The sequence below is a fragment of the Aethalodelphis obliquidens genome, unplaced genomic scaffold (assembly GCF_003676395.1).
Source record: "Aethalodelphis obliquidens isolate GAN/ISIS:26980383/991018 unplaced genomic scaffold, ASM367639v1 scaffold8, whole genome shotgun sequence".
Lineage (NCBI taxonomy): Eukaryota > Metazoa > Chordata > Mammalia > Artiodactyla > Delphinidae > Aethalodelphis > Aethalodelphis obliquidens.
This window is the reverse complement of record NW_020837952.1, coordinates 12499450-12559449: the sequence shown is the minus strand read 5'-3', so window position 1 is coordinate 12559449 and position 60000 is coordinate 12499450. Positions and strand designations below refer to the sequence as shown.

At 38.0% G+C, this 60000-nt stretch overlaps 1 protein-coding gene across 2 annotated transcripts; it reads right to left on the bottom strand.

Moving 5' to 3' along the window:
• Positions 1 to 10524: 10524 nt before the first annotated feature.
• On the bottom strand, positions 10525 to 38008 carry RXYLT1 (ribitol xylosyltransferase 1). Of its 2 annotated transcripts, XM_027106892.1 has the most exons (6): positions 37702 to 38008; positions 35527 to 35670; positions 31640 to 31742; positions 22204 to 22518; positions 19959 to 20129; positions 10690 to 11131 (listed from the first exon to the last, which is right to left on the bottom strand). In XM_027106892.1, the coding sequence occupies exons 1-6, from the start codon at positions 37868 to 37870 to the stop codon at positions 10714 to 10716; spliced, it is 1320 nt and encodes a 439-aa protein (XP_026962693.1). In that variant the 5' UTR covers positions 37871 to 38008; the 3' UTR covers positions 10690 to 10713. The 2 variants fall into 2 exon arrangements, with proteins under 2 accessions (XP_026962694.1, XP_026962693.1); XM_027106893.1 differs by lacking the exons at positions 31640 to 31742; positions 35527 to 35670 and having other exon boundaries at positions 10525 to 11131; positions 37702 to 37810.
• Between the last annotated feature and the right edge of the window lie 21992 nt (positions 38009 to 60000).

Sequence of the window (60000 nt, the reverse complement as noted above, 5' to 3'; positions counted from 1 at the left end):
CCCAGAGTCTCCTAAGGCTCCTTAGCTCAGAAATATCCGAAGCAGTCAGAAAAACCATGATGCTATTTGTGGTTTTAGATCGCCCTCTTCTGGCCAAAGCCTAAACTTGCACCGTGAAAGTAATTCACTTTCCACTGCATACTGTAATTATTGATAAAATGTTTCTCTATTTCTACTTTTGTAACCTAAACTTCCCCAAATACATATAACATGTAAAGATTCATAATGAACATATTTTATCTATCTATTATCTATTTTCCTGTCTACCGTCTAATCCAACTGTCACAGGCAGATAGATACAGATAGTAGGTGATAGAAAAAAGGAAAACAAACCAAGCTAAGTCTTTATGACATGGAAATCCCCTCAATAAGGTATTTTAAAGTGTTATCAATTGATAATTTACCCTTGACCTTGATGTATTTACTTATATTCCATTTATTCTGTACCTTTTAATCCTGATATTTATCTAGTTCTCTGAAGTGATTTTTTCCTCCTGAAAGTGAAGTTGACTAAGCCCAAATCACAAAATTTATTATATCAGCCCATGTTTCTTTCCTTTCCATTTATCCCTCCACTCCTTCCTACCATTCCTCCTTTTTTCCCTCCTTAAAAAAAATCTCTTATAATTGCTTAAATGAATTTTAGTGCAATGCAAGGAATATTGGGGAACCCCAATATGGGGAAGATGATAGTCATCCATAATATATTCAGAGGGTTTCTCTATTTTTTATAATTGAAATATAGTTAATTTACAATGTTGGGTTAGTTTCAGGTATATAGAGAAGTGATTCAGATATGTGTGTGTGTATTCTTTTTCAGATTCTTTTTCATTATAGGTTATTAGAAGATATTGAATATAATTCTCTGTGCTATAAAGTACATCCTTGTTGTTTACCTATTTTATATATAGTAGTGTGTATATGTTAATCCCAAACTAATTTATCCCTCCCTCCCCTCTTTCCCCTTTGGTAACCATAAATCTGTTTTCTATGAGTCTACATCTTTTGTAAATAAATTCATTTGTATCATTTTTTGTGATATCATATGATATCACATATGATATTTGTCTTTCTCTGTCTTACTTCACTCAATATGATAATCTCTAGGTCCATCCATGTTGCTGCAAATGACACTATTTTATTTCCTTTTTATGGCTGAGTAATATTCCATTGTGTGTGTGTGTGTGTGTGTGTGTGTGTGTGTGTGTGTGTGTGTATACCACATCTTTATCTATTCATTTGTCAATGGATATTTAAGTTGCTTCCATGTCCTGGTTATTGCAAATAGTGCTGCTATGAACATTAGGGTGCATGTATCTTTCCAAATTAGAGTTTTCGCTGGATATATGCCCAGCAGTGGAATTGCAGGATCATATGTAACTCTATTTTTAGTTTTTTAAGGAACCTTCATACTGTTCTCCATAGTGGCTGCACCAATTTACATTCTCACTAACAGTGTAGGAGGGTTCCCTTTTCTCCACACCCTCTCCAGCATTTGTTATTTGTAGACTTTAATGATAGCCATTCTGACTGGTGTGAGGTGATACCTCACTGTAGTTTTGATTTGCATTTCTCTCATAATCAGTGATATTGAGCATCTTTTCATGTGCCTGTTGGCCATCTGTATGCCTTCTTTGGAGAAATGTCTATTTAGATCTCCTGCCCATTTTTTGATTTTTTTTTTTTGATATTAAGCTGTATGAGCTGTTTGTATATTTTGGAAATTAAGCTCTTGTTGGTAGCATCGTTTGCAAATATTTTCTCCCAGTCCGTAGGTTGTAATTTCATTATGTTTATGGTTTCCCTTGCTGTGCAAAAGCATTTAAGTTTAATAAGGTCCCATTTGTTTATTTTTGCTTTTGTTTCCTTTGCTTTAGGAGGTGGATACAAAAAAATATTGCTGTGATTTATGTCAAAGAGTGTTCTGCCCATGTTTTCCTCTTGGAATTTTATAGTATCTTGTCTTATATTTAGGTCTTTAATCCATTTTGAGTTTATTTTTGTATGTGGTGTTAGAGAGTATTCTAATTTCATTCTTTTACCTGTAGCTGTCCAGTTTTCCCAGAATCACTTATCGAAGAGGCTGTCTTTTCTCCATTGTATATTTTTGGCTCCTTTGTCATAGATTAATTGACCATAAGTGCATGAGTTTATTTCTGCACTGTTTATCCTATTCCATTGATCTATATGTCTGATTTTGTGCTAGTACCACACTGTTTTGATTACTGTAGCTTTGTAGTATAGTCCTAGGTCAGGGAGCATGGTTCCTCTATTATTTTTGTTACTCATTAAGTTGAGCTAAGGTTTTGTTGGATTTACTTTTAATTAATTCGTTTGTTTATTCATTTGGAAATAATTGCATATGATGAAAAATTTATGCAATACCAAAATGTATACAGTGAGAAAAGTCTTTCACTTGTCAGCTTTCCTGCTGGGGGAGCAATCTCTAACGTCAATTCCACAACACATGTATTTTATAAGAGAAACCCTCTGCACATGCTTAACAAAATAAAGAAGAATTTCAGGGTGATGACATATTACGTTCCTCATTTAATAAGAGAAAAAAGCATATGCCCTCAAATGCCCTTCTGGCATTTTCTACTAATCCTTCCTACACACACTTTGAGTGGTTCTTCAAGTGGGTAGGAACCCAGCAACCTCATCGCCTGGGAAACTGTTAGAAATGCAAAGTCTCAGCCCTCTCCCAGACCTACTGAATCAGAAACTCTGGGGGTGTTTTCCCAAACTCTTCAGGTGATTCTGATGTTTGCTAAAGTTTGAGAACAATGGCATTAGAATATCAATGCCTGAGCCCCACCCCAGACTACTGAACAGAATCACAAAGGTGGGTAGTTTAAATTTTCCTCAGGTAATCCTAATGTACAGCTAGTATTAAGAACTTGGGCTTGCTTAACTGAAGACATCCTGAGTTTCACCTCACCTCAAGCTTTTCTGATTCTTTACCTTTTCATCCTGTTATCATCTGCCTTGGGTGCCCAGTCTTCACTCCCATTTTACAGATAAGAAAGCTGAGAGTCAAAGAGATTGAGTTACTTATTCCAGAAAAGTAACTAGATATTGGTAGAGCTAGGTCTCAAAATCAATGTCCTTGGAATCCCTTGTCAGCGCATTTTCTGTTTGTCATGCTGCCAGCTCTAGTTAATTTGTACATGTTTTCTAAGAGCCTGTAAGCATTTAAGTGACTTATAAATGTCAGTTAGGAGATGACATCTAAATGTAGGGTGAATGAGTGAATGAATACAGGCCCTCTGCTGCTTCAAGTGGGTAAGAGTTCAACCATTTATCACAGACATGCTGATCATGCTGTAAGTCAATCACTGAGCAACTAAACAATGGAAAACCAAAGCTACCAAGTATTCAGAAAAGATGGGGTTAATGGATTTGATGTATAATTACAACATCTGGCATTTCACACTTTTCTGAATGGATTTGAATCTCTAACACTATAGTGTTTCTAAGAGACTTCTCATAATTACCTGTAGGTGCTGTCAATTTTAATTGGCTGTGTCCATCCTGGGTCTTCCTGCCAATTACTTCCTTTTTTTTTTTTCATCTATAAAAAAGAACAATTGGTCCTGTTTTTATTCGCATCAAAGACATGACTTTGGGATGGAGGAAGACTCCTCTAAACATGAAAAACTTACCCTTTTACTCCATAAATATAGCAAACATTCAGCTTAGAGTTTTCTTTCTAGTCTAATCCAAAAGTTGCTCCTTTTTTGAATTTGCATCACTTAGTTCACTTAAGTAAAAAATAGATTTCAAGATTGTGGATTTGTAGGACCCAGGTAGGGTATCGTGGTTGAGCGTAAGCTCTGGAGCCCAACTTTCTGTGTCTGAGTCCAGCTCTTCCAGGTAATCGTGGTGAACTTTTGGGCAGGACATGTAGGTCTGTCAAGTATTGCAAGACCTGATTACTAATGAGATTTATGGGCCATTTATCTTTTTCTTTGGGGCTAATACCATTTCTTTCCTTTGTCCATTTTTCTATTAGATTTTTTTTTCTTTTGAATCACAGTTATTCATATATTCTAAATCCCAATCCTTTGTCAGTTATATTATTCACTACATATAACTTCTATTTGTAGATTTTCTTTTGTCCTCTCCTTATGGTGCCTTTTGATAACTGTAAAATTTATCAACTTTAAAAGAAATGGCTTCTGTTTATTGTATCATTTTAGATGAATCCTTCCCTTTCCTGAATTTAGAAAGTTATTTTTCCTATATTTCTAAAGAGTATGTATTGGTTAATAATTTTGCTTTTTCATACTTTCATCTTTAATCCACCTGGAATTTATTTTTGCATATGCTGTGAGATATAGTTTAATTTCATTTTTTCCCATGGGGATAGTCATCCCAAAACTACTTATTGAAAAGTACATTGTTTCCAATGATCTACAATGTCCCTATGTCACATAAGTTTGCATACCTTTCACTTCTTATTCATTCTTGCCTTGGCTACCCTTGATCTTTTACTGTTTTGAAGAATGTCTCTCAATTTGGTTCTTTTTAATGTTTCTTCAGGATTAGATTCTGGGGATACATTTTTACCAGGACTACTGCAGAAATGATATGTCCTCAATGCATCCTTTCAGGAAGCACATGATATTTATTTCTCCTGTTACTGATAATATAAATATGATCACTTGGTTAAGTTGCTGTTTATCAGGTTTCTCAACTATAAACTACTATTTTTTCCCCTTGTAATTACTTTGAGAATATGTAAGTCTCCTGTTTCTTACCAGACTTTCACCCACTAGATTTAGAAGGACTGGTCTAACCTATGAGGGAAGAGTGATTATCTTTTGTTTCATAGCAATGCATATGTCAGACTGTAAGAAGGGGAACCATCAGTGAAAGCCAAATGTACTAGTCAGGATGGGCTAGGTTATGCTTCTACAACAAACAACCCTCAAATCTCAGCAGCTTAACATAACAAAAGTTGATCTATTTTGTTCTCCATGTTCCTTTGGTTGTCAGGGGGTTTCTGCTCACTCGGGGACACCGTCTGACTGAGGTTCATCTTGACAAAGGCTTTCATAACTGCTGAGGTAGAAAAAGGTAACAAGGTCAGTTGTGCATTGTCTCTTAAAGCTTCTACCTGGAAGTGAAACATCACCTCTACTACACGTCACTGACCAAAGTAAACCTTCAAGTGGGGGCAGTGAGTACAATCCTATAATGTGCTCAGGAGAGTAGAACTGGAATGGTTGAACAGGCCCCAGGACTCAACACTATATATCCCAGAGTTCAGGTTTTAGCTAAATAGATTGCAGTAAATTGAACTGTTCTCCCCCATTTTTTCTCTCTTTTGGAAGGCAAAATGTGTTGATATACTCCTCCCTCCTCCCCACCCTCCCTGACTTCAGGCTTGGCCCTATGACTGCTCTGACCAATGGAACATGAGCAGAGTGACAGGATTTCAGCTCTGGGCAGAAGTTTCAAAATCTAGGGCAGGGGACTTCCCTAGTGCCCCAGTGATTAAGAATCCACCTTCCAGGGTCTTCCCTGGTGGCACAATGGTTAAGAATCCTCCTGCTAATGCAGGGGACACAGGTTCAAGCCCTGGTCTGGGAAGATACCACATGCTGCAGAGCAACTAAGCCCGTGTGCCACAACTACTGAGCCTGCACTCTAGAGCGTGCAAGGCACAACTACTGAGCCCACATGCCACAACTACTGAAGCCCACGCGCTTAGAGCCCATGCTCTGCAACAAGAGAAGCCACTGTAATGAGAAGCCAGCGCACTGCAATGAGGAGTAGCCCCCGCTCACCACAACTAGAGAAAGCCCGCACATGGCAACAAAGACCCAACACAACCAAAAACAAATAAATTAAAAAAAAAAAAAAAAAGAATCCACCTTCCAATGCAGGGGACGCGGGTTCGATTCCTGGTGGGGGAACTAAGATCCCACGTGCTGCGTAGCAAGTAAGCCTGTGTGCCACAACTACTGAGCCCGCATGCTCTGGAGCCTGTGCATCACGAGAGCCCATGTGCCGTAACGAAAGATCCCACGTGCTGCAATGAAGATCCCGTGGGCCGTAACTAAGACTCAATGCAGCCAAATAAAATAAAGAAATAAAAAAAAAACAAAAAAAAAATCAACCTTCAAACTAAACTAAACTAAACTAAACTAAAATCTAGGGCACAATTCATCCCAGTGTGTGGAAGTAATCGCCCCTTTGCTATGGACTGAATGTTTGTGTCCCCCCCTCCCGCTCCAAATTTATATGCTGAAGCCCTAACCCTCAATGTGATGGTATTTGGAGGTGAGACCTTTGGGAATAATTAAGTTTAGATGAAGTCATGAAGGCAGGGCTCTCATGATAGGATTAGTGTCCTTATAAGAAGAGGAGGAGACTGGAGCTTACTCTCTCTCTGCCATGCAGGGACACAGTGAGATGGTGGCCATCTGTAAGCCAGGAAGAGAGCTCTCACCAGAAGTTGACCATGCTGGCAACCTGATCTTGGACATCTAGCCTCCAGAATTGTGAGACATAAATTTCTATTGTTTAAGCCACCCATTTTATGGTATTTTGCTATGGCAGCCCAAGATGATTAAAATACCCTTCCTCTTCTCACCCTCTACCATGAGAATACCCCAGAGAAAGGCCACTCCTTTATCTTCCATGGGTTCTGGAAAGGGAAGACACGTAGAACCAAGCTGAGCACAGCCCATCTGAGTCCATCAAAGTTGAAGCTGACCTGTAACCCCAAAGAAATATGAAGAAGAAATAAATATTTTTGTTCTTGTAAGCCACTAAGATTTGAGGTTGGTTGTTATCTAGGGTGATGGGAGTGAGACACTCTTTTTGAGTGCAAAATTCACAGGGTTTCAAACAACTCAGTAATCAAGATGAGTGATATTTTTATGCAGTGTTTTCAAAAAGGTCACAATTAATGCAAAAAGAATCCATGATGAACAAAATATCAAAAGTTTGAATAAAGACAAGATCAAAAGTGCAACCTGGCCAAAGCTCACTAAAGGAAAGAGTTTTGATGCAATGAAAACCCAAGTGGAGTTTCAGCAAATGGTAATGGACAGAAAACTGGTAAGACATAATATATAAAATGTCAACATCAGTTAGAAACATGTTTCTGAGTTAATGATCCATTATCACATTTCCTGCTTTGTTTTTAGTGAGTTTTAAAAAGCTTTAAACAAATCAAACCTTTTAAACAACAGATTGCAAAAGAAGAGCAAAGCAAAAAGAGAAAAAACAAACAAGGGACACATTAGGAATCTAGGCCCAAACTCTACCTCCCTGGAAAGGATTAGGAGCCAATATGGAGGGGAAGGGTGGTATAGGGATGCCCCTCCCCAGCCTGGCAGGGGGAATTCCTTTTATGCTATATGTTTTTCAAAAACAAGGCTTCTGGACACAAATATAATTCAAAAAGATACATGCACCCCTATGTTTGTAGCAGCACTATCCACAATAGCTGAGATGGGGAAGCAACCTAAATGTCCATCGACAGATGAATGGATAAAGATGTGGTACATATATACAATGGAATACTCCTCATCCATTAAAAAGAACGAAATAATGCCATCTGCAGCAACATGAATGGAACTAGAGATTATCATACTAAGTGAAGTCCAAGAGAAAGAGAAAGTACCATATGATATCACTTATATGTGGAATCTAAAACACGACACAAATTAACATATCTATGAAACAGAAACAGACTCACAGACATAGAGAACAGACTTGTCGTTGCCAAGGGGTGGCGGTGGGAGAGGGATGGAGTGGGAATTTGGGGTTAGCAGATGCAAACTATTATGTGCAGAATGGATAAACAACAAGGTCCGACTATATAGGACAGGAAACTATACTCAATATTCTATGATAAACCATAATGGAAAAGAATATATACAAAAAAAGAAAAAATATGAATCACTTTGCTGTATAGCATAAATTAACACATTGTAAATCAACTATATTTCAATAAAAAAATTAAAAACAAAACAAAAAAACAAGGCTTCACTGTAGGCATACCCAGGTACACTATGTATACCCATAGTATGCATAGTATATGTTACAAAATATCTAATGTATGAATGTATGCTACTGCCTGGCTACTTTCTGAGATGGAAAATTCTCTGGTACTGACAGACAAGCAACCAGAAATAGAGGAGTCCCATTCCAACATTGGCCTTAGACTGTATTTCTGGGTTAGTGAAGCTTTGAATTCAGATCTTGATAGGTTCTGGAGCTTGAGACTTTACAGACTCAACTTTGTCATGCAAACCTCCAGAACTATGTAGGGAGACTTCCATCTAACTCTAGAGGCAACAGATAGCTTAGAGTTTGCCTCTAGGTAAGTTACCAACAAACTCCATGTGGTAAGAAGGGATGTTGATGGATATTGGCAAATTTCTTTTGATATGATTCACTTGTGTCTTGCTCCATGGTCTTGACATTCCAAAGGTTTTGTTGGCAACAAATACACCAATGCAGAAAGCACTCTTTGAAAGGATTATGGGCAATAATAGCAAGTACCACATTAAGAGAAAGATGGTCTAGTCCTTTTCGTAAAATTTAGTACAGAGACTCCTTTAACTTAGTCAAAGGAGAATTCTGTTACAACCTTGGACCTGGCATGCACTTCTGTTCAAGGCAAAGGCAAAATGGTGGCTCTGAAAGATGAAGCATCTTGTCGTTGTTTTGGGTAGGCTCTTTTGGTTTGGAAGTCAGCTCAAGTAATCAGGGGCAAGGAGGGATGAAAGTTGAAGAAAGGAGATAATTCTGAGGCTATACAATGGGGAAATAAAAAAGCAATCTCGAAGTTCATGGGAGCGGGAACTGAGAACCCATCAGGAAACATCGCAACAGCTCTGGGGTCAGATTTCTCTCTCCTTGAGCTTGTTCTCAGCATCTCTGCTTCCCTCATAGCCCCGACACTAGTTTATACAGCTTGTATTCCACTGCGTCCTTTCCACTTCTGCTCCCGTAGCTGACTCCCAGTTTCTCAGTATTTCCTAGTCCAAAAAGGTCTTGAACTAGCTGTTTGCCTCAGTTATTATTCTTATTTTTTGGTATCAACGTCCAGGGTCATCAGGAAGCCTATTAAAAGGGTGCCCTTGAATAAAGTGCCCATAGCTGTCACCTGAAGTGTGGGACAAAGAGGAGAGACACATGGTATAAAATGGCTCCCTGTGTGCAGCTCTTTTAGCAGGCGCTATAGGAGGGGAAGTTTCCTCAGAACTGGATAGGGTTGTGGCAGGCACCATGACGATTCTCCAATATGGTGCAAAGATGAGGTGCTTTATATCGAGGCTGCCAGACCTTCTGGTGATGTGGACACCCCTGTGGGAGCTCCAGGTATAAGAAAGTGTGGGTAGTTTACACTTGTTCAGTATCTATGGCCATTCATATAATGAGACAAAAAGCTCCTGGAAGGAATGATGATGTTAATTCCCTGATTTCACAGGAGTTAAGCCATAGGATTCCTGAGTAAATAAGAAGCCAGGCAAAGCAACTGATTGAGCCCAAAGTCGCCTGTATCCTTTCAGGAGCCCAAGGTCCTGAAGATACAAGACCACTCTCTCAGCCTTAAATCAAAGCCGCTGCTCCCCGAGGGCATGAGACAGCCTTTGCACCAAGCACTCTCCTTTGAGTTGGCTAGTCCTACTCCATACTTCAACGACAACTTCTGTTGAGTTTAGATACTAATTTTCTGGCTCTTGACTGCCCCCAGTCCATGTTTTGTATGGATTATGACCAAATTCTGTATCTAGGCACCTACCTCAACATATGTGATCCAACAAAACTTGAGTAATCTAAAAGTCTAACTCTGTAAGATTTGTCCGCATACATTCCTATCATGACATGATTACTCCACAATTGTGGAAATGATCATGTGTTAAAATATTTAAATTTAACCCTATTATTAACTAGTAAGGAATGAAAAATGAATTGGAAGTTATTACAATTATTGAATACTTTACATATTATTTCATTTCATATTTACAGCCAACCCTATGAGGTACCATTATCTCCGTTCTACATGGAAAGGAACCAAGACTCGGAACAATGAGGTGGCTCTGCTCAAGGTCCCCAGATAGTAGGTGCAGCAGTAAGGTTTTTTTTTTTTTTTAATATTTTATTTTATTTTATTTTTATTTTATTTTTTATTTATTTATTTATTTTTTTTGGCGGTACACGGCCTCTCACTGCTGTGGCCTCTCCTGCTGCAGAGCACAGGCTCCGGACGCGCAGGCTCCGGACGCGCAGGCTCAGCGGCCATGGCTCACGGGCCCAGCCGCTCCGCGGCATGTGGGATCTTCCCGGACCAGGGCACGAACCCGCGTCCCCTGCATCGGCAGGCGTACTCTCAACCACTGCGCCACCAAGGAAGCCCCAGCAGTAAGGTTTTAACCCAGGTTTTGTCTGACTCCAAAGCCCAGTCTTTCCACTATCAATGCTGCTTCTCTAGAGAGGGTTTAAATGAATGAGAAGAGTTGATTATGCTGAATCACTCAACTTTGTGCAATTGAGTTTGAGTAACATTTTAACTTTATTTTCAGGAGTGGCCCAATAAGGCTGTACTTGGTCAATACTACAGACATAATCTAGGGTCTAGGGGTAACTTAAAGAACATTAATAAATACACAAGCACACACACACATACCCAGTATTAGAAATGATTTAAAAAATCAGATCTTAGCTCAAAAAGATGAACTACAGTTAACCTTTATTGTTCTTTAGAAATGAACTTTCCACAATATTAATAAATCTCATTTTTAGCTCTGCTTTGAAGTTTTGATACCAGTGAAGTAACCTTTTTCTTCTTTGAATCTTTTCTTGTAAAATTATAGTTTTCTCTTTTTCTAAAATAGCAGGAAGTTCCTTCCAGTTCTTAATAAAGATAAAGGGAGCATTCATGGACTTGAGTAACTGCAGAGGAGCATTATGGTAAACAGATGAATTTCCACAGCTGCCAGCTGTCATTACGTCTTCTACCACAGGAACGGAGCCATAGGAGCAAGCCTCATATATTCTGTAACACTCCGTGTTTACTCCTGCTGGGCACAATGTGAGATCACTCTGACGCAGAGCATCTTGATAATTCTTAAGGCTTTCATTTGTTTCTTGAGGCTGCCACCTAGAAAATCAGAAGAAAACCTGAAGTTTTCATTTTACTAAGCATATCTTTTGTGGAAGAAAATATTTTATCTTTTAATGTTGGTTACAAGAAATGGTAAACACATTATAGAGATGGCAGGCAGAAGAGATGAATAAAATCTTGCCCAAATAGATTTCTTGAAAATATTTAAGAATTTGAGAAGTTTACAGCTACACATTAAAAAAAATCTAGTGGCCATACAATTTCTAAATGAAATTGTAATCACCCAAAATTTTGTGAGTGCTCGTCTTCTTTCTCTACCTCACCCTCCATCCAAATTCCTGCCCTTATGGAGCTTATTATCACAGTTCTAGTGGTGGAGACAGACAGTAACCAGGTCAAGTCAGTAAATTATTTAGAAGGTGTTAAGTGTTGTGTGGAAAAATAAAGCAGAGAAGTGAGGAGGGAGTTTTTGGTAGGATGGTATTGCAACTGTAAACAGGTGATCAGGGAGTGTCTCACTTCATGGGCATCTGAGCGGGGAGCCAGAGGAGAGGGAGCAAACCACACAGATATCTGGGGGAAGAAGAGAGCATAGAGCAAGCATAAAGGTCATGACATGGCATGTGCCAGGCATGCTCAAGGGACAGCAAGGAAGCCAGGGAGGCTAAAGCAGGGTAACGGAAGGGGAGAGGTGTAGAAGATGAAGTCAGAGCACCCAACACACAGAGTTTTGATCAGAGGGGTAACTGACTTCATCTATGTTTTATCAGAATCTATCTGGCTGTTGTGTTGAGAAGAGATTGTATGGGGCAAGGGTAGGAGCTAAGAGGCTAGTTAGAAAACCAGACGTTCCCTCCTGACTGTTCCTATTTTCTCAGTGAAATAAGCAATAGGGTCATAAGGTAAGAGCAGTTGGGAAGAGAGAGAAGAAGGTATGAAACAATCTTCTAGGAGAGAGGAAGAATACATGGACAAGGGAGATGGATGACTGCTGGACACTCAAGGGTCAGGGTCATATATATATATATTTTTTTTTTAATAAATTTATTTATTTTTATTTTTGGCTGTGTTGGGTCTTTGTTGCTGTGCGCAGGCTTTTCTCTAGTTGCGGCGAGCAAGGGCTACTCTTTGTTGCGGTGCACAGGCTTCTCACTGGGTGGCTTCTCTTGTTGTGGAGCATGGGCTCTAGGCATGCAGGCTTCAGTAGTTGTGGCACGCGGTCTCAGTGGTTGTGGCTCGTGGGCTCTAGAGCGCAGGCTCAGTAGTTGTGGTGCACGGGCTTAGCTGCTCCGCGGCATGTGGGATCTTCCCGGACCAGGGCTCAAACCCGTGTCCCCTGCTTTGGCTGGTGGATTCTTAACCACTGCACTACCAGGGAAGCCCAAGGTCATATATTTAAAGTGAGATCAATTGGCACCTTTCTCCAAGTGTGTTTGGCTGCATGGGTGAAGGTATGGAGCAGGTAAGAGAGCTGGATTTAACCAGAGTTAGGGTTTGCTAGATTAAGGAACTAGGGAGCTGAATGTATATGTGGTCATGATTGATTATGAAATTTAAGTGGGTAAAGAATAAAGTAAAGATGAGGTGGGTGAAGGACAATGAAATGGTATTAGGAACAATGAACTGTAAGTCCCAGCTAAATTGCTGAAGTCAGATTATTACAGGGAATGAGCTGGAATGATAGAAAATGATGTTTACAGAGAAAGAGATGCTAGAATTTGAGATCATGCAGTATGTGTAATCATAAGTTCCAGGAAATGACCATGACAGTGAATGGCTGAGGTCAACTGGAGACCCAGATTGCTGGGGGAGAGGAAGTAAAGGAACTGCAAGACCAACGTGATGGAAAGACCATCTATGTGGATTTGGGAATCACTAAGAGTGAGGCTGGAAAAAATGTCGGAGAGACTGAGAGTAGGCCAGGAACTAGACTCTTCCAAGAATTAAGGGGATAAACCCAAGGGTCAGTATATGATTTCTCTTTTCTTTTAGGAGTTTTTTTAAAATTAATTTTATATTGGAGTATAGATGATTTACAATGTTGTGTTAGTTTCAGGTGTACAGCAAAGTGAATCAGTTACACATATATATACCTCCACTCTTTTTTTAAGATTCTTTTCCCATGTAGCTCATTACAGAATATTGAGTAGAGTTCCCTGTGCTATACATAGGTTCTTACTAGTTATCTACTTTATATATAGTAGTGTGTATATGTCAATCCCAATCTCCCAATTTATCCCTTCCCCTTATGATTTCAAAGAGAAAGAATAATGGATAGTTTTGTCTGCTGGTATTAGATTCAAAACTGGAGGTTTTAGGGAGGGAAAAGGGAGAGTGGTCTGGAAGCAGCAATGAGAAGGAGGACACCTACTCCACCTCCTGGCTCAATGGTAGGAGAGAGATTTCAAGAATAATTCTGTTCCCACAGTAAGCTTTGTTATTTTGCCCTCACTCATTCCATTCTAGGCACACTGTCCCTTGTTCCTCACACATGGTAAGCATGCTTCCACCTTAGGCCTTTATATTTGCTCTTCCCTCTGCCTGGGCAACTCTTCTCCCAAAGAGACATGAGGCTCACCCCTCTGCCTTTTTCAGTCCTGTGCTTAAATGCAAACTTCTAACCAGCACTTTCCTTGGCTATTCTAAAATATCAAATGCTCCACTCCTGACCCCAAGTCCTCTCTACACCTCCTCTGCTCAATTTTTTTACATGGTATTATGCTCAATTTTTTTACATGGTATTTATCATCGTCTGACACTATGTATATATGACACAATATATTTTATTGGTTTGTCTCCTCCAATAAGCATTTAAGTTCTAAGAGGGCATGGACCCTTTTGACTGTTTTGCTCACTGCTGTATCCCTTTATGGCTAAAATAGTTTTTGGCATATAGCAGTTGCTTGATAAATATTTGTTGACTGAATGGATATAATATGATTACACTGGCCATTAGAGAAATGTAAATCAAAACTACAATGAGGTATCACCTCACACCAGTCACAATGGCTATCATCAAAAAATCTACCAACAATAAATGCTGGAGAGGGTGTGGAGAAAAGGGAACCCTCCTGCACTGTTGGTGGGAATGTAAATTGATACAGCCACTATGGAGAACAGTATGGAGGTTCCTTAAAAAAACTAAAAATAGAACTACCATATGACCCAGCAATCCCACTACTGGGCATATACCCTGAGAGAAGCATAATTCAACAAGAGTCATGTACCACAATGTTCACTGCAGCTCTATTTACAACAGCCAGGACATGGAAGCAACCTAAGTGTCCATTGACAGATGAATGGATAAAGAAGATGTGGCACATATATACAATGGAATATTACTCAGCCATAAAAAGAAACAAAATTGAGTTATTTGTAGTGACGTGGATGGACCTAGAGTCTGCCATAGAGTGAAGTATGTCAGAAAGAGAAAATCAAATACCATATGCTAACACATATATATGGAATCTAAAAAAAAAAAAGTTCTGAAGAACCTAGGGGCAGGACAGGAAAAAAGACGCAGACATAGAGAATGGACTTGAGGACACAGGGAGGGGGATGGGTAAGCTGGGACGAAGTGAGAGAGTGATATGGACATATATACACTACCAAATGTAAAACAGATAGCTAGTGGGAAGCAGCTGCATAGCACAGGGAGATCAGCTCAGTGCTTTGTGACCACCTAGAAGGGTGGAATAGGGAGGGTGGGAGGGAGATGCAAGAGGGAGGGGATATGGGGATATATGTATACGTATAGCTGATTCACTTTGTTATAGAGCAGAAACTAACACAACAGTGTACAGCAATTATACTCCAATAAAGATGTTAAAAAATATATATATATGACGTGGACCTGCTGGGGAATGGACTTGGGGATATGGGGTGGGGAGGGGTAAGCTGTGACAGGGCGGGAGGGTGGCATGGACATATATACACTACCAAGCGTGGAATGGATAGCTAGTGGGAAGCAGCCGCATAGCACAGGGAGATCAGCTCAGTGCTTTGTGACCGCCTAGAGGGGTGGGATAGGGAGGGTGGCGGGGAGAGAGACGCAAGAGGGAAGAGATATGGGAACATATGTATATGTATAACTGATTCACTTTGCTGTGAAGCAGAAACTGGCACACCATTGTAAAGCAATTATACTCCAATAAAGATGTAAAAAAATATATATATATATGATTACACTAGCAATACTGAATGGATATGATTACACTAGCAATAGAGTCAGGATTTCTTTTTTTCTTTTTTTTTTTTGTATTTCTATGCCTGAATGATTGGTTGATTTTTTACAATTTCCAACCCCTTTTCTTTGAATGAAACATTTCTTAAATTGTATGATGCTTTACAATTTTCAAAAGTTGCACACACATAATTTCATATAATCACATAATAACCCTTCTTCCCCCTCTACCTCTAAATTGCCGCTCCTGCTTCCCTCTCCTCACTGGTAACCACTAGCTTGTTCTCTGTATCTGAGTCTGCTTCTTTTTTGTCTTATTCACTAGTTTGTTGTATTTTTAAGATTCCACATTAAGTGATATTAAACAGTATTTGTCTTTCTCTGTCTGACTTATTTCACTTAGCATAACACCCTCCAAGTCCATCCATGTTGCTGCAAATGGCAAAATTTTGTTCTTTTTTATGGCTGATTAGTATTCCATTGTATATATATATGTACCACATCTTCTTTATCCATTCATCTGTTGATGGATGCTTAGTCTGCTTCCATATTTTGGCAGTTGTAAATAATGCTGCTATGAACATTGGGGTGCATGTATTCGTATCTTTTCAAATTAGTGTTTCTGGTTTTTTTCCAGTTTTTTTGTTTTTTTATATACCCAGGAGTGGAACTGTTGTGTCATGTGGTGGTTCTATCTTTAGTTTTTTAAGAAATCTCCATACTGTCTTCCACAGTGGCTGCATCAATTTACATTCCTACCAACAGTGCCCTTGTCTCCACATCCTCGCCAATATTTGTTATTTGTGTTCTTTTTGATGATAGCCATTCTGACAGGTATGAGGTGATATCTCATTGTGGTTTTGCTTTGCATTTCCCTGATGATTACCAATGTTGAGCATCTTTTCATGTGTGTGTTGGCCATCTGCATTTCCCCTTTGGAGAAATATCTTTTCAGTTCTTCTGCCCATTATTTAATCAGGTTGTTTGCTTTCTTGATGTTGAGTTGGATGAGCTGTTTATATATGTTGGATATCAACGCCTTATCAGTCATATCATTTGCAAATATCTTCTCCCATTGAGTGGGTTGTTTTTTCGTTCTGTTGATGGTTTCCTTTACTGCGCAAAAGCTTTTAGGTTTAATTAGGTCCCATTTGTTTATTTTTGCTTTTGCTTCCTTTGCTTTAGGAGACAGATCCAAAACAATATTGCTGTGATTTATGTCAAAGAGTATTCTGCCTATGTCAAAGAGTATTCTGTGCTCTCTAGTCTGTTCCATTGATCTATGTGTCTGATCTATGTGTCTGTTTCTATGCTGGTACCACACTGATTTGATGACTGTAGCTTTGTAGTATAGTCTGAAGTCAGGTAGCATGATTCCTCCAGCTCTGTTCCTCTTTCTCAAGATTGTTTTGGCTATTTGGGGTCTTTTGTGTTTCCATACAAATTTTAAAATTATTTGTTCTAATCTGTGAAGAATGCCATTGATATTTTGATAGGGATTGCACTGAATCTATAGATTGCATTGGATAGTATGGTCACTTTAACAATATTAATTTTTTCAATCCAAGAACAAGGTATATCTTTCCATCTGTTTGTGTTATCTTCAATTTCTTTCATCAATGTCTTATAGTTTTCTGAGTATAGATCTTTTACCTCCCTAGGTAGGTTTATTCCTAGGTATTTTATTCTTTTTGATGAGACGGTATATGAGATTGTTTCCTTAATTTCTCTTTCTCATAGTTCATTGTTAGTGTACAGAAATGCAAGTAACTTCTGTATATTAATTTTGAATCCTGCTACTCTACTGAATCCACTGATGAGCTCTAATAGTTTTCTGGTGGCGTCTTTAGGATTTTCTATGTATAGTATCATGTCATCTGCAAACGTGACAGTTTTACTTCTTCCTTTCCAATTTGGATTCCTTTTGTTTCTTTTTCTTCTCTGATTGCTGTGGCTAGGACCTACAAAACTGTGTTGAATAAAAGCAGTGAGAGTGGGCATCCTTGTCTTGTTCCTGATCTCAGAGGAAATGCTTTCACCTTTTCACCATTGAGTATTATGTTAGCTGTGGATTTGTCATATATGGCCTTTATTATGTTGAGGTATGCTCCCTCTATGCCCACTTTCTGGAGAGTTTTTATCATAAATGGATGCTGAACTTTATCCAAAGTTTTTTCTATCGAGATGATTATATGGTTTTTATTCTTTACTTTTAAATATTTATTTTCTTTATTTTTGGCTGTGCCGGGTCTTAGTTGTGGCACATGGGATCTCTGTTGAGGCACGTGGGAATATTTTGTTACAGCACACAGTCTCTTCATTGTGGCGCGTGGGCTTCTCTCTAGTTGTGGTGTGTGGATTTTCTCTCTCTAGTTGTGGCACGTAGGCTCCAGAATACGTGGACTCTGTAGTTTGCGGTACACGGGCTCTGTCGTTGAGGCACGTGAGCTCAATAGCTGTGGTGTGTGGGCTTAGTTGCCCCGCGGCATGTAGGATCTTAGTTCCCCAACCAGGGATCAAACCCATGTCCCCTGCATTGAAAGGTGCATTCTTAACCACTGGACCACCAGGGAAATCCTCCCAATTACTGTTTTTGATATCATGTTTTACATCTAATTGTTTTGTGTATCCCTTAACTCAGGGGTCCCAACCCCCAGGCCACAGACCGGTAGTGGTCCGTGGCCTGTTAGGAACCGGGACACACAGCAGGAGGTGAGCGGTGGGCAAGTGAACAAAGCTTCATCTGTATTTACAGCCCTCCCCACTGCTCGCATTACCACCTGAGCTCCACCTCCTGTCAGATCAGTGGCGGCATTAGATTCTCATAGGAGGGCGAACCCTACTGTGAACTGCACATGTGAGGGATCTAGGTTGCGCGCTCCTTATGAGAATCTAATGCCTGATGATCTGAGGTGGAGCTGAGGCAGCGATGCTAGTGCTGGGGAGTGGCTGCAAATACAGATTATCATTAGCAGAGAGGTTTGACTGTACAGAGACCATAATAAATCAACTGCTTGCAGACTCATATCAAAACCCTATCAGTGGGACTGCCCTGGTGGCACAGTGGGACTTCCCTGGTGGCACAGTGGATAAGACTCCATGCTCCCAATGCAGGGGGCCTGAGTTCAATCCCTGGTCAGGGAACCAGATGCTATATGCATGCTGCAACTAAGAGTTCACATGCCACAACTAAGGAGACTGTGTGCTGCAACTAAGGAGCCCTGGAGCTGCAACTAAGGAGCCCGACTGCCTCAACTAAGGAGCCCACATGCTGCAACTAAGACCCAGCACAACCAAATAAGTAAATTAATTTAAAAAAAAAACCCTATCAGTGAGTGGCAAGTGACAAGCTGCATCTTATGGAGTAGACTGGACATAAGCAACACACCTCGGGTGTCACTGTCTCCCATCACCCCCAGATGGGACCATCTAGCTGCAGGAAAACAAGCTCAGGGCTCCCACTGATTTTATATTATGGTGAGTTGTATAATTATTTCATTATATTTTATAATGTAATAATAATAGAAATAAAGTACACAGAGTAAATGGAATGAATGCACTTGAATCATCCCCAAACCATCAACACCCCCACCACCCCAAGTCTGTAGAAAAACTGTCTTCCACGAAACTGGTCCCTTGTGCCAAAAAGGTTGGGGACTGCTGCCTTAACTGATTATCGTGGATATGGATGATTTTACTACTTTTGTATTTTAACCTCCCTACCAGCTTTGTGTGTGGTGATTTCCTACTTTCACTGTATGCCTTTACTTCTTTCATTTTGTAATCTTCTTCTTTCTAGTTGTGGCATTTTCTTTTTTTCACTTAGAGAAGTTCCTTTATCATGTGTTGTAAGGCTGGTGCTGTACTCTTAGCTTTTGTTTGTCTGTAAAGCTTTTGATCACTCCATCAAATGTGAATGAGAGTCTTGCTGGGTAGAGTATTCTTGGTTGTAGTAGAGTCAGGCGAGTATCTGCGCCAATTAATGTATTTCTAGATCTAAAAGGACATTTTTGTTTAGGCATTACTTCTCTGATGACTCTGCTTTACACATGAAACTCCATTTGTTTATCTAAAAATAAAATGAATGATCCCCAAATTTCTTCCTTCAGTCCATGAACACCTGTTTCATGATTACCATGTAAAAGATGGAAGAAAGTTAATGCAGTTAAATCCATCCATCCATCCATCCATCCACTCCCCACTTATCCTGGCCTACTTTATTCAAGGTCCTATGTTACATCTGGGGATTCAAAGAAGAATAGTACATGGCCTCTGTCCTCAGGGTGGTGTCAGTTTCCTGAAGGTGTGAGGAGTATGGCATGCCAGTCTTGGAACACTGAACTGGTTTGCCGAACATCTCAGAGATGAACCTAAGACCATTACTGTCATTTACAATCTCCTGTGTTCAAATCTGACTAACAAATATTATTGAGGAAACCTGAACAATTGACATTTGCATATGATAGTTACCAGCATTCCCCTTCAAGATGGACTACAGGAGAGTCTCTCTATTTTTAATGTATATAACATAGTTTCTTCACAGCTTTAATTACTCATGCATCTTCTGGAGAAAGACTGGTATTAATGGAGTTAAAAATGTCTGTGAAAACCTGTGCTGTCACACAAAGCAACTCTCAGATTGGAGACAAAATGGATGAATCAAGTAGACACAGAACTTACTGTTCTCTTGCTGAAACCCAACAAAGCTTATCATTCCCATCTTGTTTCAAAATGTTCATTAGTGCTTGTCTGGATGAATTTTCATAAATGGTTCCTACGAAATTACACAAGTATGGCCTTTCATTATGCAGCATTGACCAATTCGCCTCCACCACAGGAAAATTCCTGTATCTATAAAAATAAGTACATGTGAGTTAATAATATATGACAATAGGGCTAGCAAAATTTCCATAATCTAACATCTTAGGTAGCATGATGATGTAGAGAAAAGAGATTTAAAATATGATTTTCTAAACCCCAAATTATAATTTTCCATGCTTACTTTGGAAAAGTTCCTAAATCTATTGACTTAAAAAAAATTCTCACTTTGACATCTTTTACAAAATTGCTATAGAGACTATGTGCCTAAAGTGCTTTGTTTTTTATATTCTTCAACTTCCATTACTTACCTGAAGTTATAAGACAGGTTGAATTTAAGACCTTAAAGGTATAAAGAATCTTCTACATTCATAATAATCATGATTTAATTAATGTTTTAGGCAGGTGATGGAAAGATTACAGAATACATACTGCTACAGCAAAGAACTCCAACTCCAAAGGCTTATCAAGTAGATAAAAAAAAAAACAACCTTACATCCCACACAGGAGAGGCCTGTTGCAACTGGCCCATTCTAATAGGCATTTGGTAATTCCAGGCATCAAATTATGTGCCTGAACTACAACCTTCACTTAAGAGAAAGCTTAACGTAACAGTTAGTCTGTAACAGGTTTTCTCGATTTCGGCATTACTGCCATTTGGGCCAGATAATTCTCCATTGTGGAGGCTGTCCTCTACATTGTAAGATATTTAGCAGCAGCCCTGGCCTCTATCCACCAGATGCCAGTACAACCTCCTCTCTCCACTTGTAACAACCAAATATATCTCCAGACATTGCCAAATATCTCCTGGGGGTGGGGGTGGGGTGAAATTGCACCTGGTTGAGAACCACTGCTCTACAGGAAAGATACTGGCTTTGTCCAACATTACCAGAGTTACTGTGAAGAAGTAATTCTTTTGTTTCAAAACATTTTACAAATATGGGCTCTACACAAGGGATAGATTTTTCAGAGCACCTTTAACTTGGCTATACCTAACAAACCTTTTTGTCTGCCCTACCCTAAGCCTGCTGAGTCAGAATTTTGTTGTGGAAGGCCAGGGAATATGTCTTATTAATGTGCTTCCCTGGTGATATTTGTGTAGCCAACTGGGCAGCAGTCTAAGGTCACATTTTGTAACCAGTGATAAAATAATGCATAATGAACATCTGATTCAAATACAGTATCATATTACTGAGCTATTTCATAATTCATCCATTCAACAAATATTTATTGAATGATTACTCTGTAGGCACTGTTTTAGGCTCTACAGATAAAGTAGTGAACAAAAGAGACAAAAATCCCTGCCATCAGGAAGTTTATGTACTAGTGGCAACTTAAAGTCAACTTACTGTTATTCAAAGGCTCTCTATTAACAGAATGATACAAAATAAGTTTCCAGTTCTATAGAAAGACTTTACATATATTACATAATATTTAATTACCCTTTCTTTTTACACAACAGATTTGTGCAAATTCTATCAATCTTAGTCGGAGACCTGAGCATATTATAATCCTCCCAAACCCCAGGGTCAGTGTGCTCTTCATTTAATATTGGATCTAAAGTAAGGATTTAAGGGGAGTTCGCTGGCGGTCCAGTGGTTAAGACTCCACGCTTCCACTGCAGGGGGCATGGGTTCAATTCCTGGTCAGGGAACTAAGATCCCGCATGCCATGTGGCATGCCCCCCCTCAAAAAAAAGAAGAAATAAAGTAAGGATTCAAGAAAACTCTATATCTATATACTTATATAGGTATAGTTATATATAGAGATTCTATAATTGTTTTAGGAAGGTCCGTCTGTCTGCCATCCACCGCTAAACATTTCTTTAAGGTACTAGTGATAAACTTTAAAATTTATCCTATGACTTGGGGTTCTAAAATACAAAAATGTAACTCATCTGCTCTCCTCATAAAAGTCTAAATACTCTAAAAAACATCATTATTACCAAAGCATGAGACCAAACCATATTTTTGCCCATACAAAAGGTTGTACACAGCCTCAATAAGCTCAGAAGAACTACATTTATTACAAATTTAAAACACAATCTTGCTGATACAGAAATTCAGGTCTTAGAGTCTAAAAACATGTAAGAATATTTGGTACTTACGTTGCTACTCCTAAAGGCCATTGAAAAACATCCATGTTATTAATCCAGGGGCTGTCATATATTATGAAAAGTAGTTCCACAGAGCCTCCATTTCTTTTGAGAAACTGGTTTATCCACTCATTATTACAATGTTCATTTCCAAGCAAAACAACAGCAAGATGCTGGAGTTTTTGAGTTTGCACTAAATTTTGTGCATAAAGTAACCACTGGGTGGCATAAAAGACCTTTGCTTTTTCTCTTCCATTTAGAATGAGTACCACATTATTCTCATCAACAGAGAAGTACCCTGGGACCACAGCTGGACCAGTGATGAAGCTGTTAAACACAAAACAAAAACAAGAGACAAACAAAAAGAGAACAAAAGTATTTGGTATCAGAAGTTTTAAATCATTTTATATAAAGTATATAATGAAACTTAATCCATGTTCTTTCTAGAAATAATTTCTATAACACATGTTTTTTTGAACAACTCTGGATGATGGGACATAGATGTAGATTAGTGGGAAACTTTGGTTGTAGACAGATTAATTATATGCAAATTTGAAAGTACCCACAGGAAAAAATATTTACCTTATATATCTAATAAAAGTATAAATATAAAAATTTGAATGGAAAGATATATATAACAAACTCACGATAGTTAGTGGTTGTCTCTTAGGAGGAAGGAAGAGGAAAGGGCCTGAGGAACAATACAAAGAGAGCATTTATTGCCTTTACTGGAAATATCTAATTCTTTTACGAGGAAAGTTAAATATCTGAAGCAAGTATGACAGAGAGCCAGAATTTGTTAGTTCTAGGTGGTGGGTAAATGGGAATCTACTGTATTACTCTCTATTCTTTAAGGTATTTAAAAAATATCATAAAAGGAATAGAAACATGTCATAACTCACATTTCATATTATGTGCTGCTTCGAACAACCAATACCATTGAAATATTTTACACGAATATGCATTAAATACAAAAAATACCATTTAACCTATCGTAAACTTAGTTACAACGGTCCTAGATTCTTTGCAAGCTGCTCAAACATTTCTTTATAACTTGCTAGAATCTTTTAATATTTAGTAGAAATATGCTGAAATCCTGCTTTTTTTGCTTATTGTTGGGGATAAAAACTAACATTATTAAATGCCTTTTATATACATGATACATAGGCACTCTGCACAGGTTATCCTTTAACCTCCACAACAACTCTGCAGAGATTAGTCCCCCATTTTGCATTTGGGAAATCAGGCTTAAGTTGCACAACCTGTGATGGCAGCATCAAGTTTTGAATCAAGATCTAACTTCAGCAAAAAAACAACAACAAAAAAAACAAAACAAAAGATCTAACTTCAGAGCTTGAGTCATTCCCATGACACTATGGTTAACAAGTACTCAAATTAGTAGATATTAGTTAAAACACAAAATATAAATATGTATTTTGTCTGTATATATACTGTATGAATTCTATGACATTATTCTACAGTGATAATAAGCTACACGGATCAGAACTGCATTTTGAGTCTGCTTTGGACAGGAAGATGCCAAATAATTCAGCAATCATTTAGTAATTTAAGAGAACGGGCAGAATCTGAGGGGTTAGGAAGCACTTTAAAGAGAATGATGATAATTATGATAGGTTTAAAATACTTATTATTGGTAGTACATGAACACTTTTTCTCTCCTTTAAAATTATAGGTGGGAATAGTTCTAATTTTATTGATCCACACAAATTAACAAAAGCATGATTCATTCAGGGCACATTTGAGCAATCTTGGAATCTCCACAGCTCTCTTTTTGTAGAATGCTCTCACATTCCAGCAAGCAGGCATGTCAGCTCTTATGCTCTGACTAATTGGTTTTCTAGACCTCAAGGCCATGTTCAAGTAATAGTGAAAGCCCTGGGGTCAATGCTCTGGAGCTAAGGTATAGATTGGAGGTTCCCAAATTTTAATGGTTCCCAAGACTTTCAGTGTTTTAGTAATTTTTTCAAGCCAGAAGAAATGAGTAATGGTTCAGTTTTTTAAGTTGTTAGATCCAAATAACTTAGTATTTATGTCCTAAGCGCTTAGAAGCCACTTTAAAAATAATACACATACACTGAAGGAAAAAATAATATTCCTATCTGATTCTTAACTAACCACACACACTTAATAATGGGAGGTGTGCACCCGTTGAGCACTACACAACTTCTCAAACCTTGGAATCAGAGAGGACACTGCCTCGGTCGCTGCCTGTTCCACTTTGATTTTTGCACAGTACTTGGATTTGATCACAGCAACTATAGGAAATCCAGCTCCTGAAATGTATGACATCTCTGAAATGGATGTAGGGTGATCTAATGTTGAAACTTGAACTACCTCAAACTAGTTTGCATGGTGTTTGACAGATATGAAGTATAATTGTGACTCCTACAAATATTTGTGGTGCCCCAGGGTGCCTCAGTATACAGTTTGGGAAGCACAGATTTAGGTAAAGAAACTTTAGGGGTAAAAAAAAAATCCCATAAGATTCAGATAGTTGTGTGTGTGTTGGGAGGTGTGTTAGTCAGACTGCAGTGGGTTGAGAAGTGAATGAGAAGGGGACAGTAAGAAGTGGGGAGAAATGCAAATCAAAACTACAATGAGATACCACCTCATACCAGTCAGAATGGCCATGATTAAAAAGTCTACAATTAACAAATGCTGGGGAGGGTGTGCAAAAAAGGGAACCCTCCTACACTGTTGGTGGGAATGTAAATTGGTGCAGTCACTATGGAAAACAGTTTGGAGGCTCCTCAAAAAACTAAAAACAGAGTTACCATATGATCCAGCAATCCCACTGCTGGGCATATATCCAGATAAAACTCTAATTCAAAAAGATACATACACCCCTATGTTCATAGCAGCACTATTCACAATAGCCAAGACATGGAAACAACCTAAATGTCCATTGACAGATGAATGGATAAAGAAGATGTGGTACACATACACAATGAATATTATTCAGCCATAAAAAATAATGAAATAATGCCATTTGCAGCAACATGGATGGACCTAGAGGTTTTCATACTAAATGAAGTCGGAAAGAAAAAGGCAAAAACCATATGATATCACTTATATGTGGAATCTAAAATATGACACGAATGAACTTATCTACAATACAGACTCACAGACATAGAGAACAGACTTGTGGTTGCCAAGGGGCATGGGGAGTATGGGAGGGATGGATTGGGAGTTTGGCATTAGCAGATGCAAACTATTATACATAGAATGGATAAACAACAAGGTTCTACTGTATAGCACAGGGAACCATATTCAACATCCTGTGATAAACGATAATGAAAAAGAACATGAAACAATGTATATATATGTATAACTGAATCACTTTGCTGTACAGCAGAAATTAACACAACGTTGTAAATCAACTATACTTGAATAAAATAAATTACAAAAAAGAAGTAAGTGGGGACAGTAAGTGTAGACAACTCTTCTGAAAGTGTGGATGAGAAGGTGAGAACGCAATAATGAGTGAAAGGTGGGAGACAAAGGAGAGCAAGGAAGTAACCGATGGAGCAAGGTCTTGGGATATGCAGAAGGGATGCACAGGTGGAGGGAGTTAATACTGAACACAGGTGAGGGAGATCACCTCATTGTCTGAGAGCTGAGGAAAGAGAGAATGTTAGGTGAGGGATCACATAGAGATCATGTAGGTAAATGTTAGAGGGGCAGCTGGTTAAGGGAGATAATTGTGGATATCTTGAGGAAATAGAGGCAGGGTTGTCTGCTGAGAAAGAGGGGGTTAGGCAGGTGTTGGGTAGTGGCCTAGAGAAGAGTAGAAAAATCTGCTGTTATTCTTTCTGTATTTTCTATCTTGAACGCATACTAGCTATCCAGTCATGCAAGCTAGAAACCAGGAAACTATCACATTCGATTCTTGCTCTCATCTAATAATCCTTAAATTCTGATAGTTTTGTCCCCAAATTTCTAAAATTCCTGGCTCTGCTGGAATACCATTTCCCAATTTCATCCCTTATTTATATCTCTGCTGGATACTCATAGTTTCCTAATGCAATGTCCTGGTCTGCCTGCATTCAGCTGTCTCCTTCAAATCATTTTTCCACATGGCTACTGGAGACATCTACACAAAAAACATACATGACAATACCACTATCTAGCTTAATCATCTTCAACTGCTTTTCACTGAACAAGAATAAAGTCCAAGAGTTTTAATGTGGCAAATACAAGGTCCATGACGATCTGGCCCTTGCCCTCCACTCCCAATATGAACTACCTACCCCATCTTCATGCTCTAGGGATTCTGAATGGTTTGCGATTCTATGCACAACCCAAGCTGTTTATCAATTCTTAGGCCCTGATATTGCCTCTGCTGGGAATATAATCACTCCTCTCACTGCCTTCCTAAATCCTACTAATCTTTTAAGACTTAGCTCAGCTATCACCTCCTCTAGGAAGTCTTTCTTGATAGGCCCCATATCCCCAACTCTACTCATTGAGTTAGTGGCCTTCCCTCTATATTTCCCTAACAACTAAGGAGTATGCACATCCTTACCATTATGCTTTGTATAAGGTATGAAAATTATTTATGCGTTTATCTCAGCCACTAGTGTGTGAACTCCCTGAGGCTAGGGAAAAGTATTTTATTCTCTTTGAAATCCTCAGAGCCTACTAGGAACTAACTAGCAGGCACTCAGTAAATGCTGAATGAGTTAAGCCATAATTCTCTTTAAGGGAGTTATCTGCTCTACCAATTTATTTAAGTTCTCCTACTGCATTTAAAATATGAATCAAGTTACAAAAATTCAATTTATTAATAAATTTCTAGCTATACATTTATTACATAAGTAGGGCATATGTATGAGATATTATAGTATATTTATGCATGATAAAAGATGTATTTTAGTTTCCTGAAGTTATTCATCATGCATCAGTCACAAATATCCATTAGCTGAAAAATGAACATATTTAAGGAGCTCATACACAGAATTTTAAAACAGCGACTTGCTCTTCTAGATTTCTTAGCATATATTTAATAGTCAGAACTTCTAATTTTCAATATTTATTATTTTTCTGCTAGGTTCGGAAGAAAACTTTCTTCCCAATAAGTACTTTCAATACTTACAGAGTCCAGAGAAATCATTTGACTATTGAGTTCTAAGCTGAACGTGAGCAAAATATAGTTTTTTAGAATCCAATATAATTATTGTTTCTAAATTCAGTGAGTGCTACTGAACAAACGCTATATGCTATTACATTAAGTGAGTTACAGATAAGATTAATAATTGCCAGCTAAGAGTCTGGCATATGCCTTGATAAAGAATAAGCACACAAGCTAAACCATCCACACAGCTCTCAGCCATCGCATTCTACATCATTTTTGGTTAGTACATAGTTCTAGAAAATAGGTATACCGAACCCATGAAAGGCCCTTACTTTTGAATAGCTGTTGCAATTCACCCCACTTTTGTGGCCAGCATCATTGCCATGACTCCACGCCTTCTGAATTCAGTGTTTATGATGGAACACTCCCACCCTCATACTAGCTTGGCTGGAGTGGGAGAATGGGCATTATGAAAAATTAACTATATTGTCTTTCTTTACCAATGAAAATTTTATTTGAGATCTGTATTGATCTATGGTCCAGTATATGACTGAAAATAGTATAGCCATTAATATTATCTATAAAAGCTTTCACTCACTGTAATGAGTAGTGAGCTCACTAAATTCTTATAATAGTAATATCTGGAAATTCTAAAAATAGGAATCAGACACATTTTATCGTGAGCTTCAGAGAAAAGTTCAACTTTTTCATAAGGAGCAGATGTTCATTGAAAATATAATTGAATTTAGGACTTCCCTGGTGGCGCAGTGGTTAAGAATCCGCCCGCCAATGCAGGGGACACAGGTTCATGCCCTGGTCGGGGAAGATCCCACATGCCACGGAGCAGCTAAGCCCGTGCACCACGACTACTGAGCCTGCGCTCTAGAGCCCATGAGCCACAACTACTGAGCCCGCGTGCCTAGAGCCCATGCTCCGCAATGAGAGAAGCCACCGCAATGAGAAGCCTGCGCACCACAAGAGGAGCCCCCAGTCGCCGCAACTAGAGAAAGCCTGCGCGCAGCGACAAAACACCCAACGCAGCCAAAAATAAATTAAAAAAAAGAAAGATAATTGAATTTAGATAACAACGAATTAAGTAATTTAGCATCTAACTTTTGTTTTATCAAATGGGTAGACATTTATATATCTTATGATAATGCCTGCACATGCACATTACAGAATTCTGAAGGCAGTCTTTTGGGGATAATCAAAGGTTATGATAAGCAGAAGACTCCTCCTAAGAAATTAAACATAAAGTTGCCCTTTGAAATTAAACTATAAATGAACATATGACAGATATGAGCTGAGACAGGCAAAGTTCCTTCAAGAGACGGAATGGGTGCCATGCTAGCTTGTAACCTAATTGAACACATTAACAGAAAACATGTATCAAAAAGGTGTTTACTGGGAGGTATGTGAATGGAGAGATAATAGACAATAATGGAAACACAGAAAAAAGGAGAACTGAAAGGTAGGGAGATGTTGCAGTACCTATTTAAGTAACAGTAAAAATAATAAAACTAATAACAAGACTTCTATTAGTGATTACCATGTGCCAGATACTGGTCTAAGCACTGTATATCTATTAATGCGTTTAATCTTCAAAACAATCCTGTGAAATAGAAACTAATATTTACCTTAATAATTATTTTAAATTATTATATTATATTATATTATATATATATATATTACATTACATTATAATTATTTTAAACTCAAGGAAATCCAGGCACTGAGAGGTTAAGAAACTTGCCAAGGTCAGACACTAATAAGAGGTAAAGCTGGAATTGGAACTGAGATATTCTGGCTTCAGAGTCTGTGCCCTTAACAACTCAGTCACATTGCTACACTGCCAACAGGTGACTGGACTTCACCAGCCTGCCTCACAAGTTCAGTCTGCCCTGCATGTATTCATCTATTCACATCCTGAGCACAGCCTATGTATGGTACTGACTCAGTGGTGAACATGGAGTCATTCATTTCTTCCCTTCTGAAACACACAGCTTTGGAAGTGCTATATATAGTTATAGCCCACATTTTGATTCCATATTTAATCAAACAACTCTCAAATATTTAGGTATCATTTGTAGTCTGCCTATATGGAAAGAATGTGCTGGTCAAGCCAATACAAACATGTGGACTGACCGACAGTTCTATTTCCATTCTGAGTTATTTACTCGACATTCTGGATTACATTATTTGGGCCTATGAATAGATAATAATCAGCATTCAGGAGCCTGATTGACCCTGGAACACTGAGGATACCCTTTCTATTTTCTGCCTCGGAAGTGCTGTGAAATTAACGTTAAATGATATAAGCGCTTTGTAAACTTAAAGGTTTATTTAAATAGAATGTATTTATGCTTATTTAAAGGATTTTGATAGTATTTAGAAACTCTTTCTATATCTTCAAGATGACCGATTACTGCCAATTCACTTTTGGTCAAATAAAAATGAATGTGTTGGGACCTCCCTGGTGGCGCAGTGGTTAAGAATCCGCTTGCCAATGCAGGGAACAAGTTCGAGCCCTGGTCTGGGAATATCCTACATGCTACGGAGCAACTAAGCCTGTGCACCACAACTACTGAGCCTGTGCTCTAGAGCCCGCGAGCCACAACTACTGAAGTCCATGCGCCTAGAGCCCATGCTCTGCAACAAGAGAAGCCACCGCAATGAGAAGCCCGCACACCGCAATGAAGAGTAGCCCCCACTCACCACAACCACAAAAAGCCGGCGCGCAGCAACAAAGATCCAATGCAGCCAAAAATAAATAAATAAAATAAATAACTTAAAAAAAAAGAATGTGTTGAAACATTTAAGTTAATACCCATGTAGCCTGATTCAACTCAAAACTTGCAATTTCATAAAAGTTTATTAATTTTGGATAAATTATGTATGCTACTTTCCATAAGCCTAAAACTTTAATAAAATGTTTAAAAAATCTTTTACAATAGTGAACTTCCTTGAATATACAGTTCTCTCAAATTCTAAAAGGAAGTAGCATTGTTATTTAATCATAATATAAAATCTCAGGTAAAAATTTCAGAAGGAAACAGGAAGTTAGTTTTTCTTTTGGGAGTTAATGCCATTTGCTCAAAACCTTTGCTGTAGTAACACTGTATATTAACTTCTCTATGAATTTCAAATAATTCTTTTGAAAATGCTAATATATATTGTAGGTAGACCTAATAGACTAATACTCATAACACGTTTACTTTTAAAACAGCAAAATGTTACATTTATATGCATAATACACATTTACTTTCAAACACCCAAATCCAACTATTTTAAGTTTAGGATTATGTATAAACTCTTCAATGGGATTAGATCAATAGAAGCCTGGAGATAAAAGGAAAAATAATCATTACCAATGATGATTTAAAAGCCTGTTTACTTTTCAAGAATGATTACTTTGAAAAGATACATGCAATGAAATTGCTTTCCAAGTGTGTATACAGTAAATAAAGAATTAAAAGAGCAGTGAAAATTCAAATGAAACTGATATTAACTATAGCTCTTCCTCTTGATTTCTGTGAGAAATAAATGGAAACCTAAAGGAAACCATAATCTTTGGTTCACATTTTTTTCCCTTAATAATATAATTGTAAAATGAAATAAGCATTTTAAAATAATTAGTTTTGGTTTTTATTTCAATAAGAAAGCAAAATCTAATAGAAAATAGCATTCTTTCATTGTCCCAATATTTCTAAATAAAATGATCTTAATTCTATTTAAAAATCTTCAGAAAATATGCAATCACAGATAAAAAGTTTTATAAAAATAAGAGTGCAAAAATGTCAATAATACATTGGTTTTATTGAATTAAAAAAAGATTTCTGAATACTGCAGTGAAATGGTAATCTATACTATCAAATCATGATAGAATTCATATATGAAATGTTTTGATAAAAATTTCAAAACTAATAGCAGTAGCTTTGCTACCACGTGAATATATAAAAATATGTGAATCTATTACATGAAGGAGAAAAATAAAAATACTTTAAGTTTTCATATTATTCCAACATACAGAATGTTACATGTTTATCAACAACCAAATGTTGCAAAATTTAGAGCATGAACTTTTCCATATAATCAGACATGTTTTGATTAAAATGAAATAGACACATGATTCCAAAAAACCCGTATTTTGTAACATCCAATTTTATAAGAAAATGTTTAAGGTAAGCTTTAATTACAAATATATATACATGAGGTTTATCTCTCCATCCTTCACAAGTTGAAGTGAAAATATTTTCTATAAATATTGATATATTTTCCTCTGATTTTTCTTCTAGTATTTACATAAAAAATTGTACAGCAACATATCAAAGGTTAATGCTGCACAATTAATACCTGTAATGTGTTCTTCCAACAACTAAATTTCCTTCTCTCCGCTGAGCAGTCGCATCAGTGGGCTCAAGTAAACCTTCAAAAATATGCTCCCAGAGATACAAACCTGGTAATTAAAAAAACAAAAAATGAAAGCATGTACCTTCTGGTGTACTCTAGTGTGTGAGATGAATTTATGTTCTGCTCTTTCATATCATTTGATTAGGAAACCAGATTCTATTCCTCTTTGGGCTCAAAATCATCAATATGGCAGCTAATGTACGAGAGACTAAACTCAGAGGTTGTCAGTGTAAAATGTGGGTTATATTAAAGACAAAAAACTCTCTTACTCTATATTTGAGAAACCCCTAATCATCACTGGACCTTTACTACCTATCTTATCCTGAAATGTGTTATATTACAGTGTAAGTTACTATATGATTACAGTGTAAGTTACTGTATGATTAGGACTGTTTCTATATTATAACAGAAGGAGGGGGGAAATCACCATCTTGTGCCAAACAGAACCAGAGAAGCTCATGTATGTACATATACATTCAATATGTCAAGGAGATATTACCTCCTCCCCACCTGAACACACATCCTTCACTGCATGATGCCCTCTGCAAACAAATGCCACTGTGTCTTTTCTCCTTAGGCTGGCCCCTACGTTTTATCATGATTTCACCTGAACGAAAGCTCTGTGAGTAGAGGTCTCAGAACTCTGTGTTGTCATACAATGAGGTAATCTGGAGATGAGGAGGTAATCAGGGAGCCCAATTACGTAAATGTAACTAAAAAGTTAGATTGAGAGATGTGTTTTGTTCCATTCTCATTACACCGTGGTACTAAAAGACACACACAAAACCCATTTTTAAAGACTTGGCTAATCAGATAAAGCTTTCCAAATATGGTAGGCTGAGTAATGCTTTCCTCCAACCCAAGAGGTCCAAAGATGAAATCTCTAGCACCTATGAATGTTAACTTTACAAAGCAAAAGAGACCTTCTAAATGTGATTAAGATAAGGATACTGAGGTGGAGAGATTATGCTGGATTACCTGGGTGGGTCCTATGTAATCACAAGGGTCCTCAGGAAAGGGAGGCAGGAGACTGAAAATGAGGGAAAGAGATGTGAGGAGGAAGCAGAAGTCAGAGTGAGGTGGGGCCATGAGTCAAGGAATGCAGGCAGTCACTAGAAACTGTAAAAGGCAAGGAAGCAGATGCTCCTCTAGAGCCTCCAAAGGGAATATAGCCCTGTGGACACAGTTTAGATTTCTGCCTTCAGAAATGTAAGCTAATAAACTTACGGTGACAGCAGTTAATAATACTGTATTGCATATATGAGAGTTGCTAAGAAAGTAGGTCTTAAAAGTTCTCATCACAAGAAAAAAAATTGTAACTATGTGAGGTGACGGATGTTCACTAGACTTACTATGTTGATCCTTTCACAATATATATATCAAATCATATGTAGTATACCTGAAACACATTTATATAATGTTATATGTCACTCACAGATCAATTAAAAAAATGTGTTGTTTTAAGCCACTAAATTTTTGGTAGTTGGTTATGGCAGCTAAAGGAACCTATAGATTATGTAGCAATAGATTATGGTACCTGGAAATGGGGTGCTGCTGTAACAAATACTTAAAAATCTGGAAGTGCCTTTGGAATTGGGTAATGGGGAAAGGCTGGAAGAATTTTGAGAAGCATGATTAAAAAACACCTAGAATAGATTGCCTTGAACAGACTGTAGGTAGAAATATGGATGTTAGTGACTCAGTTCTGAGAACTCAGAAGAAAGTGAGGAGAACAGTAGGAAAAAACCTGTATCATCTTAGAGAATACCGAAATCACCATAAACCGACTGTTGGTAAAACTATGCACATTAAAATTGCTCTTGGTAGGGGCTCAGGAGGAAATGAGAAACATGTCATTAGAGACTGGAGAAAAGGGGATCTTTGTTATACAGCAGCAGAAAGTTTAGCTGGATTATGTCCTGCAGTTATATGCAAAGCAGAACTTGTAAACGATAAACTTGGATAGTTAGCTGAAGAGATTTCTAAGTAAAGTGTTGAAGTTGTGGCCTGGTTTCATCTTGCTGATTACAGTAAAATATGAGTTGAAAAGAGAGACTGAGGAAAAAACTGGTAAGCAAAAAGGAACAATGACTTGATGATTTCGGAAATTCTTACCCTATTCAGATTGCAAAAGAGGTGAAAAATTAGGAGATTCACTGTCAAGAAAGCATGCTCTGGAGAGAAGGCTAAGGATGTAGGTGACATCCCTTTGCTAATGCCTGGTCAGAATACTCAATCACAAAGAGGGTTTTTTGAAAATATTAGGTGTTAATTTATGGATCTCCTTAACCATCTCAACAGAAGCTAGAAACAGAGATGGGATTATCCAGGTAAGACCTGTGGAGGAACTCTTGTCTAAAAAAGCAAATCTTTGTGACATAAATGGGAGACCCACAAGGTTCTTGAGAATGTTATATTAGCAGAAACACTGCTAGCTTGGACTAAAAGGGACAGAGACAGCCTGAAATGAAACAAGCTTATTGGACTCCCAAAATTCTAACAGCAGGAACAGGATGATAAAACTACTGAGCTGCAAACACATGCTAACCTTCCTGAAAATGGAAGGATGACTTCCCAAGCATGGAGCTGAAAGTCCAGAAGTAAAGCTCTGAGCCACAGAGTACTCCCAGGCATTCAAACCTAATGGAGTTTGCCTGGCTGGATATCAAAATTGCTTAAACCTGTGACTCCATTTTCCTTCCATCTTCTCCCTTTTGGAATGGGAATTTCTACGACTGGTATCCTATGACTGTGCCTAGAGAATAGGCCGATGAATGAATGCAGTGCTTGATAAAGCTCATCTGGACACTTTGTGCCTATTGGATTGAAATGAGAAAAGTCTGGAAACATGAAACTTGTTAAGAAGTCAATATAATTAAAAACTAGAATGGAGAAGTGGAAATTTAAAGGAAGAAATTAATATTAGAGATTTTATAGAGAAAAATGTTGCTATAACTTGATGATTGGATGCCTGGGTCTGGGTACTAGAACTTCAGAGGTCAGTAGTAATTTTCAAGGATGTATATATGTATGTATGCAAGTGACTATGAATTTATGAAACATCATGGGTCAGGCACTACTATTCTGTTTACTTTCCTTTCACCTGTTGCCTTCTATCCATATCCCTTACTGTACATAAATCTAACGTTTTATGGCCAAAGAAAGCCCCTTCTAACTCACTAAATTCTTTCTGACTCTTCTGTCAGAGTCCCCCATCGAGGACCCCCATTGAGGGGGGGACCCCCCATTGAGGGTCCCCCATTCTCTAATTGAGCATATCATATAACTTAGAACACTACACTCTCATGATACTCAGAGCAAAAATGCTTTTGTGGGCAAACAAGTTTAATCAACTACATACTATATCCCCTTCTTAGACATTCACAATGAACACTGTCATATTAAAGGCTCTGACAAAGCCCTGTAATAAAGAACCTCGTTTAACTTTGTTCAGTTCAATGTTTCCCAAACTTGTTTGGCCATTAAGGGCAGGGGCCACATCTTGTACTTGTGCATCAAGTGTCCAATAGACACATAATTCCATGAAAATTCAGTTGACATAGGCATTTCAGTATAATTATGCAAACACAACCCACTCTTTGTATTGACAAATAAAGCTGTGCTCTGCTAAAGACCAACAATAGAATATATGTGTGCATGTGTGTGTTTGTGTGTGTGCATTTACACAGATGTTGTCTAACAGAAAAGAGACATGGAATATTGAGAAAAAGTGAAAAAATGCATCAAGATGTCTTAACAAATGATGAAATAAACTGTAAATATATTAACAAAGTGCTTTTTACATGTCTTAGCTTTAAACATTAATTTACCAATGGCAGCTTTGCCCCAGATTTGTACATGGAAGTCTTTTTTCTCTTTTGTGGACTTATTTAATATCTGCAGTCTGTGTTTTTGCTCATTTTTTTCATCTTCTTCCCAAGGATTCCATTCTTCACTTCTCAAAGTAGATTGTTCTATGTTATAAAAAGAGCAACAAGTGTTATCAATAAGATAGAGCTGCAGTTGTAGATAAATTCAAGCCATTTAAATTAGATGTTAGGGAGTTTTTAATTGCATCCTAACTTCAATTTTTCAAAGAGATAAAGCAACAGAATTTGAACTGGTTAAACACTGTAAAAATAAAAAAAGGAAATCATAACTTATGTTTGATTGAACCGTTACCCTGAAAGAGCTTGATATAAAATAATAAAATGTTAACACACGGCAGGAAATTCTCTCTCCCAAATAAAGCCTTCTAAAATGACTGGGTACAGTAATATGCATCAAGTTACAAGTTTAACTTTTGCCAGTTCTTTACAGATCGTATATATATAAAACGCAACCTATACATAAAAACTTGACTTCAACATGAAAAGTGTCCCACAGTTTCAGATACTATTGTGCAAAATTCTGAAAGAAGGGAGAAATAAGCCTGAGTCCGATCCTGACATAGGTCAAAATACAAGAGAGGGGATCAAAACTTGGAGATGAAGCGCTCTGGCCTTCAGAAGTCACAGCAGGATTAGAGCAGGCTCTTTGTTTCAATATGGGAATAGATGTCCTTAAGCCAGCGGCATTCCAGCAAATCTCTGGCATTTTGTGACAATATCTTGGATATATTTTTTAACATCTTTATTGGAGTATAATTGCTTTACAATGGTGTGTTAGTTTCTGCTTTATAACAAAGTGAATCAGTCATACATATACATATGTTCCCATATCTCTTCCCTCTTGCATCTCCCTCCCTCCCACCCCTCTAGGTGGTCACAAAGCACCGAGCTGATCTCCCTGTGCTATGCGGCTGCTTCCCACTAGCTATCTATTTTACGTTTGGTAGTGTATATATGTCCATGCCTCTCTCTCGCTTTGTCACAGCTTACCCTTCCCCCTCCCCATATCCTCAAGTCCATTCTCTAGAAGGTCTGTGTCTTTATTCCTGTCTTACCCCTAGGTTCTTCATGACCTTTTTTTTTCTTCTTAGATTCCATATATATGTGTTAGCATATGGTATTTGTTTTCCTCTTTCTGACTTACTTCACTCTGTATAACAGACTCTAGGTCCATCCACCTCACTACAAATAACTCAATTTTGTTTCTTTTTATGGCTGAGTAATATTCCATTGTATATATGTGCCACATCTTCTTTATCCATTCATCTGTTGATGGACACTTAGGTTGCTTCCATGTCCTGGCTATTGTAAATAGAGCTGCAATGAACATTCTGGTACATGACTCTTTTTGAATTATGTGGAGAAAAGACAGCCTCTTCAATAAGCGGTGCTGGGAAAACTGGACAGCTACATGTAAAAGTATGAAATTAGAACACTCCCTAACACCACACACAAAAATAAACTCAAAATGGATTAAAGGCCTAAATGTAAGGCCAGACACTATAAAACTCTTAGAGGAAAACATAGGCAGAACATTCTATGACATAAATCACAGCAAGATCCTTTTTGACCCACCTCCTAGAGAAATGGAAATAAAAACAAAAATAAACAAATGGGACCTAATGAAACTTAAAAGCTTTTGCACAGCAAAGGAAACCATAAACAAGACCAAAAGGCAACCCTCAGAATGGGAGAAAATATTTGCAAATGAAGCAACTGACAGAGGATTAATCTCCAAAATTTACAAGCAGCTCAGGCAGCTCAATAACAGAAAAACAAATAACCCAATCCAAAAATGGGCAGACCTAAATATCTTGGATATTTAAGATGTGTTTTAAAGGTGTGCGCACCTGTCAGCCCCAGGGGTAGGGAGTGGGGACGGCGTGTGGGACTTGGGCGAGGACGGGGGCACTCATACATACATCCTCCAGTCCCGAGGCCTGGGCTGGCTACCGAGAGCTGAAGGAGGAAAAGCGCATACCGGGGCCCGGGGGCAATCCCGGATCCGAGAGCGGGACCGGTGGCCGCGCGGCTCCGCTAGCCCAGCCCCCACCAGCCCGCAGCCCCGAGTCCCGGCGCGCCGCTGAGGAGGGAGGCCGCGGGCCGGTGTCCTACCTCGGCCTCGCCTCTCCCGCGCCGGGGCAGCCCCCTTCCTGAGGCCCCGCAAAGACGCGTCCTGCGTCCGGCGGCTGCGCCCGAAGAAGACGTGGTAGGCGGCGTAGATGGAGAAGAGGCAGTACAGGGCGATAAGAATCGAGCAGAGACGCTTCCGCGTCAGCCGCATCCCACTCAGCCTTCCCCTCAGGCCACCACCACAGTGGAGATGGGCCGGAGGCGAAGCCGCCACTCAGCTCCGCGGCCCTAGCGTCGCCGGGTGCAGACGCAGGCCCTGCCAGAGGGAGTAGTCATCCGAAACGGACCCGCCCGCCGCTTCCGCCCCGACGCGCCCCGACCCCGCCCCTCGCCCTCGCCCCACCCAGGACTCGCCCTCGGCCCCGCCCTCAGCCCCGCCTAAGCCTCTCTGAGGCTCCTCCGTCCCGCCCTGCCAACGGCCCCGCCCTTTCGGGGAGCGCTAAGATCCTTCTTGCCTCGGACTCTGGAATCGGGCGTTGGAAGACCGCCCCTTCGCCCGCGCCAATCCATGACCTCTGCAGTGTATCCACGGCCACTTTCAACCCTGCCCATCTTCCGATGTACAGAAAGACTTCACCATCATCTGACCGCAAAGAAAAAAAACCAAAACAGCACCTTAGTCCATTAAGGCCACATGAAGGCATGGACCATGGCAGTTTTTGTTCAACATGTGATCTCCATCCCAGCCTGCTGTATTGACAGACGAATGAATATAAATGTCCATTAAAATATTTAAGTGGTGGTAGTGGCACAACATTGTGAATGTAATTCCCACTCAACGGTACACTTAGAAATGGTTAGAACGGCAAACATCATATTATGTATACCTTGCTACAATAAAAATATGAAAAAAATTGAGTTTAATTACTATGATGTGACTTGAACGCACATAGGCATGCAGCCTTTTGTCAAATAGAGGCTGTAAAATTGAATGTTGTCTATCCATTTTCTATGTCAAGCCTTGCTAAGTTGGGCTACTATTTTTTTTTGGTCAGTTGTATCTGGTTTTGCTGTTCAACTTGTCTGGCAGTCTTCTTAGCTGGAAAGCTTGTAGGACATGAGTGTGGAGTAGACTGTTAGTTAGAGCTTTAAGTTGTTGTGTTCTGACAGATTCAACTCTACCCTGATGCAGTCTTAACATTTCTGGATAAAGTTTCCAACCTCTCTGTTGGTAAAAGCTTACCTTTAATGAATTGGTTTTTTTAAAAAAGATTTTTATGCCTGTGGACCATTTTTAAATTCTTTATTGAATTTGTTACAATATTGCTTCTGTTTTATGTTTTGGTTTTTTGCCAGAAAGGCATGTGGGATCTTAGCTCCTCAATCAGGGATCGAACCTGCACGTCCTTCATTGGAAGGGGAAGTCTTAACCACTGGACTGAACTTCATTTGAAACAATTTTGCTAGATTGTATGTGACAGCTGTCATATCAGCGTACATTTAAAAAAAAAGACATCAGAATTGGTGAGTTTTTGTGTAGCCATTTTAATATTGAAGATGGAAGAAAAAAGCAACATTTTCGGCATATTATGATTTATTATTTCAAGAAAGGTAAAAATGCAACTGAAACACACAAAAAGATCTGTGCAGTGTATGGAGAAGGTGCTGTGACCGATCAAACATCAAAACTGGTTTGAGAAGTTTCGTGCTGGAGATTTCTCGCTGGACGATGCTCCACGGTCGGGTAGACTAGCTGAAGTTGACAGCGATCAAATCAAGACATTAATCGAGAACAATCAGCATTATACCACGCGGGAGATAGCTCACACACTCAAAATATCCAAATCAAGCGTTGAAAATCATTTTCACCAGCTTGGCCATGTTAATTGCTATGTTTGGGCTCCACATAAGTTAAGCAAAAAAACCTTCTTGACAGTACTTCCGCATACGATTCTCTACTTAAATGTAATGAAAACATTCCTTTTTTTTTGGCTGTGCTGGGTCTTTGTTGTTGCGTGCAGGCTTTCTCTAGTTGCAGTGAGTGGGGGCTACTCTTCATTGCGGTGCGTGGGCTTCTCATTGCAGTGGCTCCTCTTGTTGTGGAGCATAGGCTCTAGGTGCAGGGGCTTCTGTAGTTGCAGCACGCGGCCTTCAGTAGTTGCGGCACGTGGGCTAAGTAGTTGTGGTGAGCAGGCTCAGTAGTTGCGGCTTGCAGGCTTAGTTGTCCTGTGGCACGTGGGATCTTAGTTCCCCGACCAGGGATCGAATCCGTGTCCCCTGCATTGGAAGGCGGATTCTTTACCACTGGACCACCAGGGAAGTCCCGGCTTCTCTCTCTCTCTCTCTCTTTTTTTTTTTTTTTATGTATGAAGATATTTATTTGAAGCATTGTCTGTAGGGCCCAAAAAACTAGAAACTAGGTAAATGCTTATTAATAGGGAAATTAGTAAATAAATTATGGTCTATCCACACTGTGAATTAGACAGTATTTGGGCTTATTTAATCTAGTAGTGATTATAAGAGAGAGGGTGTGTGGAATTTTAATTACCAAGTGGTAAAGATTTGATATGGCTTTTAAAATTTTACCTATGTGATGGTTGAAATGACATTCTGTTGTTTTAATTATCATTTCCCTGGTTAATCGTGAGGGTAAGTACTTTTTAATTATATTTACTGTTTTTTTGTTTACCTCTTCTGTAAATTGTCCATATTTTTTGTACAGTTTTCTATTCATTGTTTATCTTTTACTTTTGATTATATGACTTAAATTTACTTTCTATAGTAATCATTTGTTGTTTATTGCAAATATATTGCAAATCTATTTTTCCAACTTTTGGCTGGTCTACTAGTTTTATTTATATTATCTTCTATTGTAAAGACATTCTAAATTTTAATATAGCTAAATTTATCAATCATTTTTATAGTTTGGTGTGTGTGTGTGCATGTGTGTATTCTTTAAGAAAAATTTACTTGGCACTAACAACAAAAGATCAGAAACATAAATTAAGGAACAATCCCATTTACCATCGCAACAAAAAGAATAAATTACCTAGGAGTAAGACTACCTAAGGAGGCAAGACCTATACTCAGAAAACTGTAAGACACTGATGTAAGAAATCAAAGACCACACAAACAGATGGAGAGATATACCACGTTCTTGGATTGGAAAAATCAATATTGTGAAAATAACTATATTACCCAAAGCAAGCTACAGATTGAATGCAATCCCTATCAAGTTACCAATGGCATTTTTCACAGAATTTGAACAAAAAATTTTACAATCTGTATAGAAACACAAAAGGCCTCGAATAGCCAAAGAAATCTTGATAAAGAAAAATGGAGCTGGAGGAATAAGTCTCCCTGACTTCAGACTATACTACAAAGCTACAGTAATCAAGACAGTATGGTACTGGCACAGAAACAGAAATATAGATGAATGGAACAGGATAGAAAGCCCAGAGATAAACCTATGCCCTGTGGCAAACTAATCTATGACAAAGGAAGCAAGGATATACAATGGAGAAAAGACAGTCTCTTCAATAAGTGGTGCTAGGAAAACTGGATGGCTAAAAGAATGAAATTAGAACACTCCCTAACACCATACACAAAATAAACTCAAAATGGATTAAAGATCTAAATGTAAGGCCAGACACTATCAAACTCTTAGAGGAAAACATAAGCAGAAGACTTTTTGACATAAATTGCAGCAATGTCTTTTTTGACCCACCTCCTAGAGTAATGAAAATGAAAACAAAAATAAACACATGGGACCTAATTAAACTTAAAACTTTTACACAGCAAAGGAAACCATAAACAAAATCATAAAGTCAACCCTCAGAATGGGAAAAAATATTTGTAAACAAAGCAACTGACAAGGGATTAATCTCCTAAATATACAAACAGCTCATGCAGCTCAATATCAAAAAAACAAACAACCCAATCAAAAAATGGGCAGAAGACCTAAATAGATATTTCTCCAAAGAAGACATACAGATGGCCAAAAAGCACATGAAAAGATGTTCAACATCATTAATTATTAGAGAAATGCAAATCAAAACTACAAAGAGATATCACCTCACACCAGTCAGAATGGTCATCATCAAAAAATCTACAAGCAATAAATGCTGGAGAGGGTGTGGAGAAAAGGGAACCCTCTTGCACTGTTGGTGGGAATGAAAATTGATACAGCCACTACGAAGAACAGTGTGGAGGTTCCTTAAAAAAGTAAAAATAGATCTACCATATGATCCAGCAATCGCAGTCCTGGGCATATACCCTGAGAAAACCATAATTCAAATAGACACATGCACCCCAATGTTCATTGCAGCACTATTTACAATAGCCAGGACATGGAAGCAACCTAAATGTCCATCAACAGAGGAATGGATAAAGAAGATGTGGTATATATATACAATGGAATATTACTCAGCCACAGAAAGAAATGAAATAGTGCCATTTGAAGAGATGTGGATGGACCTAGAGACTGTCATACTGATTGAAGTACGTCAGAAAAAGAAAAACAAATATTGTATAATATCACTTATATGTGGAATCTAGAAAAATGGTACAGATGGACTTATTTGCAAAGTAGAAATAGCGACACAGATGTAGAGGACAAACTTATGGATACCAAGGGGGGAAGGGAGGTGGGATGAATTGGGAGACTGGGATTGACATATATACACTACTATGTATAAAATAGATAAATAATGAGAACCTACTGTATAGCACAGGGAACTCTACTCAATGCTCTGTGGTGACCTAAATGGGAAGGAAATCTAAAAAAAGAGGGGATATATGAATACATATAACTGATTCACTTTGCTGTACAGTAGAAACTAACACAACATTGTAAATCAACTATACTCCAATAAAAATTTTAAAAAAAGAAAAATTTACTTGGAGTCATTTAAAAGTGTATTGAATTTATAGAATAAATAGAAACGACATGTTACAGTATTGAGACTTCCCACCTGTATGTGTTACAAATCATGCCATTAACAATTATTACTAGATCATTGTTTAATGACTAATCTGCAATACTCCCTCTGCCAACATCAGGATTTCTTGTATGTGTGGATCTAGTCTTATTTCTCTGCCTTTCCTGCGTCAGTTACTATAACTGTAACTCTCTTAGTTACTATTCACTGTTTCAGTTACTAAAGCTTTATAATAAGTCTCATATTTAGAAAGGCAAGTCTCCCTAACTTGTTCTTTTCTTTTTTTAAAAAAAAAAAAACTGCCTTGGCTATTCTTGGCCCTTTGCTTTTCCCTGTACATTAGAATTAATTTGTTAATTTCACTAAAAACCCCTCTTGAATTGGAATTTGGAATCAGAATTTTATTGTATTTATAGAATAATTTGGGGATAACTGACTTTTAAAATATCGAACCTTTTAATCTATTTATGGGCATTCAAATTGTGCCCAATATAATTCTATACAAGCAAGGAACACACTTATGTTTACCTCCTGTGGCCATGTGTGATATCCTCCAGGGCACAGGCCCTGATACACTCGTGTCAATGGAAAAATGTAAAAAACATAACATTGAGTGACAAAAACAAAGCACAGAAGAAAATGGATAGTAAGATACCATTTAGGTCTAACTTAAAGTCTTTCAATAAAGCTTTCTAATTTTATCCATAATGTTTGCAAATCTTTTATTGGATTTTCTGTAATAGTTAGGTTTGGCTACATGTAGCAGCAACTCAAAATAACAGTGACTTAAGAGAGAAATTTATTTTATGCTGAAGTTTTGAATGAGGCAATGTCTTCACTTATCTCCATAATCCAGAAGAGGAGGAAGAAACAATAACTGATAAAAGTTTCTATTGCAAGAGGAATCTGTATTTTAATCAAAACTTTCTGAACAAGAGTAGTAACATGACAGAACTGAAAGTGATCCTAGTAACTGAATTGGAATCTTTTTTTTAAAAAAAAAAGTTTATTTATTTATTTGGCTGCACCAGGTCTTTAGTTGGGGCACGCAGGATCTTCTAGTTGCAGCATGTGAACTCTTAGTTGCAGCGTGTGGGATCTAGTTCCCTGACCAGGGATCAAACCTGGGCCCCCTGCACTGGGAGCGTGGAGTCTTAGCCACTGGATGACCAGGGAAGTCCCTGACTTGGAACCTTAATCGTTTTATAATAAAACTAAGGAAGACAAAGGTAAGCCAGAAAGCCTTTCTTTGAAACAAATTATAGCTCATTACCTATAAAAAGGTGTCTCATTGAATCTTTTAAAAATTTAATTTAATTTAGTTTTTGTTTTATTTTATGTTTAGATTTAAAAACATTTTTATTTTCATTAATATTATGTCAATAATTTGAATAAGTTTTAACATTTATTGTTAATTTATATTTTTATTTACTATGTTTATAAAAGTTTTGTATTTGAAAAAGTACATATATTTTTTGTATTTGAAAATATTATTTTTGTATTTAAAAATATAATTTTGTATTTATCATTTCAAATTTGAAAAGATCATTTTTGTGTTTGAAGATATAAATGCATACCACTGAAAACACCATACTTTCCTATCCATGTGCTGACCAATTCTGGACTAAATCATTCTTTCCTGTTTTTGACTAACCAGAACTGGGACCAGGGAAATCTAGATAATTCCTCTAGGAAATACTTGCTCCTGGTTGTAAACCAATGAAAATATCTTACTTATCAAGAACTTGCTTCAAGACCTTAGTTTGTCTCTCAAGCAGCATACAGTTGGTTTTTACCTTTTAATTAGTATTTGCCTCATTATGGGACTCCAAACCTTTGTGTATGCAGTGATAATTGCTATATGCAGTCTTCTGCTAAACTTTGTTAAGCTTTTTATCTCTTGTGCATGTTTGCTCTTTCTTTTTTTTTAATTTTTATTTTATATCGGAGCACAGTTGATTAACAATGTTGTGTTAGTTTCAGGTGTACAGGAAAGTGATTCAGTTATACATGTACATGTATCTATTCTTTTTCAAATTCTTTTCCCATTTAGGTTATTACAGAATATTGAGCAGAGTTCCCTGTGCTATACAGTAGATCCTTGTTGGTTGTCTATTTTAAATCTAGAAGTGTGTACATGTCAATCCCAAACTCCCAATCTATCCCTCTGCCCAACCCTTTCCCCCTGGTAACCATAAGTTCCTTCTCTAAGTCTGTGAATCTGTTTCTGTTTTGTAAATAAGTTTATTTGTATCATTTAAAAAAAAACGTCATATAAGCGATATCATATATTTGTCTTTCTTTGTCTGACTTACTTCATTTAGTATGATAATCTCCAGGTCCACCTATGTTGCTGCAAATGGCATTGTTTCATTCTTTTTATGGCTGAGTAATATTCCATTGTATATATGTACCACATCTTCTTTATCCATTCATCTGTTGATGGACATTTAGGTTGCTTCCATGTCTTGGCTGTTGTAAACAGTGCTGCAATGAACATTGGGGTACATGTATCCTTTCAAACCATGTTCTTCTCTGGGTATATGCCCAGGAGTGGGATTTCTGGGTCATGTGGTAGTTCTATTTTTAGTTTTTTAAGGAACCTCCATACTGTTCTTCATAGTGGCTGTATCAATTTACATTCCCACCAACAGTGCAAGAGGGTTCCCTTTTCTCCACACCCTCTCCAGCATTTATTGTTTGTGGATTTTTTTGATGATGGCCATTCTGACTGGTGTGAGGTGATATCTCATTGTAGTTTTGATTTGCATTTCTCTAATAATTAGTGATTTTGAGCATCTTTTCATGTGCTTTTTGGCCATCTGTATGTCTTCTTTGGAGAAACGTCTATTTAGGTCTTCTGCCCATTTTTTGATTGGGTTGTTTGTTTGTTTTTTTTTTTTTCTTTTTGCGATATGCGGGCCTCTCACTATTGTGGTCTCTCCTGTCGTGGAGCACAGGCTCCGGACGCGCAGGCTCAGCGGCCATAGCTCACGGGCCCAGCCACTCCGCGGCATGTGGGATCTTCCCGGACTGGGGCACAAACCCGTGTCCCCTGCATCGGCAGGTGGACTCTCAACCACTGCGCCACCAGGGAAGCTGGGTTGTTTGTTTTTTTGATATTGAACTGCATGAGCTGTTTGTATATTTTGAAGATTAATCCCCTGTCAGTTGCTTTGTTTGCAAATATTTTCTCCCATTCTGAGGGTTGTTTTTTCGTTTTGTCTATGGTTTCCTTTGCTGTGCAAAAGCTTTTGAGTTTAATTGTTTATTTTTGTTTTTATTTCCATTACTCTAAGAGACGGCTCAAAAAAGATATTGATGCAAATCTTTATGTCAAATATTGTTCTGCCTATGTTTTCCTCTAAGCGTTTTATAGTATCTGGTCTTACATTTAAGTCTTTTATCTATTTTGAGTTTATTTTTGTGTATGGTGTTAAAGAATGTTCTAATTTCATTTTTTTACATGTAGCTGTCCAGATTTCCCAGCACCATTTATTGAAGAGACCATTTATTCCTCCATTGTATATTCTTGCCTCCTTTGTCATAGATTAATTGACCATAGGTGCGTGGGTTTATTTCTGGGCTTTCTATCCTGTACCATTTATCTATTTATCTGTTTTTGTGCCAGTACCATTCTGTTTTGATGACTGTAGCTTTGTAGTATAGTCTGAAGCCAGAGAGCATGATTCCTCCAGCTCTGTTTTTCCTTCTGAAGATTGCTTTGGCTATTCGGGGTCTTTTGTGTCTCCATACAAATTTTAAGATTTTTTGTTCTAGCTCTGTGAAAAATGCCATTGGTAATTTGATAGGGATTGTATTGAACCTGTAGATTGCCTTCGGTAGTGTAGTCATTTTGACAATATTGATTCTTTTAATCCAAGAACAAGGTACATCTCCATGTGTTTGTGTTGTCTTCAATTTCTTTCATCAACGTCTTATAGTTTTTGGAGTACAGGTCTTTTGTCTCCTTAGGTAGGTATATTCCTAAGTATTTTATTCTTTTTGATGCACTTGCTCTTTCTTTTGTTTTTGATCTTTTGCTGTATGAATTTTCTTTACTTTGCTTTTAGCTTCTCCAGTGATTTGAAAAGAACTCTGTAACTGTTTTAATTAATTTTATAATTGTTTTGGTAAGTTTCATTTTTAGCAAAAAGAACTTTTAGTCTATATTTCTCCAGTCATTAAAGTAAAAAATACAATGGTATATTTGATCTCTCCCCCCACTCCCACAAGTCATTGTGAGGATAACCTGGGTTTAGACCCACATGCCATTAAGTGACTGATTAGACATTCTACATTCTATTTTTCAGTACATGGTGGTGGTAGAATATATTACTGTTTAGTAATATTTGCAGTCTTTCCTCAGAGGGGGATTACACACTCTTGGCCTGTCAATTGATTTCAGGTGTGACCATATGACTTGCTTTGGCTAATACAATTTTGAGCAGAAGCATCCTGTGGCACTCTCAGGCAGAAACTTAAGAGCCAGCATGTGCTCTGCCATCCTCTTTTCCCTCTGTCACTGTGACTGGCATGTTCTGGATAGTTTCTGTTCCCTCAGCCTGTGTGCTGCTGGACTGAGAGTGATTATTATGCACAAAGTCCCACTGCTGATCTGCTGTGGACATATCCTGTGAGTGAGAAAAACTAACCTCAGGTTTTATAGGCCACTTAGAGTATAGGATTATTTGTTACCTCAGCATTACTTAGCTTCCCCTGACTGACACAAGGATGTTTGGAGAAGTGTCTGACAAGAATGAGTTTGCCCTCAGAAAATTAATTTAGTAAAATCTATCCACAGTGTGGTAATTGTCTACTTTGGTAGTCAAGCAAGAGACTGTAAATGTGTTCTGGAATGTCCAAGAACTGTCCTGGGACAAAGCAGTTCTGCTTCACAGGACAGAAATTAGTGGTCTCCTCAAGAGATACAGTTAGAAAGACCCTTGAGAGCCAAATATTCAGTAATGAAGGGTTTTGTCCTTGTCCTGAAGGCAGCAAGAATCTGGTAGATGGTCTTAAACACTCATTTCTCCATTCCACAAACAAGTACTGAACAATGGTATGCTCATCATTAGTTTTAGTAATGGCACCAGCTGTGAGCAAAATAGTGTTCCTTCCTTGAGGCAAGATGACAAGCCATGTCCCTGACCCTGTGGTGATGCCAGCATAGCCAACTCAAAAGTCTCTGACAGGACTACTCTTGCTTGTTGCCTTAAAAGTTACTATGAGAAATTTTGGATCAACAGTTGGTGGCGTAATTCATTCCACAGGAAAGTATGGAGCTACGTGCAAGACGTGTAACACAGTCAGCTTAGAAAAACAAGATCTGAATGATTCGGGCCAATGTTCCAGTTTAGACAAGAAATATTGTAGGCTTGAAAGCTATCTTGTGATTAAAATAAATGTTGGGGTTTTGATGAGAGGAATTTAAATAATCTTTGTAATTGATTTTGTGTTCCTGGTCCTGACATTGTAGCTGCTTAAGTAAAAAGAAAAATTCTAGTTATTACAAATGGAGTTGTCCAAAGAAAATCCCCTGAAAATTCTGTAATAAAACAGTACTGTCAAGATGACCTATTCAGTTAAAAACTGTATTACACATAAAATTATATGTTTCTGTATCTATGAACTGGGAATGTTTGATTGAGGGGAGAAATAATGTCACAAGGGTAATTCTAGATTTGTCATTAAAGACGTCTGTGTTCAGAAATGAAGTCACTATTTTATAAGTAAACCATGTTTCTCAGGTTACTCCAATCTTGGGGGCAAAATAGAATAATAATGACAATTAAAAAGAAGAAATATTTCTCTGGCTCTGCCACTATTCACACTTCATGGACACTTATCTCTTTGATATTTCTGTCAGAAGTGTCTTATGTGTGATAAGTCGTCTGTTATTTGCCTCCTCTTTCACTTTGGTTTGCCGGTGATGTCTTCTATGTGCAGTACTTAGGTAAGACCCAGTGCAGGTGCCATCACTACTGGTTCTGGGAGATGTGTACACTGATACTGCCCTGACATATTGACATAGGTGGTACTGATATCTGTGCCAAGGTTCTCTTGACACTGCCAATACTGCTGGCATAGTATGCATTGACTATACAAAATACTGTCACCAATGCCACATATATAGCTCCTTTATCCTCTACTCATTTTTCTTCCCAAATAGATCTCTTTAGTCTATTTCCATCATGCCTCAAAACATGCTCAGTCTTGCTTATGTTCTAGAATAAAGGCAGTTTAGAATCAAGCTTGGATCTCAAAAACTTTGAGAACAATTGTATTGTTATCATTTGCAAAGCTATGGATGGGGACCCCTATCACTGAGTATATCTGAGCTAACATAATCTAGTCTGAACTGCCTCATGGAGGTGAGGATAAAAATATTTCCAGCAGCCTCCTCAAATAACCCATTATCTGTGAATGTTCTTGTCATTCAAATACACAGAGTTGTACAGTACTGCTCTCTGGTCTAACACCAATTCTATTCCGTACATACGAACAAACTTAATTTAGGCAACATTTACCTCTAGAGGTAATTTGTTCCCTTTGGGATGTATATAAAAATCTTTCAGGGACTTTCCTTGTGGTCCAGTGGGTAAGACTCCACGCTCCCAATGCAGGGGGCCCGGGTTTGGTCCCTGGTCAGGGAATGAGATCCCACATGCATGCCGCAACTAAGAGTCCGCATGCCGCAACCAAAAATAATAAATAAATAAATATTTTTAAAAATCTTTCAAATGCTGAACTCTATTTCTCCCTCCCTTTCTCCTGCCTTTTCTTTCTTCCATTTCTTTTTTCCTTCCTCCCTCCCTCCCTTTCTTTCTTGCTCCCTTCCTTCCTTCCTTTCCTTCCTTCCTTCCTGCCTCCCTCCCCTCCTTCCTTCCTTCCTTCCATCCTTCCTTCTTTCCTTCCTTCTCCTTTATAAGACAATTCTCTATGAGTCTCTTATGTTTCTGCATGTCTTGTGAGCAAAGGCATTGACCATCTCTGGTCTGGACTATCTTTTCCAGGATGTTTGTATAGCAAACAGCATTGGAAAATGGAGATAGTGTCTTTCCCTGGAGCAAGAAAGCAGGTTGTTTACTGTGCAGTATCATAAAGGTAATGATTTAATTTGGGGCAAAGAATTCAGGCAGGTTTACTGCCCATTACAGAAGATTCAAGTTCCCTAAGCTCAAGGTTTCTGTGCTTGATGAAGACACACTGCCTGTGCAACATCCATTTGGACCCTGTGCAGTGTCCCTGTGAGACAGCGGGAACAAGGGGAACTGGCACAAATGTGATCCGCAGGCTACTTGCTGTGCCTTTGTCTCTGACTCAGGATCTTATGCCTTCTCCCAGCACTCATGAAACTGTGCCAGGCTAAGTTATTAGCTTCCAAGTAAGGTAAAATCTCAAATTCATCACAGTTCCTGACTCTTAAAGAGAGAGATGTAAGCTTCCCAACATTAAGATTTCTTTAAAATAAAACCAAAGGCAGAGGAAAGAATCTCTGAACTAGAGATATATCAATAGAATCCTCAAAACCCCAAAAGCAAAGAGAACAAAGACCAAGTAAAAAAAAAAAAAAAAAAGAACAGAATATCCAAGGACCCTGGGACAACAACAAAAGGTGTAACATACGTGTAATAGGAATACAAGAAGGGGAAGAAAGAGAGAAAGGAGAAGAAATATTTGAAACAATAATGACTGAGAATTCCTGCAAAGTAACCAGACACCAAAACACAGATCCAGGAAGCTCAGAGAACATGTTTCTAAAAGCTTAGAAATATGTAGGCTATTTAGTTTGGCTGATTTCTGATAGAAAAAACTATGATAAAATATTCACAGATCTCTTTTCTTAGAGAGTTCCAGTTTGCAGCATATTAGTTCTTAAACATATTAGGCAGTGGAAATTCTGATTTTCTCATTAATTTCAGACTTTACCTCTGTAAAACAAATGTATGACTACTAAAGTTACTCACAGTTTTCACATGTCTGAAGTCACCTATCGTAGTCTATCTCGTCTCCTTCAGTCTTCTATTTGAACTAAAATTTCTCCATCCTTTGATGAAATTTCTTCAATTGGTTTTGAGTCCAATCACCATCCTATACTTTCCTTTGAAAAAGTTCTACTATATATGCATTCTACTATAATATGCATCCAGTATTTCTATATACTATCAAGTTTCCATAGCTCAATTGTAAACTGAAAAGAAAAACCCTATACAATTTAAAATAGTTCCATAAGAAATAATTTAGGATAATTCTAACTAAAAGCATGTACAGAATCTATACACTAAAGCTAAAAAAAACACTCAATAACTTAATAAAAAAGACCCAAATGAGTGAAGAGAGATACCATGTTCATGGATTAGAAGACTTGATATAACTAAGATACCAATTTTTCTCAAACTGATCTAAGATTTAAATGAATTCAAATAAAAATCCAATAAGGATATTTTGTAGATACAGATAAGCTGATTCTAAAGTTACATGTAAAGACACAGGAATTGCAATAGAACAATTCTGGAAAAAAAATGAAGTAGAATAACCATAGTACTTGATTTTGACTTACGATAAAGCCACAGTAATCAAGACAGTGTGGTACTGGTGAAACAATGGATTCATCAATCAATGGAACAGAATAGTCAAATATATAGTCAATTGATTTTTGACAAAGGTACAAAGGCAATTCAATGAAGAAAGGGAACTTTTCTCAACAAATGGTGTTGGAATAATTGGACATCCCTATTCAAAAAATCCTAATTTTACACCTTACACAAAAGTTAACTCAAAATAGATCATTGATATAAACATGAAATTATCAAGATTTTAGAAGTTTACATAGAAGAAAACCTGCATGACTTTGGGTTTGGGAAACAGTTTTTGGATACAACACCAAAGCATGATTTCTCAAAAATGGATAAATTGAACTTCATCAAAGTTAAAAAACATTTGCTCTGCAAAAGACACCATTAAGAGGATGATAAAGAGCAGACTGGAAGAGAACATCTGCAGATTGTGTATCTGACAAAACAGTGTATCCAGAATATACAAAGAACTCTGAAAACTTGACTGCAAGAAAACAAACACCCAGTGAAAAAATGGGCAAAAGACTTGAATAAGTACTTTACCAAATAAGACATACATTTAGCAGATAAGTAAAAAGATGCTCAGCATCATTAGCCACTAGGGAAGTGTACGTTAAAAGCACTACACACTGATTAGAATGACTAAAAGAAACAAAAAACCAAACAAAGAACTAAAACAAAAAATAAAAACGAAAGACCCCTTAACACTACCAGGTGCTACTAAGAATATGCTGACGGAGACTCTCATACACTGCTGCTGGGAAATGCAAAACGTCCTAGTCATTCTGGAAAATAATTTGGCAGTTCCTTATAAATGTAGACATACATTTACTATGACCCAGCAACCCCTTCCCCATGTTTTTCCCTAGAGAAATGAAAACTTATGTTCATGCAAAAAACTGTACAAAAAGGTTTATAGCAGTTTTATTCATAATCGCCAAGAAATGAACACAATCCAAGTGCCTTTCAATGGGTGAATGCATAAATTGTGGTACCTCCATGTCACAGAATACTACTTAAGAATGAAAAGAATGAACTATTGATGCACACAACGTGAATGACTCTCAAAGGAATTATACTAAGTGAAAGAAGTCTCAGAACGTTACATACTATATGATTGAATTTAAATGACATTCTGGACAGGGCAAAACTATGGAGACAGAGAAGAGATCAGTGGCTGTGAGCGTCTGGGGGTCTGGGAGGGATGTGCCTACAAAGGCGTAGCAGGAGGGAATTTTTTAGGGTAATGAAATTATTTAGTATCTTGATTGTAGAGATGCTTACATGAGTCTACACTGGTCTCAAAACTCAAAGAACTTTACATCAAAAATACTCTCTCCCACAGTATGGAGTTTCCTTAAAAAACTAAAAATAGAACTACCATACAACCCAGCAATCCCACTACTGGGCATATACCCTGAGAAAACCATAATTCAAAAAGAGTCATGTACCAAAATGTTCATTGCAGCTCTATTTACAATAGCCAGGACATGGAAGCAACCTAAGTGTCCATCGACAGATGAATGGATAAAGAAGATGTGGCACATATATACAATGGAATGTCACTCAGCCATAAAAAGAAATGAAATTGAGTTATTTGTAGTGAGGTGGATGGACCTAGAGTCTGTCATACAGAGTGAAGTAAGTCAGAAAGAGAAAAACAAATACTGTATGCTAACACATATATATGGAGTCTAAAAAAAAAAAAAGGTCATGAAGAATCTAGGGGCAAGATGGGAATAAAGATGCAGACCTACTAGAGAATGGACTTGAGGACACGGGGAGGGGGAAGGGTAAGCTGGGACAAAGTGAGAGAGTGGTAGTGTATATGTGGACATATATACACTACCAAATGTAAAATAGATAGCTAGTGGGAAGCAGTCGCATAGCACAGGGAGATCAGCTCGGTGCCTTGTGACCAACTAGAAGGGTGGGATAAGGAGGGTGGGAGGGAGTCGCAAGAGGGAGGAGATATGGGGATATATGTATATGTATAACTGATTCACTTCATTATAGAGCAGAAACTAACACACCATTGTAAAGCAATTATACTCCAATAAAAATGTTAAAAAATAATAATAAAATAATGAATTCCACAGAGTTTACAGAGTGTTGATAGCTACTTCTAATGGAATACTATATAGCCATTAAAAGAATAAGAGCTGCATGCTTTGCTGTGGAAAGAACTCCGCAATGTATTGTTAAGAAGAAAAAAGGGCTTCCCTGGTGGTGCAGTGGTTGAAAGTCCGCCTGCCGATGCAGGGGACATGGGTTCGTGCCCCGGTCTGGGAAGATCCCACATGCTGTGGAGCGGCTAGGCCCGTGAGCCATGGCCGCTGAGCCTGCGCGTCCGGAGCCTGTGCTCCGCAACGGGAGAGGCCACAACAGTGAGAGGCCTGCGTACCACGAAAAAAAAAAAAAAAAAGAAGAAGAAAAAAATGAAGGTTCCAAAAAAAAAAAAAAACTCTCTCCCAAATCTACACACACACATGCACATAATATATATGTATGCCTATAGACATATATGTACACACATATTTTTGATTATGCCAGTGGATTATGCTTGGGTGTATGTATTTGTCAAAATTCATCGATACTTAAAATGGGTACATTTAATATTATGTAAATTGTACCTGAATAAATTTGATTTTAAAAATGTGGCAACCAGACAGCAACAGAAAAGAACTGAACCTAAGGCTTTGGGTAATAACTAATTAGCATTAGGTAGAACTGGACTGTTCTCTACCTTGTTATATGCTCTATTGAGATCCATGAATTTTATTAATAAAGTATGCAATGATATTTATTGGGCAACCACAATGTGCAGAGTACTATGCTATGTGATATAAGAAATAGAGATGGTTTCTGCCTTTTGAAATATTCTCCAGTAACCATAAAAGAAGTAGTATGAATATGTCATATGGAAATAGAACAGACAACATAAATTCCTGTACTTTTCTGCCTCACCTATGAAGTTATAAACTCTCTGAATATCAGCAGCAACTATTGGGAAATATAAACTACTTTTTAAGAGGTTGATTGTACTAGTTCAAGGAAACAAAAATAATTGCACTTAGGTAGTTTGAAATCAAAGCAAGTCATTGAAAATGTTAGCTTGTAAGATTAACTGGTTTGAAAGAGGTTTTAAACTATGAATCTCTTTCAGGGAAAAACAATCTGAGATTCTGTTAATATGGACGCTTTTAACTACATTCAACAAACATTATTTAGATTATTTGGGTTTTGGGTCCACGTAATAGCTGACATTACCTCTTGTACCCAAAACACATATTAAGTGTGTTTCACTAAATATATGTCTTGTGCAATCACTTGTGCACTGGGAAATAGATGCTGTGAACTGGAGCAAAGGGAATCTGCTGTGACTGTAAGAGGAAGAGTGACTAATGTCAGAATTCACCACAGGAAAAAAAAGGATGGGTAAAATTATGCTACTTATGTTGCCTTCTTAGGAAGAAATTTTGATAACCATCTTTTGCATTAGGATACATATGAATCTTAAGATGTTGAACTTTTTTTTTTTACAAATTCTATTTTGTTTCTTGAGAAGTTGATTTGTAAACTTGTAAACTTCTTTTTTAAGTAACAAAATTGGTGATTTTTCTAGGAAGAACTGAAATATGCTTTGCAGAAATTTTAAAACATTGAGATATAACTGACATATAATATTGTGTTACTTTTAGGTGTACAACATAATAATTCGATATATGTGTAGATTGTGAAATGATCACCAAAATAAGTTTAGTTAACATCCATCACCACACAGTTACACATTTCTTTTTCCTGTGATGAGAACTTTTAAGATCTACTCTCTTAGCAACTTTCAAATATGCAATATGGTATTGTTAACTATAGCCACCATGCTGTACATTAATTACATATTCAGAATTTATTTATCTTATAACTGGAAGTTTGTACCCTTTGATCACCTTCACCCGTTTTGTCCACCTTTCACCCTCCACCTTTGGTAACCATCAATCTGTTCTCTGAGTTTTTGATTCTACTGTATTTGCCTTTCTCTGTCTGACTTATTTTACTTAGCATAATGCTCTCAAGGTCCATCCATGTTGTTGCAAATGGCAGGTTTTCCTTCTTTTTTATGGCTAAATAATATTCCAATGTGCTGTATATATACATATATCACATTTTCTTCATTCATTTATCTATTAATGGACATTTAGGTTGTTTCCATATCTTGGCTATTGTACTGTAAATAATCCTGAAATGCACATGGGGGTGCAGATATTTTTTGAGACAGTGATTTTGTTTCCTTTGTATCAATACCCAGGATTGGAACTGCTGGATCATATGGTGGTCCTATTTTTAATTTTTTGAGGAAACTCCATACTATTTTCCATAGTGGCTGCACCAATTTACCAACAGTGCACAAGGGTTCCCGTTTTTCCACATCCATGCCAGCATTTGTTATCTCTTGTCTTTTTGATAATAGTAGAAATTTTAATAAAAATCACAATCTTCCTATGAGGAAATATTTTTACTAATTTGATCTATGGTTTATGTGCCTTTTTACTTTATATAAATATAAATTACTTAAGTTACAGAATTATCAGCTGGATACTAACCTAACAAAATACTCGCCTTCACAATAGAAAAAACTGAGACCAGAGTTTCTTTCTTTTTTTTTTTTTTTTTGCAGTATGCGGGCCTCTCACTGTTGTGGCCTCTCCCTTTGCGGAGTACAGGCTCCGGACGCACAGGCTCAGTGGCCATGGCTCACGGGCCCAGCTGCTCTGCGGCATGTGGGATCTTCCCGGACCGGGGCACGAACCCGTGTCCGCTGCATTGGCAGGTGGACTCTCAACCACTGCGCCACCAGGGAAGCCCCAGAGTTTCTTAAATGATTTGTTCAAAGTCACACAGGCAGTTTGTACAAGAATTGGTGCAAAACCTCAGAAGTCTAGCTGTCCAATCCACTTCCCACCTGCCCCCCCCAGTGTAGTACATTGACTCTACACAATACATATACACACAGACACAAACATTCACATGTAAACTCATGTCACATGTAGTCACACACTATCAAACACATATAATGCCTTATTCTGAGTATTGACTTCATAATTATAATTGGCATGCGACCAGACTAGTTTCCACATTTTTTTGATTAAAAATACTGGATAGGAGAATATATTTATTGCTATGCGATGATTATAAGATTTAATAAGTAAGTTTTATCCTTCAGGGATTTGAAGTGGACACATGAATAAAGAGATTTCCACTCCCCACTCCCTACCCCGGGTCCACTATAAGAAGCAGGTACTCCAGCTGGAAAGCCTCAGTTTCAGATATGTCTGATTGTGGTTAACAGAATTATGGTCCCCAAGTAGATTCATAGTCCCGAATCCCTGGGACTATGAATATATTACCTTACATGGTAAAAGGGAACTTTGCAGATATAATAATCATTTGATATTAAAATAGGAAGATTCCTGGATTTTCTAGGTAGACCCAGTTTAATCACATGAGCCTTTAAACCAGAAGAAGGAGGCTGAAGAGTAAGTTAGAGAGATGAAGCGAAGTCAGACTGATTTGAAACACTAAGGATTTGGAACACTGTTTCTGGCTTTAAAGGAGGGGGGTATGAACTAAGAACAGTGGGTATTTTCTAAAAGCTCTGAGTGACTCCCGGAAATGGGAACAATTATTCCAGCAACCTGAAGGGATGCGGATTCTCACTCAGAGTTTCCAGAGAAGAGTCCAGGCCAGCCAGCATCTTGATGAGATTTTGACCAAAGGACCCATCTGAGTCCTCCTGAAATTCTGACTACAACTGTGAGATAATAAATGAGTAGTGTTTTAAGCCACTAAATTTGTAGTAAATTGTTACAGTAGCAATAGAAAATGACCATATGTGGAGGTTGGAAGGATCGCCCACCAGAGGTGTCATGACTAAGATGCCTCCTGGGAATGAACGGGGCTTAAGAGAAGAGAAAGTTGGGGTACTTAGGGTTTTCCTTTGAAAATGTGTTGGGCTCCGAAGACTGAGACAATTTGGAACATACAGCTTTGTGTATTTACTCACATTGCTCACTAGTCAGTCCCTTGGACTCATGCTTAAGCCTTAGCTTTCAATAGAGAAGGAGTTAAAAAAAATAAAGAGCTATTTCACAAAAATTTATATAAGATCCTGAAGCTATCAGATGCTGCTTTTTTGTTTTGTTTTTTTAAATAGCATATGTAGCAGAGTTTAACAAAGTTGAATTACTGTTGCTTTCCTCACAGGAAGGTTTCTACTGAAGCGTATTGGCCTCCACAATGTTCAGAGTGCCTTGGACAATGAAAAAGCCACTTCTGAGAAGACACAGTGGAGGAACATGTTTCTAGACTTCCTACTGAATCCAAGGCAATCTCAGTAGCTTTAGAATGACAGTATTTTTATGTTGCTGACCTTTGCTTTAATTGTATAATTTTCTCAGATAAACTAGTTGCCTAAGATTACTGAACAAATCTGTATTTCCAGATCTTAAAATACATGACCTAAATGAAGATTGGGGACCATACCTTAACTCATATAAAAAAGTGTTGAAATTAAGAGTTACTTAGATATTTTAAAACTTGAAGCACTTACATATTTTGGTCCAAAATGGATTTTTTAAAAAATAATTAATTAATTAATATTTGGCTGTGTTGGGTCTTCGTTGCTGTCTGCAGGCTTTCTCTAGTTGCAGAGAGCGGGGGCTACACTTTGTTGCAGTGCACAGGCTTCTCATTGTAGTGGCTTCTCTTGTTGTGGAGCACAGGCTCTAGGCGTGCAGGTTTCAGTAGTTGTGGCGCATGGGCTCAGTAGTTGTGGCTTGTGGGCTCTAGAGCGCAGGTTCAGTAGTTGTGGCGCAGGGGCTTAGTTGCTCTGTGGAATCTTCCTGGACCAGGGATCGAACCCATGTGCCCTGCATTGGCAGGCAGATTCTTAACCACTGTGCCACCAGGGAAGTCCCCAAAATGTATTCTTTTGATTCAAAATCTTGTATTTCCCAAGGGTAATACAACTTAGCTTAATGCTATTTATATGTTGAACTTGGGGCTATAGAAATTTCTTTTCCCAGAAGTAAGAGACGTTGAATAGATATTGAAAAGCCCTACAAAGTCCTGAGAAAAAGATCTCCATGACACATTATGACTTCTAAGGAAATCTGGAAATGATTCGTGAAATCTTCTTGGCTAGGTTGTGAGTATATGTTTCTGAACTTTCCTAATCCTTATTTTACTCTTGTGGGTTGTTTTTGCCAAAAGTTGCAAAATAAAAATTGCTTATATTAGAGCTATAACTGAATATGGACCAAGGAGCTTTCTAAAATTGTAGTTTCAAATAGAAGATTTGGGATTATAGGAGTGATTCCAGGGAGGAGGCGAATGGGGTAGAAATGGTATAAGAAAAGTGGGGAGGGGAAGAAAGCATGGAGTAACTGGGAAGCAGGGAGCACCCCAAATGGATTGCAGAGTTTATGCTGGGAGAAATGAAAGCTAATACTGGGGTCTGTTAGTTTGTTATTTAGGGTTCATTGCAGGAGACAGAAACCATCCTAGATAGTCAAAGCAGTAAGGAATTTAATACAGGGAATTAGGTGCTTACAAAATTTTTAGAATGGAGAAGGAACAGATTCCAGGCTGGGCCTCCAGAAACGTCTTCAGAACAATAAAGAACTGACCTATGGGGGAGCTACCGTGCTTGAGGCCTCATAAAGGCTGTGCCAAAGTCAAGACTGCTACCACTGCCTCTATTGCCACTGTGCTTTTACCTCTGGACACCCATGAAACTGAAGAATGGATACTCATAGCTGCTCATAGCTTCTACCTTTAGGGAATCAGTTCAAAACGATGCTTTCCAATACCCAGGAATCTGAAATGTAGTCACTTCCAAGGTGATGTTTGCTAGCAGAGACTGCCAAGATGATGACCTCTGATTGATATCTGCTCTTCTTGCCTGTGGGTATAGCTTGAATGAAGAACCTTAGGCCTGAGGGAGTCAGAGTCATATTTTTAACTTGCTAGTTTTTCCAAATACAAGTGGATGAGACTTTGTGAGCCAATTCACAACTTCCACACATTTGAGTAGGTCATGGAAGGCTGGGACAACAAAACTAAGGAATTAACTTACTCTTAGAAAGAAAAGTAGCTCACATATATTGAATGCTTACAATATTCCAGGAATAGTTCAAACCACTTTTATATATAGTATCTTGTTCATTTTTCTCAATAACCCTATGAGAATTTATCTCCAATTTACACATGAAGAAATTGAGGCACAGAGAGGCTAAATTACTTGAAAAAGATCACAGAGCCATTGTCTGAACTCATGAACTATGTTCTTTAAAAAATTTTTTTTTAATTATTTTTTTATGGTGGTATCATTGATTTATAACATTATATATTTCATGTGTGCAACATTATATTTCTAATTTTGTATACCGTACAATGTGCTCACCACCAAAAATTTATTTTCCATCTGTAACCGTACTGCTGATCCCCTTTACCCATTCCCCCAACCCCCGCTCCTTCCTCTCTGGTAAACATTACTTTGTTCTCTGTATCTATGTGTTTGTCTTTCTTTGGTTTGATTTGTTCATTTATTTTGTTTTGCTTTGTTTATTAGTTTTTTTATATTCCACATATGAGTGAAATCATACAGTATTTGCCTTTCTCCATCTGACTTACTTCACTTGGAATAATACCTTCAAGTTCCAATCATGTTGCAAATGGCAAGATTTCATCTTTTCTTATGACTGACTCGTATTCCATTGTGTGTGTGTGTGTGTGTGTGTGTGTGTGTGTGTGTGTGTGTGTGT

Coding starts and splice junctions, on each gene's coding strand:
- RXYLT1 (XM_027106892.1), bottom strand. CDS start 37,870: ATGCGGCTGACGCGGAAGCGTCTCTGCTCGATTCTTATCGCCCTGTAC. Junction 31,743..35,526: donor CTGGGGCAAAGCTGCCATTG/GTAAATTAATGT, acceptor TTTAATTACCAG/GTTTGTATCTCTGGGAGCAT. Junction 20,130..22,203: donor TGGCCTTTAGGAGTAGCAAC/GTAAGTACCAAA, acceptor TTATTTTTATAG/ATACAGGAATTTTCCTGTGG.